The 60,948-nt window shown below is 36.7% G+C and overlaps 2 protein-coding genes across 2 annotated transcripts; one reads left to right on the top strand and one right to left on the bottom strand.

The window, feature by feature from the left end:
• Positions 1-769: 769 nt before the first annotated feature.
• LOC121429207 lies at positions 770-21,090 on the top strand. The gene is made up of 3 exons (XM_041626165.1): positions 770-955; positions 16,737-16,861; positions 20,411-21,090. The coding sequence occupies exons 1-3, from the start codon at positions 898-900 to the stop codon at positions 20,606-20,608; spliced, it is 381 nt and encodes a 126-aa protein (XP_041482099.1). The 5' UTR covers positions 770-897; the 3' UTR covers positions 20,609-21,090.
• A 6,206-nt stretch (positions 21,091-27,296) lies between these two features.
• LOC121428436 lies at positions 27,297-28,276 on the bottom strand. Its single transcript, XM_041625038.1, has 2 exons — positions 27,343-28,276; positions 27,297-27,307 (listed from the first exon to the last, which is right to left on the bottom strand). Exons 1-2 carry the CDS (start codon positions 28,274-28,276, stop codon positions 27,297-27,299), a joined length of 945 nt encoding a protein of 314 aa, XP_041480972.1.
• Positions 28,277-60,948: the final 32,672 nt, after the last annotated feature.

The following is a 60,948-nucleotide window of genomic DNA, read 5'->3' as shown; positions in this document are numbered from 1 at the left end:
TTTTTGTGGAATGTGAAACAATAAATCAAATCAAAAACAAAGTTTTATTCCTCCCTGAACATGTGGTATTTCCACTGTTTTATATGATCCAGTTAAGTTGGTCCTTCATGTTAATCTGTAAAAATTGAAATATTGTATAATTTAAACGTAGGGCCTAGTGAGTGATGGACATCATCGACTCTGTCATTTGCACGTTACTGAGTTGTGCATATATTAACTGTTCTGTGAAAAATAAGCGAAACCTTAAAATACCTTTCTTATTTTACATCCGAATCAATGGATGAAATTTTCAGTGTTATGCTTGTTTGATTTTCTATATTTAATCAAATCAACATTTTTCTGGCGTGGACTTGACCTTTGATAGGTCCCTTTTCAAGTCAGTAGAGGCAGCTTGGTCTAGATTAACAGTTGTAACTAGCGCTGCGGGTTCTATTATGTGAAACAGGAAAAATATTTTGTCTGCCATTGCCCCCCCCCCCGTTTTTTGCCCCTCTTTAAAAATCCTGGTGCCGCCTGGTAGGAAAGATAGATCGTGATGAAAGAAACAGGTAAAACCATCGATGCAGATACGGTTACAAAGAATTATGACTTTGATTATAGGGGATTATATAGCTTGTCCGAGTTCGAGACCTTACAAGACATAAGTTGTAAGATGTAGAGATTGAAGCTCTTTCTAATTGGCGGACCAATCAAACAAGTTTGGACAATCAACACACACGGCCCGTTCCGGTCCGATGCACAGTCGAGTCGAGTCCTCCTTTCACACAAGTTCGGAAGTGTTTACGTTTCACTCTGCAGTTCATTCAGAATGAGTGGGACGTTGACTACTATGCTGAAAGGTTTCATTTTGTCAAGACACTTGTTGGAATATTCCTACTTTAATTGGATTTGTTCAATATGTCCATGTCGTGTAGCCCACCACCAGCCAGGGTGGAAGGATGGCTTGAAGTATTTGGTGAGTTATCAATCATTTTTAACTTCTGTGTACTTCTGAATGTAAATCTAACAAGAAGGGAAGACGGTCCGAGAAGATGGTGGCACACTGACTGCCGGTAGTGGACTGGTGTTCATACCGGCGGCTCAGATGGGCTGGTGGTGGATAAATCGTGCATAGTTTCATTTAATAATACCTGTATTAGTATCTCATTTGCAATATAATCAATTACATCATGGTGAATGCAATCCAAATTCCTGTCCCTTAATCTACAGTTTTATTGCCCTTTAAGAAGCAGTAGTAGATCCAAGGAATCTCCATATAGTGGAGGGATCTGCTAAGAGAAAGAGAAAGCCCCCTTTTGGGAAATACCCATTGAAGAACATTAATTGCTCCATAGTAAGGGAATTGTGTTTTGTGGCCACTCTATATCAAAGTCCTGGATCCAGCAGTGAAGAAGTCTCTCTATAATATAAATTCATTGGCGAGTGGAGACAGAATATCATTTACAGTGAAATTTGGTGAGAAATTTGAATTTGTCAAATTGAGTTCCACATCATTCATTCTAATCCTAGTATGATTAATTTGTTCATTCACTCCTTTTGGTTATTCACTCGCTCGTTGATTCATTTGCTCTTTCATTCATCCATCCCTCCATCCATCCATTCAATTCATTCATTCCTTCATTCATGATTAATCCAATTTTAATCCAATTTTATTCAATTCATCGTCTTTCATATAGGCCTCTTCACTCATATTCCTTTATTTTGTTATTCTTCTGTTCATTTATCCATGTAATCATGTATGCATTACTCACTCTGACTCTGAGATGGTTTAATTGTCAGTATTTGGTTGAGGCCTACACAGACTTTAATTAAGACATTTGCATTATTTTTGTGCATGGATTTCATATTTCATACTGAAATTTAGAAAGAACATACACATGTAGGACAATTGTTTGAATCTGCTTGTTCTAAAAAGCTTGTTTACTTTAAATTTCAAAAAGCTGTTCTATTCAATTGTTGCTCGATGTGATTTATACAGGAAAATATGTGTTAACAATTCCTTCATTTAGGCTATTGTTGATATAAAAAGAACAAAATGTTGTGCATACCTAGGCTTATATGATCACTTTCTCCAAACTCAAACAAACTGACACTTTTCTATCATTAGTAGGTACATGTATGTGTACTGGGATCCTTAATGCTTAAAATCCAAACTTGTATAAAGTTATATAATTGCTGAAAATGGTGTAGGCCTATGCTAGCTTTCATTCGGGTCAAAAAGCTTAACTACAGTACAGCTTTTCTTATAAATGGTAACTTGGTAGGCTTATTTTATTTCATTTTCTTAATTCATCTTTCATTTGTATCCCTTCTTTGTTTTTGTTTGCATGAGCCATTCTTAATATTAGGGAAAAAAAGAACAAATAAATCTGATGCCAGCATTGTGTGTACAGTGTGCCTGACCACTGTATTTAGTTTGGGTCCAAATGCTTGGAAATTACATTCCATTGATTTTTTCACAGTCTCTCACTCTCTAAAGTGAATTATTGTCTCTGTTTTTATTTTGATTTAATTTCCATAATGGGGCAAAAATGCACAGACTTATAATTATTTTCACAAAATGTCTTAACTTTTAATCCTAAAATGGTATCAAATCAAGATTTCAAACAAATCAGATCTTGTTTTTTCATTGAAAGTTGTCAAGTGCAATTTCAAGCTGAGAAGCAGGAGTTTACACTCTGTATGCTACCGATACGCCTCTAATTAAAGGTATGGACCCTGCATATACACGATGACTGATCCATGTACATGTATTTCTCTGACAAAAGAAAGTCTAAACTGCTCCACCAATAGATTGACCTTCTTGAGTATAATGTTTATGCTTCATGAGTTTATAAGGAAAAGGGAATAATGGAAGCTGCTTGGTAAACTTATACTGTTGATTGGAGAGCTATTCTGTTTGCTCTCATTTCCCTTTCTTCTTCATTTTCCCTTGTGCAGTTTGATTGTATGTAACCCTGAATACTTAGATCGCCTGGAAAAGACCCTTAAAGGGGGATACTGTAGTCTGGAATTGATAAGAATTGAATAAACAGATAAACAGAGTTGAATTTAGTCAAATTATATAACGTTTAAAAGATTGAATTTAAATTGAAACAAAAACAACAAACTTGTGAAATTTTAAGGTTTCTCATAACCTGTTGTAAATGATCTACATGGTAATACGATAACATGAGATACGGGCCAATAAACAATCAATAATTGATTGATGCACTTAAAATAAATCACATTGAAATCAGTCTCATATTGAGCTTTTTTTATTATTGAATTAATAAACATCTAAGTAACACAAAATAATGAAATTGATAGGCAGGCCTACATGTACAAATATTGGAAAATAAAAAGGTAATTAGAGCAGGGAATTGTTTAATTATTTTCGGGGCTACTTCTCATAACTTTGCAACATATAATAAGCTTTAGTATTGCCATAGAGCTTAGCTCCATGGTATTGCAATGAATGGGAACTTTCCAGAGCTCCCTTTTTGTCTCACCTGCATTGCAGAGCAAGACTATAGGTGCAGCTTTTCCGATGATGGTGGCGACGGCCTCATCAAATCTTAACCAAAGTTTAAGCTTTTGAGATGTCATTATAACTTAAAAGTATATGGGCCTAATTCATGAAACTTGTACATAAGAGTAATGAAGTATCACTGAACATCCTTTGTGAGTTCACGTCAGGTCACGTGACCAAGGGCAATGAACTTTGGCCTTGTTGGGGGTATTTGTTGAATTGCCATTATAACTTTGAAAGTTTATGGATGTAGTTCATGAAATGTGGACATAAGGGTAATCAAGTATCACTGATCATCTTGCACAAGTCTTGGGTCACATGGTCAAGGTCAAATGTCATTAGGCCTTTATAGGGTCAATGAACTTGAACATAGTATTTTATCATTGTATGAATGGTGTTTTTTGTGAATGATTATTCTGTAGTCATTTTCAAAGTCAGTACTGGTATTGCTAATGCAGTCGACACTGCCAGAGACGCTCCACTTGTTGTAGAACTTTTCCAAGGCTCGTTTGAGCACTGTGCACCACTGTTGACCAATCAGAACACTTCGGCAATACTACTGCAGTTCCAATGACGCAAGTGTGATTTCTATGTGAAAATATGCTCTGTTTGTTCACATATTTTTCTTGAGAAAAATAATTTTTTCTAAGCTGAATATTGGTCACCAAAATATGTTAAATGTGCATTTTATTTGACTTTTCAGGAATTTCAAACTTTTATCTATAAAATGAGACCAATTTTATAAGAAATGGACAACTCTAAGAGCAAAAAATGCCAATCGGAATGATCGTCTTCACAGCTCATTACATGTGCATAACCACTGATGGCTATGCATACTGCTGAATAAAATACAGCACTTTCAGACGGGCTGCAGACTGACTGGGAAGTTCGCCCTGACAAGTTTATTGTAAAAATAGCATAAAAAACAAAAAATATTGCTGAAGGTTTGAGGAAAATCCATTTAAAGAATTTAAAAGTTATTAGAATTTACATGTTAATTATCTGCTTTGTGATGTCATATGCAAGCAGTATTTCTACATAGCAAATGGTAAAAAATCAAAGAAATGTCATTTTCTCAGAAAATTGATAATGGTTTTACTGTACCTTTTGTACATCAATAGACAAACCATTTCACATCCGATCATGAAAAGAAAAGAAAAATAAGTCATAGAACATTGAAAAATGAAATGCATGCATTTTATGTAACATACATCTATGGGCAGCTGCTCGTTTGTGACGTCACAAATCCATAACTTGAAATTCTAAGAACTTTCTTAATCTTCAAGGGATTTCCTCAAACCTTCACCAATGTATTTTATTATTATTTCTGCTATTTTTACAACAAACTTTTCTTCATGAAATTGAGGAAGGGATTCTATCTATAGACCTATTTCTTATTGCAAATTGTTGGCGCAAGCCAATGATGATGTTATACTTGTCCAAAATTTAATTTTGTAAAATGTATGTTTATGTATTTTATGTGTTTGGTCAACTAATATCAGGTGCGATGTGATGTGCTGGTGTCAGCCTGAGTGTGAATAGGATTATTTCATGTGTTCTGATGTTAATTCACACTACATGTAAGTCAGTAAGTGGATCACCAGAATACCCCTGAATAAATGAGAACTTTAACCAGGCCTCAAAAAAAAAAAATTTCCACATTCATATTTACCTGAACCACACCCTTTCGGGATAAGTTATCAAAGTCATGAGCATGCATCATATTGGTCTGAGTAGAAAATGAGGGCAGGCAATCGCTAGCTCAGTATGGTAAGCCTGTCCACTCACCTCATGGTATACTTTCATTTGGTCTAATGCTATTCCATCTGTCAACATCCTAGCATCTTAGCAGGTATTTATTTTCTTTCTAGAATACAAGTAATTTGCTTTCACATTGGCAAAAATGCCTATTAGTATTTTGTGATTGTGTACATAAATCAGGGTTAATTTCCTTTTTATGTTCTCAGCTAATATAGGTCTGAATGCACCATGAAGGTCTAAATATACATGTAGAAGAGAAAAAAGGATGGAATTTTCACCTGATTGCATGATTGAATCTGATTGTCTTGCTGAAATCCAAAATAAAGTATACACTTTCTTTCAGTGTAAACTGTTTTCCTTTGACTGAATAGAGGGTTTTAACTCCCTGTATTCACTGTTCAAGCTTTAAATGGATGGGGGATGTTTATTGTACTCTCTATACTTAAGGGTTCTTTGTGTGGTTTACTTAAAAAAGGTTGTAAGAATGGTTTATATAACATGGGCTTAACCTAGAAAAAAAAATTATTATGGCTTTTACAGTTTCAATTTCATTTGTACTGTTTCATGTAGGGGAAGTCTGTTCCAACAAAAAACATTTTAATTAAAATAAAAAACCAAACAAGCTTATCAAGCGTGATATATGCTAAAGGCTAAACTTATTACATGCAGAAATAGCATGTACTAGTGTCAAGTGCGTCTTTGTTCTCATGTAGTAGTATTTTTACGTTGTAACTTTCTGTTTGTAGGCTTACATGTATATGCTTAGCTAGGGCTGCTGTTTTAAATGTCATATAATTTATAATAAGGTTAGAATTATAATTGTTTCTTCCCCAAACCATCAAGTGTAGTCACTGCATATGATTTTTATGCACTTCCTTTGATTACAGCATGCACAAGAAGGAACAGCATAGTCCTTGAAAATTTTACCCTACCACCTCTGAGAAAAGAAAACACGACTTTGAATGCATTCAGGAATTTTGCCTGGATCAATTTCTATATATCTGAGCCTTTTCAATAACAATTGCATATCACCAACCTTTCTTGTTTGACAATACAAACTTTACACTGAACTTAAGCTGACACCTGTTGCTTTTATAGCCCCTTCTCTTGTGTTGTAAAAAAATCAGAAAGCTTAGATTTCCCTCGTGAATAATACTGATTTCACCATCTCCCAAATTATGAGAAAAATGACAGTTCTTGACATTCCTATTTGGATAGCAAAGGGAGACAGTTGTCAGTTTCTGATGAATGGAATGACATAGGCCCTACATGTAATTCTTGTACATACTATTGCAGGAAATTGCTAAATCCAACTTTGTATAACCTTGGGAACCAGACCCCTTTGTACACCTAGAACCTATTGCATAAGAGTTAAAATTACAGTAACTTTGTCATCTAATGGTAACTACCACGGCAACATTGCTAATCAGCCAATCAGAATCAAGGATTTCCAAAAAGTTACAATTGGATAGCGAAGAAGTATTTTACTAGTTTTTATGCACGAGGGCCATGTAGGCCTATTTGTAGACTGCAACTTTCCCCCACCCCTTTGTCAATTTTTAAAGGTGAAGTCCACCTAACAAAAAGATTATTTTAATCATATTTTTAAGTTTTGTTTTTGAAATCTGACAAACATGAATACAATAATGTAGGTGCATCCTGGTAGTGGTGAATTTGTATACTATGAGGGAATCAATTTCTTTTGTATCTTATAATAAATATGAAAGATATCCTCATTATAATTCCTCCTGAAAAAATAATGTGGCATTGCCATTGTTGTTCCCTATTGTGATCCCATGTTCAGGGTTCATGAAATCTATACAAAAATGTATTATTGTATAATTCACCAGGGCTGCGGAACGGTTTTCAAAGTGGGGGACTGACCATGCGAAAAATCATAAGGTCATTTTTTACTGTTTTTTGTACATGGATTTGGAAAAAAGTTGGGGGGGGGGTGCCCACTTCCACGGCCCAGCTGTTCACAACAAACTGAAGAAGAAATAGTGAGTGACCTCATTGACTCTCGTGTATCTCAGTGTTGTTCATATCACTGTTTTGTGAAAAATATGTCATAACTTTCTAATTACATCCGGGTTTAATGAAATTTCAGCATTATGCTCGTTTGACTATTCTCTTTCTTTTAAATCAGCTTTCTGTTGGGATGGATTTTCCTATTTAATCAAATAGAGCATCCAAGACCAAGCATTAATAAAGAAATTGTTGGGTGTTTCATTAAGCTTTGCATAATTTACAAGACTCTATACACGACTGGTGACCTTTCTTGTGCCATATGATATATTAAAACTGAGTCATGCGTAAGGTCATTCATGAATTCATGACCAGCTTTATGAAACACTCCTAGGCGCGGATCCAGGCGGGAGGGGTGGAAGGTGATGGCACGCCCCTTAAAATTTCAATCTGCGGAAAAGCTAGAAGTCAATTTTAGGAGTAATGGACATTTTATGCTTGTCATTTTGTCTGGATCTACCAAGTACAAATAGGCTTTCATTTGGGAGTGATAAACCCTTTTTTTTCTTGTCATTTTTTTGGACAAAATCACACACCCTTTTAAAATAGTCTGGATCAGGTTTGTGATTGATCCAATCAACCTTAAAGAAGGAAATTTGTACAATATCCCTCTTTGAACAAAGAGGAGCATATTAATGAAGAAAATGATGGATGTTTGATATACGTCAGATCTAGAAAACATTATGAACAACATGTTTTTTTATGTGTTGACGTTGCTGGCTTTCCAGAATTGTGGATGATCAGATCAATTGCAACTCTTTGTAAGACAGGGCCCTGGCCTATCTTGCAGAGTGTGTGTGTGTGTGTGTATGAAAACCCTTATTTTGCCTATGCAAAGGAAGCATAAGGGTTTAATGTTTATGGGCCCTGTTGCATAAAAGTTTCTAGATAACTTTGCCATCCATGATGAAATCATTAGCCAATCAAAATGAAGGATTCCATGAAAGATACCATTAATGGATGGCAAAGTTACTTTTATGTAACAGGGCCCTGTAATCACATTTATGTGAAGAAGCTGCAAGCTAGGTTCCATGTTGACATCCGATGTGGGATCATGTTATTGTAGGCCAAGATCAAACTCCATGTGTGTTTGTTAGGAGTGTTGAACTGAAAGAAAATTCCACATCCTTGACTTTGTTTGCTTTCGAAACAGAGATCGTGTGAGAAAAAGTATGCATTGCTCCTCATACCTGTACAAAGGCTATTCCTTAGTATTTTTTTTTAATGCTGTAGAAATCATTGCAGGGGCCAGGAAATGGGGTTTGGGGGGAGCTTAAGTCTGCCCCCCCCCCACTTTTTTCCCAAAAATTGTGTAAAAAAAAGAAATAATGACCATCTACTTGTGAATTTTGCATGTTCAGCCCCCCCCCAACTTTCAAAACCGTTCCATGGCCTCTGCATTCAGTTATAGCCTGCTTGTTCAGTGATTGCTTTTAAGAATAGACTGGATAAGCATTGGGAGAAGATTGCCTATGACTTTGAGTAATTTTTATTTCTTGTGTGTTTCCATGGGATTTTTCACTGTCTACGATACCCCTGCCACCCCTCCATGCCAACATAAGTAGCGCATCTAATTTTGTCTGAAGGAGAGCAGCAATAGACATTTCTACTTTGATCGATGAACAGGCTTTGTCCTACAACATCGTTGGAGTAAACTAAACTAATTAAACTGTTAAGGGGTTTCACAGTCATTTCTTTAATTTTTCATATAACAAACCAACAAACAGTCATAATATCACAACATAAAAACAAAACTGATTTCATCAAGTGATCTTCTAATAAAACATCAAACTTCCAGGGAGATCCTGTCTCCCTTTTTTTTCACTGAGGACACTACTTTATTCACCACTAAAACTGATCTTACTTTTCACATTGCATTTCCTTAACCCCATACTATCCTTAACCCCGGACTATCCTTAACCCCATACAATTTTTTTCGATTCACACTGTCTTTCTTAACCCCATACTATCTTTTTTTCGATTCACACTGTCTTTCTTAACCCCATACTATCTGCTCAACTGTGGTTAATGCCTTAACCCCGGACTATCCCTCAGCTCATGATGATTTTACCATACAGAGTGTGATTAACGTGCAATTCTACTTCTTTGATTGGTTAATGCTTAGCCCCACTTTCCTTAGCCCTGTTTCGTTTTCACACTGCATCTCTTAGCACCGCAATTGTGGTGCTAGCACCACAATAAGCCGACTAACCCTGCTTTTTTGCAGGGCCAGATAGTACCGTACTATTTACCGTGCTAGCCCACTTTGCTAAAACGTAGTGTGAAAACGAAGTGGGCTAAGCTTAACACCGGGAAATTGGTGGGGCTAAGACCCCCCTTTAGCCCCACCAATTTAGGACAAAAAGTACAGTGTGAAAAGCACTTTAGTAGAACTTGTAACCAGTTTGTTTGTCCTCATCACCATCTCCTGAGCTGGTTTCCAGAACCTCATCTGGTCTATTTGTCTTGTTGCTTTGGGAACACTCTATTCTTGAAACCCATATCGCAAGGTAAAACCGCTTGAAGTGTCCTCATTGCACATTAAACTGGTTTTCACAAAACTAGTTATAAGGATGTAGATGATCATGAGAACAGGGTCTTATATAGCCTGCATCATGTGATATAATGGAAACTTTCCTAAATAAAAACTGTACTTCATATTGGAATTTCACCCTTGACCTCCCAACAGCAGGACTTTCAGTAGCCATAGGCACCAACTCCAAGAGTTATTTTAACAGCAGAATGAGGAAACACGAAACCTTATTAAAATTTTTGTGTGGGATGACAATTATGGGGTTACGGTTGTGTCACTTTAGGGCATATTGTCTGATTGAGGAGTGCTGGTGTATTGAATTCATTAATTTTCCATTGAAAATATACAAAATCAAGATATATTCACGACACTGCCCAAATGATGATTCAAATCATAATAAGACATTGTACAGATGATATCTATCATCAAAATATTAGAGAGAGAGAGAGGAAAATTGAATGCCCATGAAAGCAGTGTGCTTGTTACGTTGGGTCACCTGGAAAAAATAAAATTAGTAAACAATTATGGAATACATTATATAATTGTTTTGGATGATATTCCACGTGATGTGAGATGTATATTGAATTTATGGCAGAAGCATGCATTATATTCTGAAAGCAAAATTATAAATTAAGAGAAAAAATGTCCACTAGGGCTCCTAAATAATATTTGATCATTGGATGGATGTTATTTTGGATGTACATACTTTTTAACTTGTTGCTTCAATATTAAAGGTGTTGATTACCCAGTAAAGACATTTGATTGGTAGATGTTACCTTGCATTATGTTTGATAATTGATCTTATTTCATAAGATGATAAAAAGCTTGCTGAATAATTGAATTGTTAATCCACCTTTGGTCTTTTAATGTAATTTTCATCACCACCTACTGTGTTGACAAGACAAATGAAACAATTTTGACAGATTCAACAAATATTTGACCAATAACATCTGGTGCTCATATGACCACTAATAATTGAAGGGAGATTTAAGCCAAGGTCAATTTGTGACCAGCCATCCCAAGCCAGCAATAAGTCACCAGGGAATTTTCTCTGAAAATAGCTAAAACAATAATTTGGTCTCCTAAATAGTAAAAATAGAGAAAAAAGGAACTATCTATTATTCTTCTTCATATTGTCAAATTTGAAGTTTTATAAGAGTCAAATAAAAGACAAGAAGATATATATTTCTGTGTTGCTTGGCAGTTTCAACAAGACTGTTCACAGTAATTCAGTAATTGTGAAGGTTTTAGGAAAGCCATCAAAGACTAAGAGAGTTATTAGAATTTCATTTTTTCTTATTTTTAATTGCCTTTACAAGCATTTGCCCTATATGTTATGTCAGCAATGATGACTAAAATTTCATTTCTTTCAGGAGTGTGTGTGAAATGATTTGTTTGTTGATATACTAAAGGCATTTTATTCCTTTGTCCTAACATTGAAGATACCTTTCTTGAAATCTTTTATTGGATTATATTCTAATGTTTCTTTTATGCTCTTGTTTTAGTGTATGCCATGTTGATTTATGAATTAATTCTTTCTAAATATTGTACATATTAATTATCTCAGGGCCCACAATGATGGCAGTTTGTTAACTGATGACGCCAACCTGATTTATTAAAACTGAAAATAAATGATATGAAATAAATAAAGGTACAATAAATACAATTTTCTTTTTTTTCTACTACAGGGTGTTGAGAAGCTACTTGATATGGTGACACAAATAAAAAAAAAATGAAATTCTATTAACTTTAAAATTTTGTATGGATTTTATTTGTTTTATTACATTTAATGCTACTTTCGGGTGAACTACACCTTTTAACTCTTTGATTGCAAGAAAGTTCCATTTTGGTGCTGTAAAGTATAAACCTGAACATAAATTCAGAGGGTACATTCCTCAGTACATGTAATATTAGTTTATACCCCTTTCATAAACCCAATTATGCGGCTAATAGCAGCATAATTTGGTCGTAAAATTGGAGGAGGACAAGAGTTATCCGCATTACTCTGATGCTGCTATTATCCGCATAATAGCAGCAATTGTGTGGATGATCAATGTTCCATGTCAAGTTCATTTCTAATTTGCTGATAATCCCTACAAAAAAAACAACTAAAGCAATCTACTGAGTTCTTCAGCTTGGACTGTCTGCTCTTGATCTTTTAGCAAGGTCACATGATAGTTTAGTGAGGTCACATGATAGTTGTTATGACATGACCTTGTACTCTCCATAAGCCTCTCACCATCTCATTAGAGACCTGCTGGTGAGCTGGAGTGATTTCAGGAAAAAAAGACCAGTGGAATTGGGAGTTAAAACTGAAGTCAAAGTTGTTGACATTAGGTGGTTTCAGACCGCCTCGAAGTTCGCCAGTTCCAGGTATTCTCTGATCGGGAAATTTACCCCGATCAGAAAATACCAGGTATTTTGGTAATGTGAAAGCAAACTACGCGTAATCTCCCCGCAAGAAAATACCCGCTAAATAGTAGGTACTTGGCGAAATTACGAGAACTTTCGTGGGGATTTTTCCAAGGTCGCAGGTATTTTGGCGATGTGAAAGCAAATTACGGGAACTTTTAGCCCAGCGTGTCGTTGGGCGCGGCGGCGTGGGTGGCTGCTGGGCTCGTGATTTTGAATCTCCCGCCTTGCCTGCTTATCAGACCACACTGCGCATGCTCGTAACTTCGGGAACTTATCCCGAAGGATGTGTTTCGGGGCGGTCTGAATGCAGGAATAATTAACGGGTATTTTTTAGCCTTAAAAAGTTCTCGTAATTTAACGGGGATTCTTGTGATCGAGGCGGTTTGAAACCGCCTACTGGCGTAGGGGGGGGGTAACATTGAGGAACGACTCATTATTCATTTATCCATTTGTCTCTTATGTCATACTTTTGTCTCTCATTTCATTTGTTACTTATCCATTTGATTTGTCTCATATTTTGTACTTCCAGACAGTGACTTTACCCAGAACTCAACTGGAGAGTCACATCTAGCTTTCACCAATAAAGGGGGGAGGGGGATATTTTCATCCACATTTTTCCTGATTGTCTGCTAAAAGCTGATATTTGTTAGTTTTTGAGGGGGTAGTCCCGACTAAAGAATAAGGAAGATCGATGAAGATCTAACGAGGCTAGTATTATGAGCGCGAGGGGCAAGCTGATCTGACACTTTCAGATTTAGACATAATAACGGCACGGATATATCTTCCTTAATAAATGATGCAATCAAGTGAGTGCAAAGTTTTGATATTCCTATGAAAACTGAGCATTTTATGCATGTTTTTAATTATAAAACAAAATATACAAGCTGAAATTTGTATGGCAATTTAGACTTAAAAATGGGACATTCTAAGCATTTTTTGTTAACACAATTTGAGCAAGCTAGGCCTAACTCTCTTTGGTGACTGATCTCGTGAGTTAGGATATAAGATTGGCCACCAGGGCCTCTACATCAGGCCAAACCCTGTTGGAGAGTAATTTTGCTCTAATAATACATGTACATGTTTTCCATAGACTCCAGCACACATAATATTCTGGCTCCATTGACAGAGGCTTGCATGCCTGTCTTGTTTGATTCCAGAATCACATCAAGTGTTTGATATTTGCCTTTCTGTATTCCTGCCTGCACCACTGGCTGTTTCACTCATCACTGTATTTTGCTTAACCAGGAGTTGGATTTTTGGAGAAATTTGGATTCTTAAAATCATGATTTTGTACAATTTGAATCAGCATTTATACAGAAAAGAGAAAAATACAAAAGTTTCATAGCCTTATTCTTGTGCAATGCAAGTTGAGCATAAATGCACTTCTAGAAACACAAGTTTTTCACTTTCCCACACTTATTTTAATACACTTCGGTCACATTTGCTCTACAGCGGCTGTATGGCGAGTCAAAAACAGCAGTTTTAACATTTTTTGTATCAGCTACGTATAGGTGGTTTGAATAAAATAGCTGTTTTCAACTCGCTGCTGTAGAGCAAATGTGACCAAGGTATTACTTCTTCATCTTTGTATTAAAGTGAAAATAAACATGAACAAGTCAGTAAGGGAAAAAAAATTGAAATATTTTCAGGTTGTGTTCCTATTCTGCTCTTCCTTTTTACTTTAACATGATCTCCTAAGAGTTATAGGAGATTTGTAGGCTCCTACAGTGAAGTCTGGTTTTTATTCAATTATTATACTGAGTATGAAACCTTTTGATACATTTTAAGAAATCATATTTTTTGCATTTTGAATAAAACAATTCAGCCACATTGTCAGCATAATGCTCTGAATGTAGACCTAGATGTTTATTTGAATAAAGGTGTTTGTGCAGGGAGCTCCATGGTTTGTGTATAGAAGAATCTGTATTCACTATACTTCAACCCATTTTCTCACTGGTTTCATCACGTTCTCAGGATTTCAATTTCAGAGTTGTGACTCAGACAAAAGTCACAATATTTTCTTTAGAGGAACATGACTTTGAATGTAAGATAGGACCACCTGGTTGAAAGCTGAAATGTGTTCTCACTTTATTGGATGATGTGTTTGCTGCTTCTGAATTCATTGAAATTGAAAAGGAAATCTGTTTGGTACACATTGGAGCTAAAGAGTTGATTTGAGTATTATTTACAGTCACTGAATCTGAAAGCATTCCCACAATGAAAACAAAATACAGACTTTTATTTTGGGGATGTACAAATTTTCAGATAATCTCATGAACATTTGTCTGTTTGTTATAGCTTTATATCTTTCTATCACATTAAATAAACTTCTCTAGGGTACTGTACTTTGAATATTGATGTCAGCTTAATGAATTGGTAGGTCAGTAGCCCAAGTATTGCAATGCAGTCATGCACCAAAGTTAAAAGTTAAACCAAACATACAAAGCTATATTATGAAGGGCCTTATCATTTTGGAAAAGTACATTCACATGTACAGGGCTCATGATATGATGTTAATTCACTTTAACAGATTTATCAGCCTTTCAGAGAGAATATAAGGCTGTCAGTCTGAGTGTCAGTCCTCTGGTTTTTATACTGATGTGCATTTAAAATAAAATCACCACTTTTTGACTAGATTAGGCCTATTGATATTATTGTAGGCATTTTATGCATTCCTTAGTGAAAGAACCACTGCATATTGAATAGATTGGGCCTATACTGTACATGTAATATATTGATGAATATATATTGTAGGCATTTATACATAAGGAACTTTCTTTTACTATTTAAGATATATTGAAGTTTTGATTGTATAATTCAGTGATTTTACATTTGTAACGCGCATGGTAGTCTTTACCGATTTTTATGCATTGTTGTCATTATTTATTTTCAGTGAAATGCTGTTTTTTAAATACTGATGTCTGTTTTATAAGCTTTCAGTATCTCATTGAGTGACTGATATTTGATAATTACTCTCTGCCCTCAAATTCTTGATTTTTTTGCCCTGAATTACATGTTGACTTGTGTACATACAGTACATGTAAATCCGGCACTATGAAGGTGTTATGGAATTTTATGACCTTGGTTCAAACAAGCAAGATTGAAAAGTAGTTGGGAAATTCTTTCATTGTTAGGTCAGGTTAAGATGTGAGTCATACATATTGTAAGAGAGAGAGAGTGGGAACGAGAATGGGGGGGGGGGGGGTGAAAAGAAAAGGTATACAAATAATCTGTAAAGAGTGAAAATAGATATGTCTTGAATGTGCAGAAAACTGTCAATAACTGTCCAGAGAGCATTTATTGCACTTTTACAATTTTGTGTTCATGAGGCTGATCTTCTTGCTTACTTTACAGGTTATAAGAATAAGACACCATTTTCAAAGTGTTTTTTTTTAGTAGGGTATACTCTCTTAATGTAAATGACAAATTTTGTGGTCTTATTACAAGACAGAATAATGTTATTAATACTATCTAACAGGTTTAATATTCACTACTTAACCACTAAACCATGGAACCATTGAGCATAACAACCACAAAAACCACTATACCACAATATCAACCTGTCACATCCTAATCATTATTGTAAACAATACAAATCAAGAAGAATGTTTACCACATAGCTTCCAATCATTGGGTGGTTTCAGACCGCCTCGAAGTTTGCCAGTTCCAGGTATTCTCTGATCGGGAAATTTACCCCGATCAGAAAATACCAGGTATTTTGGTAATGTGAAAGCAAACTACGCGTAATTTCCCCGAAAGAAAATACCCGCTAAATAGTAGGTACTTGGCGAAATTACGAGAACTTTCGCTGGGATTTTTCCAAGGTCGCAGGTATTTTGGCAATGTGAAAGCAAATTGTGTCGTTGGGCGCGGGAGCTGTGGGTGGCTGGTGGGCTAGTGATTTTGAATCTTGCGCCTTGCCTGCTTATCAGACCATACTGCGCATGCTCGTAACTTTAGGAACTTATCCCGAAGGGTATGTTTCGGGGCGGTGTGAATGCAGGAATAATTAATGGGCATTTTTTAGCCTATAAAAAAGTTCTCGTAATTTAACGGGGATTCTTGTGATCGAGGCAGTTTGAAACCACCTATTGTGTTGAAAATGATTGTTGCTTATTCGTTCCTCTTGTATCATTATATTTGTAATTTGAAAAAGTTTAATAAGAACATTAAAAAAAATGCAATTTGGTCATACATGCAGGGGCCGTTATATCAATGTCTTGGTTGAACTAATTTATAGTCATGAATAATATACTGAAATGAAACGGCCTGAATTTAAATGATCTAAAGTGCATTTTAATGGCAGTTTTGTCTCTACTCTTTTCTTCCTCTCTGTCCTATAAAAGTGCCTAAGTTGAGCATTTTTAATTTCCCCAAAACGTTAAGTAGAAACAGTGTTACAAGAAAATGTAGGCCTAATGTTATTATGATGAACTTGAAGATGACTAAAGGCATTCTGAAATTCAAATCTCTTCTATTTCTTTACAGAGGAGCATGGATTAGAGTTTACCAAGCCTGGTTGTTTTGATGCTTTACATCTGATAAGATGGAAGATTCAATATATAGTCTTACAATACAAACAGAAGAGACTCTACCATTGTAATGACAAACAGGTTTGTATATATCAAAAAGATCTTTAAATTATTGTCAAAATTGAGTGAAGTTTCAATTTTTTTCCACTCTTGAGACAAGAGGAGCATCTCATGAGGATTTGCATGTTGTTAATATACATTGTAGAGGTGTTGTGGCTCAGTGGATAAGCCTCTGGACTTTGAATCACAAGGTCCGGGGTTCAAATCCCACCCCATCCTTTGGCAAGGTGCTTATCTACATTTGCCACTCTTCACCCAGGTGTAGTAAATAGTTACCTGATAGGAAGGAATTCCTTAAAAGCTCAAGGGTCCAATCAGGGTCGCTGTGCTAAAGCCGGGTTGTTCATATATGCAGTGCTTAAACATTTTTATTAGCACTATGTTGCATATTATTATCATTATTATTATCTGGAAGTTATCTTGGTTACAGTCAGATTTCTATGTCTCAGCCAATCAAAATTAAGGAAAGTGACAACCTGTCAGAAAACAAATGTTGATGCTTTCTATGAATCACTTGTATTGGAGTGAACATTTGTTGTTACAGTGTTTTATAATAAGAAAGAATTATCGTTTACTACATTTTTAAATGTATTCCAATCTTTTAGGTACATGTAGGACTCATACAGTTTTTGAGTCATTATAAAAGTACAACCCCATTAAGTTATCAAGTCACTGTAAATAAATTATCTGAGCAATGTTTGCTACATTTGCTATTTTGATTTGATATTTAAAAAAAATTCAGAACAAAATTAATTGTTACCCCCCCCCCAGCGCACGATCACCCTGCAAGAAATAATGATGTCTGTAATGTTTTTCATCATGGAACTGTGGATGGTGCTATAATATTGATGAAATCAACACTGAGAGTAGAAATGGGTTGTTTGCACTTTGTGTGATCTTGCAAAAGTGCTATAAAAACAAAAGAGATAAGAATGAAAAAAATGAAATAATGGATTGTTATGGATAATGAAGAAGATATTTATGTAGTCTGAGCCTCTGTTATCAATCCAATCCATGAATGTTAGCAAAATATTTATTTCTCTAAGACTGGAATTCAAATCAATTCAAAATCATCAGTGTGTTATTGCTCATTCTTAAATGACATGATCCATGTATATTGAAAACAGGTATATACCTGAGCCATAGGGTTAGCCATGAAAAATATAAATCAAAACCTTACAATGTGGGATCCATGCTAAAACCAGGTAAGATATCCCCCTTCAAACTACCAAAATTCATTCAAACGATCAGACAAAATTAAGGATCTTACAAAACTAAGCAAATTAATCACTATAGAATCATCTATGGTAATTGGTAGTATTATATTTGTAAACAGAAAATTTATGAAGAAGCAGCCGATTACACTCTTTATTCCATGTGATATGAAGTTATGATAGAAATTTGACTTCCAGAGTCCAAACATCCAAATATATCGAACTTTTCTATGTTATATGTAATTATTACTGCAATGACATATTGTGTATCATTAAAGAGCAAAATTCACATATATGCTTTATATTAATAATAATAATTAAGACTTATATCGCGCCAAATCCACTCTGTAGAGTGCTCAAGGCGCTTTTTAGGAAATTATAAAAGAAATTAAGAAGAATTGAACAGAAATGTTTTGAGGTAATTTTTGAAAGTTTCAGAAGTGAATTGTGAATTGAAAGAGTGAAATGTTTATTTCATTATTAGAATTTAACAGATTTATCTGTTAAACAAAGAATGTTGCTTCTATTTACATTGAACGAAAGTTACAAAAATTTAATTAAAAATGTGACATTTCTTAAACAAATTTTTTAGGGCTTTTTGAGTGTGAAGAGACTATTTTAGAAACCGCTGCATTCCTGTAAAAGTCTGATAATAGAAGATTAGTTGTGTTTTGGGTACTAAATACAGTGGCCTGATCTGAGTTGACCATAGAGATTAAATTTTGTTGTTATCTGTTGATGTGTCATGCATGAAAAGGATGTACCAGTAGAAGAGTTAAGACTGACTTAAAGTTTTAGAATACCATGTAGGATATTCTTTGATTGAGAAATTTAGTTTGATTTACCTGGATCAGATAGACCTGCTTACTAGTTTCTTACACAACATTTGCTCCGTCAACATTTGCTCCAGCCTTAATCTCAGAGGGCATAGAGTTAGATTTAGGATTGTAATAAGAGTTGTTGGTTCAGAATAATGTAAAGGTAATGATTAGGGTTTATTCAGTTTTAGAGGTTTGATTTTGTGTTTGGCTCAACATGCAGATTTTCCATCATAGCAATTGTTGTTTGAGCAAATGTCATGCAAACAAAAAATTATGAATCATATCAATTTGTTTGCGCTCCTTTTTTGCAGTGCGTAGCGTGTTAAATTATTTCCCTATGGAGAATAATAGAAAATACGCAGTTTTTGAGGGATTTGCTAAGATATCTCCCAAACGCGTCAACAAGGTGATCTATCAAAACAGAACAGAATAGAGCAGATTCTCACCTTGAACATGATATGATTTTCATTTAATTTTAGTCAAATTAAGTTCTGTCACTTTTGAGGTTTTTGGAACCTTTCTTGATGATTTTGGAAATCCATTTGTACATGAGCCAATGGGCAAGTGCGGGAAACGAAACGTTTGGTGCGACTTCACATTGTTGTAAAAAAATATATACGTCACAATAGACCCTATCAAAAAAAGACATTTTGCAGAAAATGCTGTAGATTGCGAATACCTAAGAATGATTTTGATTGGATAAAAAAAACCTCTGTCACTTTTCACATTTGCAAAAGCTTTTGCAATAATTGGTCACTATAGTTTGGCGGGTTCAGCCGATGGCATTGTGTGTACACAGTACACACGCATAGCTATCCAACGCAGCGCGTGAAGAATTTTGCACGTTTTCATTATTCATACAGCGACGACTTGAGTGTATGTTGGATAGGACCGTACCATTTTTGACCGGGGGGTGTGCAAATGAATGCAAGTGATCAAGAAGAGTTACAAAACTGAAGGGAGTGAGAAAACAAGGAAAGTGAGAGGGAAATTTATGAAACAAGTAATGCGAGGAAAAATGACAAGAAAAGGAGAAGAAGTGAAAACACGCAGCTGAGTGCACTCACGATATGTAAGTTGAACACCCCTGCACCGCAATGTAGCAGCCCGCCACTATACACGTAGACTGCCTGCACGATGCGAAGACAGCGGCGCGTATTAGTGCCTGTGCGTTAAACGTTCCATTTCTATGCCTTATAAGAGGAGCGTTTTTTGTACACAACAAATTGATATGTCCCTCGCAGGTATTTTTGCAGTGTAAAAGCAAACTGTTGCTGGCTGAGTGGGCTGCTGAACTAGTGATTTGGAATCTTGTGTTGATATGAATGAAGAAAATATTAGGAGGTATTTTGAAGCCAGAACAAGTTCTTGTAATTCAACAGGTAATCTGGAGATCAAGTCGGTCTGAGTATGTGAAGTACCTTTTTAATTTACCTCCAGTCTCCAATTCGCCCCCCCCCCCCATATAATTCCTTCCTTATCCAATGAGTATATTCTATTATACAGATTTTTAGTTTTTGTTTTGTTACTTTCAGTCCGCTGTAGAGATCCAGCATAGAGCTCCTGGTCCAACAGTAAGACTAGACAAGGAGCTATGGAATCTCTACCAACCATGGAGTGGGAGCTATAGTCTACCATCAGCTGCCTCCCCCAAAGTTAGAAGGAGTCCCTCCCTCCTACGCAAGGCTTATAAAGGTATGACATTTGCATTCTCTTGCATACAGAAAATATAGGGTTATGGTATACAAAAACAAACAACTAAAGCTTGTTTGCCATTATCTGACTAGCAAATTACCAATTGATCTACACCTTTACCATTCAACCAAACCTAGTAAAAAGGACCGACTGTTTATTTCATTAGAAATTTAAAAGTTGTGCTGATCCTACCCTAATGGTATCAATTTTTCTAGATTTTTGTACTTTACAAATAAGGTCAATGAAAATTGCTGAATGGTATACTAGAACATTGTCTTGAGTGGGATCGGTCCCTGACTCTTGATCTCGGTATAAAAATAAATATCATAGCTAAAAAGTTGCACTGTTACAGCAAACAATAATGTTGTAGGCCTAAATGGTAATAAAAAAACAAAAATAGGGAAAGAGAGGAGGAGAATCAAGTTAACTAATTATAATCAGGGGATGAGAGTTCAATTTGTTTTCATTATTAATTTCAGCTTATTTTAGCTTTCCTCTACAAAAGTATGAGAGTTCTTTCATTTTACTTTTTTCTCTCCATTATTCTTCAGCCTTTTTTATAATTTGTTAGTAATCATTAACACCCATGTGTAAAACAATTTGTAATGAAGAATGTACATGTAGTATACAGAGCGAAATACTCTGTACTGATTCAAATTCAGATCATGTTTCATAAAGAATAGGGAATCAGAATGAAAGCTATTTCGCTCTATTGCCAAATGAAGTAACATTATCAATATCACGTTATTTGTCACAGCTTCCTTAAGTCAAGTGAATCTAATATGTTATCAAGATACGCAATGTCATTCAATTGTGATATCAGCAATATTGTATTGACCAAGGTTACTACTGACAATATTTGAACAATAGGTTGTGTGTATAGCCAAATAGTAGACATGTTAAATTGCCTTTATTTGATTTTGTTTTATTTGTGTTTTAATTGAAAGTTAGAGAGAAAAATGGATGAAACATGTCAAGTTTAAAAGCAATATTCAGTAAAACACAGTGATTCAACATTTGTTCCTGAGACAATTGCTCATGGCTTTATTTCGTCTAAGATATAGGGTTAGATGTTAGGTTATGTTTAGGATAGTGTATAGTGTTATATCCAGGGTTGGTCATTCCATTAGTATGTGGAATTCACAATGGAGCAATGTTGCTGGAGCAAAACAACCCTGATATTGAGTAGCACAATGAGGATTGTCTCATTTTATTTTACTTTTTATGAATGGTTATGAAGTGTTCAAGACATTCTCAGAATACCAAAGTATAGATCCTTGGGACACACCCATTCGTTTTAAAGGTCCATTTTGATTTTGGGAAGTCTCTGTTCCACTGAATTACTATATGATATGAACATGGATATTTCCTAAAGCTGTTCTGATGTAGATAGTATAAAAAAAATAAAACAATAGTGGAGGTATTTAATGATTTTGAAGGAGTACTTTTGATCATTTGCCCATTCAAAATATCTTTTGATATTCTTTGATATAAAATAAAACCTGTTTTAAGAAACATTCTGGATATGATTTTTGTACATTAACTCTCTTGTAGCCAACTAATAAGTGTATGAGATAAGTTTTCAACTTGAACCTTTTAAACAGAATGCACTTGATATAAAAATCAAATTAACTTATTTACAATTCACATTATTGAACCTCATTTTAATTTGCTTTAAAAGATAACTTAGAGAAGATATATTTTTACATTTTTAAAACACAATAAAAAGATGTAAATTATCTTTTAAAAGGTGATTAAGAGAAGAGTAACACTGCAATGTATGATCAAATCACCATCTGGACTATAACTTTCCAAACTGATGTAACTATCTTCAGCCATGATATTGTGGCGTAACCGGGCCCTGTCGGGGTAGCGTTCTGCCGTCTCGCAGTCTCCAGAACCCAGTCCACGCTGTTCTTCACTCATTCAATTGTTTTGGGGGCAGATTCTCTCACAAAAGTCTATTGTGCAACGTGGTACACTCTCTTCCTCTCAGACATACATGCAAAATCAAGCACTAACACTCACCTTACAAAGAAAGCACAGTGGAAAGATCTTGTGTACAGTATAAATCTTAGTTTAATATCGGGAGCTACTATATACAACTGCACGTCATCACAGCTCCGAGCGAACTGACGTACTTCATCAACGCAAGTATCACAACATAAAAAATATCGCCCTCTACGATCAAATCATGACATATAACTCTAAGGTACAACTCATTATGCTACACAGCCCCTCCCCAAGTCTGGGCTGTCCTCGGACCACATCATGTAAACTAAAAAGACAAAAATTAAATCCTTGCAAAACTCAACCCACTCTTCAAGAGTGGAACATCTTTGGCAGAAACAATAAGTACAAAAAAAATAGAAAAAATATCGTTTAAAAAAAATATACTGGTATATACATTGGCATAGCATAAAAAGAAAGCACTGTTCTTAACACACTTTAAAGTTTAAAGACATCTTTAAGGCCTTCCTGAAGAAAACCAAATAACATCCTGAGTTCCATGTCCAAACATGGGGTATTAATTATTTTGTATAAAAAGTAGATACTGCTCTTTTTTCAACTGCAAGATCGGTGACATCAAATTTAACTCTTTGTAAGCACTGTCCTTACAAAATAAAACAAATAATCTATGTACAGAAATAGATAGAAAAGCGAAGAGAGCTGTAGTGAGAGCAAGAAAGTGTCAAGATGAGGAGGATATAGGAAAGTTAAGAAAAAAGGCAAAGGAAGACATAACAGTAAATAGAGTATAACATACATCAAGGCAATAAATCGGAATACAACAACTATAAGACGGAATGTTCCTTTGAAAGAGATACTGTTCTTATAGATAATAAAAGTTCGGAAAAGTGTTCTGTATGATGATTTCTTCAGCTGATCAATCTGTTTCGGCCTTGGTAGTTCCCACCATCATATCAACCGCAAACTCCTTTGTGACTTCATCTTCCGACACTAGTTCTCCATTTCGGAACACCCGGCGTATGGTTTTTTCGGTGATAGTCTTTAGGTTTCCGACCAATCCACGCTCCAAATCCTCTACAGACATAGCCGGACCCACTCGCCCCTCACGTTCATGATTAATTTTGGTGTAAAGAGCTTCGGGGACCGGTTCGGCAGCTTTTACCACTACCATGTGGTAGGTCCGGGTCTTTTCCTCGTAGACAGACCTCGATCCTTCGGAAAACACGTAAGACGAACTATGTTCGGCTACTCGCACTAAGTTCCCTGCTAGAATCCTTGTCGGTTCCAAGTCACCGATGGGTTTTCCCAACTTCACCTTCTCGGGCAAGTTCATGCCCTCCCCCTGTTCAGACGCAAAATCGGACTCAGAATCTTCCGACTCCTCATCCTGCACTTGTTGACGCAGGAGGCTAAGTGGTTTCCCACTGAGTCCTGGGCCCGTTTTCCATGAATTCACCGCTTCCATAGTTCCAGGAGAGACGTCGACTTGAATCTCCGCTGCAGCAATGGTTGGCTCTTGTCCCTCACCGTCGATCCGAGTTGTTGTCTTCTCCTCATGTTCTCGAGCTTCCCGACATCCTTCACGTTCTCTCCTTCCCCTGTCACTCGAGTGGACTTCCGACCTCATCCTTGGGCGTTTCTCATGACTCACCATGTGGGCCCTTAGGCTATCTCTCCGGGAATACCCCTTCTCACAAACGTCACAGGTATACCGCCTTTGACGTCGATGGCTCTCATCGATGTGTCGGTGGAGACTCCTTTTATGCGAGAACCTCGCTCCACAGTCGAAGCATTCGAAGTCAGACGCCACCCGGTGCCTCATCTTGAACCACTGTAATCAGAGGAACACAAATAAAAAAAATCAATTGAATTTTGTCTCAATGTGTCAGAATATATCACATCCGTCACAGGTTACATGCTACACATTAAATCTCATATCTAGCTGGCGGATTTCTAGTTCTTGGGGGATTCCTTCTTACTGCCGGAACAGGAGCCTTTCGCGGAGCTGGTACGGGGGGCTCCTCAACTCCTGAACCCTCCCTCACAATGGGGTCTATTCCCTCTTCAACTACCTGGAGTTCCTCACTCTGATCGAGAACTCCCCGCTCATTTTCATGAGCCTCTGACCAGGACTGAAGCGGCACTCCCTCGTAGGGCTTCAACCTGTCCACATGGACTACCTTCTTCTTGCCATTCTTTTTCTCCTGAATCCGGCAAGTAACATCCGACAATTGTTGAATGATTAAATATGGACCTTCCCACTTTCTCTGTAGCTTTGGAGACAAGCCTTTTGTCTTCGCCTTGTTATGGAGCCAGGCAAACTTCCCAACTATCAAGGGGCTTTCCTCTGCTTTCGCATCATATGTCTTCTTTTGCCGGCGGGCACTTTCTGCAAAGTTGTCTCGGGCTCGTTGGTGTGCTTCTTGCATTCGTTTCCTCAAAACAAATGCGTAATCCGTCTCCACATCAGTCTCCTCTTCTTCCCTACCCCTCAATGCCTCCGTTGTCAGATCAATAGGAAGATGGATTTCCCGCCCCAGCATGAGCATGTTTGGCGTCTCCTTTGTGGAGTCCTGGGGGGCACTGCGGTAGGCAAATACTGCCATTGCCAGCTTCTCGTCCCAGTCTCGTTGCCGCTTATGTGGTTCGATCATCATTGAAATCATGTTCAACAGAGTGCCATTGAACTTTTCAATAAGGCCATCGGATTTTGGGTTGTAGGGAGTGGTGCGAGTTTTGCGAATGCCAAGGATGTGGCACATTTCCTGAAAGACACACGACTCAAAATTCCTTCCCTGGTCTGAATGTAGGACTGTAGGGACACCATACCGGCAGACGAACTCGTTGACAAATTTGTTGGCAACTGTCTCAGCTGTCTGATCCGGTATTGGGTAGGCTTCCATCCACTTGGTAAAGTAGTCGCCCACCACCAGGATGTACTTGTTTCCTCTTTCCGTCTCTGGGAGGGGACCAACAATATCAAGCGCAACCCTTTCCATTGGCATTCCAACAGTATCCTGTTGCAAGGGGGCTTTCCGTCTTTTAGCGGGTGACTTCTTTGAGGCACAGACATCACATTGCCGTACCATCGAACGGATGTCAGCATCCATTCCCACCCAATAGAACCTCATCCTGACCTTTTCTCTTGTTTTGTTCTGGCCAAGGTGCCCACTTGAATTGCCACCATGCAATTCCTTCACAATATCTGCCCGAAGGACAGTTGGAAGCACCACATGCCAGGTCACATTCCGACCTTGGTCACACTCCCACTTCCTGTGGAGTATTCCCTGCTTCATGTCTAGCTGTGCCCACATCCTCCAATAGGACTTCTCCACACTAGACTTGGAAGCCACCGTTGACCAATCAGGACGGTCTGATGACTCCTGCTTTGCTTCCATGACCCACTTCAGCGAAGGATCTTTCTGTTGGTATTCCCTCATCTGTTCATTGCTAATGCCCGGTGTCACTGTTACTGCCTTGGCCTCTGCAAAGTTATCGACAATTATCCTTGCCTCTGAATCTTCTTGGTCCTCTAAGTCCCGCTTGCACTGAGGACAAGGTCGTCTTGAAAGGCTATCAGCGTTGGCATGTGATCTCCCTGCACGATGTACGATTTTGAGGTCGTACTCTGCTATCACTTGCAGCCAACGTGCCATCTGACCTTGCGGATCTCTGAAGTTCAAGAGCCAACGAAGTGCCCCATGATCCGTTCTGACCGTAAACCTCTGCCCATATAAGTACTGTCGAAACTGCTTCAGAAATACTACCACGGCCAGTAACTCTTTCCGAGTCACGCAGTAGTTTTTCTCTGCCTTATGCAGTGCCCTGCTAGCATAGGATATGACGCGTTCCTTCCCGTCCACCACTTGAGACAGGACAGCTCCAATCCCCTCATTGCTAGCATCCGTATCCAATATGTACGCCTCTTTTGGGTCAGGGTACGCCAAAATGGGTGACTCCTGTAATCGCTTCTTGAGTTCTCGGAAAGCAGCTTCGCACTCTGCCGTCCAGGAGAATGTCTGACCTTTCTTGGTTAGGTTATGTAATGGGCGGGCAATATTAGCGAATCCAGCTATAAATCTGCGATAGTAGGAGGCAAGTCCAAGGAAACTCTGTACGTCCTTGACACTTCTAGGGACTGGCCACTCCCTAACCACTCTAATCTTCTCTGGATCTGTTGAAATGCCTTCACCAGACACTACATGCCCCAAGTACAAGACACTCTCCCGAAACAAATGGCATTTCTTCGGCTTCAGTTTCAGACCTGCCTGCCGTAATCGCTGGAAAACCATGTCAAGTCGAGTCAATTCTTGCTCGATCGTCTTTGCAAATACGATCACGTCATCTAGATACACCAAGAGCACTTCCCAATGTAGACCTCCAAGGACCCGTTCCATCAATCTTTCAAATGTCGAGGGGGCATTACACAAGCCGAAAGGCATCACCTTCCAACTGTAGAGTCCTCCCCTCACAACAAAAGCTGATTTCTTCTTCGCTTCTTCATCCAACTCCACCTGCCAATACCCAGAGGCCAGGTCCAGAGTCGAAAACCATTTTGCACCTCCAAGTGCATCCAGCGAATCATCAATGCGGGGAATCGGGTATCCATCCTTGATCGTCAAGTTGTTTAACTTGCGATAGTCTACACATAACCTCTTCGAACCGTCCTTCTTCTTCACAAGAACAACATTGGAAGCCCATGGACTGGATGATGGCTCTATCCTGCCATTAGCCAGCATGTCTTTGATCTGCCGATCAACTTCTTCCTGTTCCTTAGGAGGGAATCTACGAGGCCTCTCACGGATTGGAGGGCTATCTCCGGTGTTGATCTGATGTTTTACAAGACTTGTTTTTCCGATGTCCGTGTCGGACTTTGCAAAAATGTCTTGGGTCTCACACAAGAGCTTGGCAATTTTCCCATGGTACACCTTGTCAGTTCCTTCTTTGCTCCTTTGAAAGAGATCTTTCAGATGTTCAGGAACTTCATAGGTACCATCCATGGGCTGCGTGTTGGATTCACACTCTTCTATATCTTCCTCACTGATGAGAGAAAGGTGTCCCGCCAAGGTACCCTTGCGAATCATGCATGCCTTGGTGCCAGGATTAAACACTCGAACAGGCAGGGTTGCCTTCTCGGTTCCTACAACTACCCGTGCAACGGCAATCCCCTTGTGGAGAAGTTCACCATCTTCCGCGGGTTCTATAAGACCAAGACCCATCCCTATTGGGACACCTGTTGCATGACCTGGAAGCACCACTTCCTGACCAGGTGGTACACTGACGTTAGACCCAACAACGACCCTTGAGCAAAATGCACCTCCTCTTCCATCAGTGCATTTGATTCTCGCTCCCTTGATCCGAAGTTCCTTGGTCTTGAAATCCAGAGTTGCCTCATTAGGAATTAGAAAATCTAATCCCAAAAGTCCATCTATCTGGTCAGTATTGCCAAAAACAACTCGAAGAGGAAAAATGCATTTTCCAACCCCAAGCTCCAGCCACGCACTACCTAGGGTATCCATTGTGCTACCGTCGGCATTCCTAACACCCACTTTCCTGAGACTTGGTCTATTTGTTGAAGAAATTCTGTGATACAGGGATGACGACAAAATTGTATCGGTTGCTCCTGAATCTGCCAAAAGTCTGGCCTTCACTCCCCGAACCTCCACTTCAACAAATAGTCCACTTCTTGCCCTATCTGGCCCATAGTTTACAGCCACTTGTTCTACAGAAGGCATGCTATCTAGAGATCTTGTGTCTCTCCTGGGCCCTTGTTCTCCTCCAGCCTCCTCCCGGGCATCTGAGTTGGCTGAATATCGTTTCCCGAAGAACCCTGACCTTCCCTTCCCTGAGGGCAGTCCCGTTGAAAGTGTCCCTGTTCGTGACACCTGTAACATTCATCCGACTCGGCTGCTTTCCTCCGCCGGTATGAACTGGGCCTCGTTTGTCCAGCCCTACTGGATGATTCCTGCTTTGGAATTTTTCCTTCAATCCTTTTGAGTTCTTTCCAGATCTCACTGATTGTGGCCATTGGATCAACATCTACTGATCTGGATTGCCGATGCCTTCTACCAGACCGCTGTTCTTCCAGCCTGAAGAAATTGTCCGTGGCAAGGGCCGCTTGAATGGCCTCATCCATCGTTTCTGGCTTAGATCTGAACACCCCTTCTCTGATGGACTGATCTTCTATTGCCTCGGAGAAATGTGTCCTAGCCAACCGATCCTGGGCATCCTCACTGAGCTCAGGGTATGCCAAGGTTGCCAACTCCCTGATGGCCTGCCCAAGCTCCTGAATTGTTTCCCTCGGCCCTTGACGTCTATGCCGCAGCTCAAGGAGGTAGTTCTCCGCTAGCTGACCAGGGCCAAATCTCTTACCCAAGAGACTCACAAGTTCTCGATACGTAATCTGGGCTGTATCTACAGTCTTGTTGCCCAAAATCTTGAGTGCTGACCCCCTTAGACTCGCTGCGAGGAAAACCTTTGCCTGGCTATCACTCCAGTTATTTGCCATCCTACAGGCATCAAAATGGCTTACATAATCCCTCCAGGGAGTCTTCCCATCGAATCTGTCGGGAGTTATGTTAGGCTTACTTAAAGTCACCATAGGCTGGCGCTGGACTGCCACCTGTTCTGTAGGCAGGTCAAGCCTATGCATCCCATGATCCACTGGTCCCCTCATTGGTATGACTGCATCTGGATCGTCCAAGTCACGTCTGTGCAGGAAGCTTGCCACAGGCGTTCCCATGACGAAAATCTCTCGTTTGAGGGCTGTATACCCCATTTTTCCTTATCAACAAATATCTTCTCCCAGTAATACAAATCCTATTGCCCTCAAGAGATTAAATTTAAGTATAGAAACACCTGTTTCTTGACCTCGGTCCGCGAAGATAATTCACCCCAGCATCTACGGTCACAGCAGGGGGCCACACACGATGGATTGCAATGTGTGTAGTTCCGGCGAGCGCATGGCCATGGATGTATACACGCGTTGATAGAAAGTTTTTTCTTTCTTTCTTTCTTTCCTTCTTTCTTTCTTTCTTTCTTTCTTTCTCTCTCTCCCTTCCTTCCTTTCTTTTTTTCTTTCTTTCTTTCTCTCTCTCTTCCTTCCTTTCTTTCTTTCTTTCTTTCTTCCTTCCTTTCTTTCTTTCCTTCTTTCTCTCTGTCTGGCTGTCTAATTCTTTTCTTTCTAGACTTATTTTCTTCCTTCCTTTCTTTCCTTCTTTCTCTCTGTCTGGCTGTCTAATTCTTTTCTTTCTAGACTTATTTTCTTCATCCACCCCCTTTTGATCTACACCTCTAAAGAACGTGCATTTGCCAATCATATCTGTAGTAAGGCCTATGAATGTCCTTTTCTCAAAGCTGAGGTGTAGGCCTATACATAGAACATTAAAATACAAAGACCAGCATTATGAATCACAATGTTTGGATAGCATTTCAATGTTCTATTCATATCTATTCAGAACGTTTTCTAATTCACATGCGTTATTAGCAGGTGATCTTCTTTATCTCCCATTATTGTTCTTATTTTGTAGGCCTATAGCCTGTGTATACGGTAAACCTCCCTCTGAAATACCTTTCTTGGTTTCATGTTTTCTTTCAGATTTGTTTCCACCAAGGCGTGCCGGAACACTTTCAGTTTTTTTTTTTTGGGGGGGGGGCAAAATCCCGAAGGGGGCACAATATTTTTGAAAGCGTGAGATACGGAAGCGATCGAGCGGGAGAGGGTGTGGTTGAGGGTGTAAAAATTGAGTGTAAAAGTTGCGTTTCTAAGAGCATTCAAAAATAAATTTCTTGAGAATTAAACAGTCTTGGGGTTCTTTTTGATCCTGTTTCCTCCCTTCTGACCCAGACTGGTGTTTCTTCATGATCAGGGTCGCAGTTCCAGCAAATTACGAGCCTTATTGCAAACTCTATTGTTTTAAACCAATGTAATATAGGCCTTTTAAAGACTTTAAGATGACAAACATGCATGACCGTATGCATCGGGGGCCACCGATCGAGAGGGCAAAATTCACCCAAAGTGTGCACGAAATCTTTCAATTTTATTCTAGAAAATGCAAAAGCTCCCCCATCACCATGGGCGGAAATCCCAGGGGGACAGGGGGGACGCGTCCCCCTACCATTTTGGAAAGGGGTACATAATATCAAATGTCCCCCTACTATTTGTGCTCTTTTATTATGGAAAAAATACATAATTTCAAATCGAAATTATATCCTCGAATTTCGAAATATATATAAACAGATAGTTTTTGTTAAGAACTTGGTTAGGAAAAGAAAAGGCATACCGGCCCAACTATTCTCCAACTCTCATCTAGCCCTTTATACCAGCCAAAGAGTGATGACATTGATGACATCGATGGCCATTGTCAATTTCATAACTAATAAAAATGATGAAAAAAGAAAATCGCCTCTGAATTTAGTGCATAGACGGTTAGACGAGAATGTTCCATACCCAGTAAAATCATACCTTTGTTAATCCAATTCACTTTCCCTTTATTCCAAATTTACTTGGAATATACTGAGAATATTTTCATTGTTTGCGTACTCAGTATAAAGAATAGTTTTCATGAGTTATGATTAATCCTTCACAATGAACTTTAACTATGCTTTATCCCCCAAATTTGTTTTTAAACACTCTATTAACGAGACTTATACTCCATTTTTACACAAAATTCCTGCCGTGGGAGGGGTCATCATAGGTAGATCAAGGGGCGAAGCGGCGGAAGGTGAGGCGAAAAATAAGAAGAAAGATAGGACCGGGAAGAAAGTTGAATGATGGAAGGGAGGTGAATAATTGGGAAAAAAGAAAACTTTCAGGACATGTTATAAAAATAATAAAATCGCTTGCGCTTTGCATAAATACACAGCCATCTTTTTATTTCAAAACGTGCTTGATTTTTTTTCACTTTTTTGGATCGAAATATATAAAATCAAATCATTTATCTAAGAAGATATCCATCTTTTTCATAATTTGTAGGTTTAGATATTAAAGAAAATTAGCTTGCCATTCGGTTTTAGTCTGAAATGTATTCATTAAAAGGTTAAACGTTATCACACTGTAATAAGATGGAAAAGGGGCTTTTCAAAGGTATGTTTCACAGAGGAACTGTTCGTCAAAAGACGCCAGGCTTACTATGATAATGTCATTGCTCCGTCAGGGGCAAAATTGTTCATTTTTGACAATAGAAATGACAATTTTTGGGCATAAAAGTGCCTTCATCGTATACTTTTGTCCTTTAATTATTTAAAAATTTATCATTTTTCTACTTTCAGGGGGGCACATTGGGGGGGGGGGCAAAATCTCATTTTGCCCCCCAAAAAAATTATTTGGGGGGGGGGGGCCGGGCAAGTGCCCCCTGCCCCCCTCGCTTCCGGCGCCCTTGTTAAAGATATATAGAGAGAAATAGAGATGGGGTGGAAATTCCACCCCATCTCTATTTCTCTCTCTCTCTTTCTCCCGACAAAAAGGACAGGGCGCTAATTTTAATCACCTCATATTAGCAGAATGATAAATTTTGAACTAGAAAATAAAACAGACATTTATCACAATCAAATATGGGCATGTTCAAATGGGTCGCTTGATCAAAGATAAAAAAGGACACTGCAAAGGAACTTTCACTATGAAAAGGGGGCTAAGGGGGGGGGGCAAAAAAACCAACTTTTTTTAAAGTGATTATTCAACAAGATGTACTTGAGGAAGGGGAACATATTAAAAATGGGCACTGAAGGGATCGGGGTTCAACGGGCACGCGGTTTTGTAAACTAAGACACGTGATCGATCTTTCCAACACTCCATCTTCCCAACTCATCAATCGCCTGAACTCGCTCTCCAACGATGAACATTTTGACTTACAAAAAAATTAGCACAACATATCTAAGTTAGACATTTAATGGTGGAAACTAAAAGTATAAACGACCCAAAACAAACGGTGGAATGGATGCAGCGCACATGGGCAGTTTACCGGAGAACCACGTATGGTGCAATAATACGTTTGCGATTAAAAAATAGTTACAGGCATAGTTTGTATTTAAATTATGAATAAGACTTTGGGGTAAAAAAAAATAATGATTTCATATTTTTGTGCATATCAGCAGCATGATTATTATACTTTGTATGTTGGTATGCCATTACTTCTATTTTTCGAACGTTAAGACTGTATCATTGCGCGAGTGAACCCATTTTCTTGCTGGACGGACAGAAACTATGCATGCATCGCGGTCCTTGCATGCTAAGCATACCGTAATTTTTATTCGCTTACTTTCCTTATTTCAAGGTCGATTTTCTTCGTTCGAAATTGAAAATGGACTAGTATTGGATGTCTGAATGTAATATGCCTTTGAAAACGTGATTAATATCGAATACAATAATTTCATTCCGAAGATCCTTCTACAGGCAGACAAGTCTTACGTAATAGCACAGCGTTGTTTATCATTTCGTCCTTGGCTCAACGCTCATTTAGCTGGCCCGTGGTGGTGAAATCGAGACAAGGGGATTACCTGGCCAAGATGGGTTTATCGGGGTTGGAAAAGTTTCCAAACGCGAATCGGGGTATAAAACCGCAGTTTGCAGTCCGAAGTGAGGTCGAGAATCAAACGGGACATTTTCGTAATGCAATATCTCTTACTGGACCAGCTGCTGGTGTGCTGCTGGGAGGTAGCATTGTAGGATGGAAATTGTCCATTCTTTCTCCAAACGTCTGCTCATGCTCAATCTTCACAGTTGCCCCTTTATCAATACGGCTGGCGCCGTAATTGGCAGGTGAAACTGACATTCTTGTGGTCCCTGGATGAGTCTCCATCGACTCACATCCTTGGCGGACTGCCATAGATGGTCTTTCACCCTGAAGACGGTTAGGGAAACTTACTGGAGATTGACTTCTACGCAATCTATCCAGTTCCTTCATCAGCAGCCTATTCTGCTCGAGGAGATGTTCATTCTCAGTCTTTGACTTTCGGAGATCCTCATCTCCCCGCAGCACTTCTGCTGCAAGGATTTCAATTTCCTCCTCCATAGCCACTCGTTGGTTGTCCATTCCAGCACTATATGTTATGTATACAACAAAATTCCAATCAGACGCTATATAATTTCAGCCTAAAACGTATGCAGTAGCATTCACAGCCACACACACTCCGGGCGCTATTCACCAGCGTGTTGTAGGCACTAACTCCGCCACACACACTCCGGGCGCTATTCACCAGCGTGTTGTAGCACAAACTCCGCTACACACACTCCGGGCGCTATTCACCAGCGTGTTGTAGGCACAACCTCCGCTACACACACTCCGGGCGCTATTCACCAGCGTGTTGTAGGCACAACTCCGCTACACACACTCCGGGCGCTATTCACCAGCGTGTTGTAGCACAAACTCCGCTACACACACTCCGGGCCACCAGTGTGGCGTAACCGGGCCCTGTCGGGGTAGCGTTCTGCCGTCTCGCAGTCTCCAGAACCCAGTCCACGCTGTTCTTCACTCATTCAATTGTTTTGGGGGCAGATTCTCTCACAAAAGTCTATTGTGCAACGTGGTACACTCTCTTCCTCTCAGACATACATGCAAAATCAAGCACTAACACTCACCTTACAAGAAAGCACAGTGGAAAGATCTTGTGTACAGTATAAATCTTAGTTTAATATCGGGAGCTACTATATACAACTGCACGTCATCACAGCTCCGAGCGAACTGACGTACTTCATCAACGCAAGTATCACAACATAAAAAATATCGCCCTCTACGATCAAATCATGACATATAACTCTAAGGTACAACTCATTATGCTACACAATCAATGACACATTCATATCCTCTACATGTTTATCTTATCATAAGGTCAATGAGTACATTGCTACTTTGAACATGTGAAATCTAACCTTATTTATATTGATAAATGACTTGTGTAAGAGAAGAAATAATGAATAGGAAATTACATGCTTAAAGAAATCGAACAAAGCATTCTGAAAGTTATGGATGTTCCAAATGTAAAATCACTAAAATAACTATTTGAATATCAAATTAGCAGTTTGGTCAGTACTTTAAAAAGAATCTGAAATGCCTTTAGTACCAGCCCAGTTCCCACATGGATAGCATACATCTTTAGGGGTCTATAATGAGGGGGGGGGGGGGGGGGGGCTTGTACAATATTGACTGCTAGATGCAAAGATGTGACAAAAAAAATCATGACAACCTCCCTCCCTATATTGTGCAAAGCATGTTGCTCCTTGTAAAACAACTATCCTTATTAAAACCTGGAAAGCTACTATTCTAATATTTCAATGAATGGAGTTGTCCTATATTCTGCATATGATAACTTCTACTATAATTGGAAATGTTTTCAATTTAACTAATTATCTTATTCCAAATTTAAAAGAAAATTACAAGGTATAAAAATACATACAATACAAAATATAATGCAAAGACGTCTTAGAAGAACACTAAGAACATAACACAAAAAGTTTTCCAACCTTATACATGTATAGTGATTACAACTTTTAGAAATTCATAAACTTTTTATTTTATGCCAAATTTCATTCAAAATATTAACTATCTGCCACTTTTATTTATTTTTTTAACAATTTTTAATGTCTTACCTATTTTCTACTCAGACTGTGTCATGCAATGTTTTAGAACACATGACTTGTGGTCACATTTTTTTTTGTGCCTTAGAAATTTCTTCACAATTTGAAAATATAGATTGTCATATCTTGGAGATCTCTATATGGTTGTGACATAGTCTTGTCTTGTTTATCATCAATATTATCTTTGCAGAATGTACATTTTTTTTATTTGAGGTGTTAGTCATGGGTCCATGGTTCACCTTACATGTTTTTATCTCCCATGGCACTTTTCTTCAACTCCATAGATATTATTTCTTTTCTGTACTACTGCCCTCTGTTGGCAAACAATGTAATGTTCAAATTATATCTCAAATTCCACAAAACTGTCTTCTATTTGATCAGTTTGAAGAATGATGTATACCAACATTTATAGCACGCTCTATCCTATCCCCCTCTTGTGCTATTAAGGATTTGAAATTAATTTTTCAATTGCCATGTTGTCATCAATTTTGACCATGATAATTATTTTTAAGATTCATGGTAATATCTATTCTAATATCTTCACATAATTTCCCTTTTTTAATTGGATGAATATCATTCACATAATTTCTCTTTTTTAATTAATATCTTCACATAAATTCCCTTTTTTAATTGGATGAATGTCATAATTGCAGTAATAACAGAGATTTTGGCTTTGAAATTTATTTACTTTATTTTGCCGTTGAGATACACTTGTTCATTTTTTGCAAATCAAGAGTGTTCGTAAAAGATTGCCAGACCGGTTATTGGGGGTGTAGCACTATGCCTGAAATAGTACTTACTGATACCACTTGTTTTAATTGCTATGCAGATACTACATGTAATTAATACCAATATGGCACTATTATAAATATATTTTGGATGTTGGGTAATTGATGAGAGGTTAATTGGTTGTAATATAATCAGGAAAGTGTTAGGAACCTGCTTCCAATTATTTCTGATTTCCTTTTGCCCTGGGATCTGGCTGGGTTCGAGGGAAAGACAGATATAACCCTTGTTTAATTAAATTATAGTCTGAGCTGCACACCACACCCTTTATTCATTAGCCTAGATGATAAGTATCATACAACATTGTATTGTGACCTCCATATTACTTTATAGAATATCTACTTAGAATCACTGTTTTTCATCCTTAATTTTCATGCTATTTTTTTTTTAGCCAGAATTGGTTGTTACGAGTTTGGGAACAGTTATAAAATGAAATTAAAGTGTCTTATTCTAATATGATAATTCCCTACATTTGTTATTTTCCTTTTCAAGAAGTAAAATTATTTTTTAATTATTCTTTTGTTAACCTTCAAAATTATTCTTCAATCAATATGAATTGCTTAATGAAAATAAAATTAGCCATTATATAAAAAGTCACAGCTAATGACATTAAATTGGGTGTTGTCTCTGAATTCGCCTCTTAACCGTAGGGAAAAATGAGGGGGGAAATTCGCTCAAAGATGTGTTTGAGGAAGTTCAAATCCAGAAGTTGTAGGATAAAAGAAAAATTAAGGAAATGTCAATTATACATTTCTTGAAGCATTTCATTTTAAATAACACCACTCCTTTGCAGCTAGCATGTGTTTTGAAGATTGAGAGTCCAACGTCCTCTTGGATTTTTATTTCAGCTGTTGACTACTAAATTCTATATCCCTATTGGTTTGTCCAAGGAATTTCCAGTTCCAGTTATAACCAATCTGTGATATCTCAACTCTATGCCACTGCGTTGACCAGTTGACACGACTTGTACAGGATTGGGGGGGGGGGCACTTCCATTGACGAGTGGGGTTTATGAAAAGAAATGAGTATTTTCCATATTCTGAAAATGCACCCCTAAACAAGTATTGGTGTCTGAAACCCTACCCTTAACAATTATTGCAAACAAAATGGTATCCTGAAGTATTCCTGAATGACCCCCTAAACAAGTACAGCAATGTTTTAATTGTTATGTCACAGATGTGATCATGGATGTCGGCTTTACTACATTGGGTTTAGTACCACCCTACCTCCCACACCTCACTCAAATCATACTCATAGGACCGTATTCTGAACTCTGGTTTAACTATGGAGAGCCAATTGGGGCACAAATCCTTAACAGTATATATCCAATTTATCAACTCATATGACACCCTTAATTATCTGGGAATAATAACTGAAGTTTTTTCTTCATTTTGAAAGCAAAAAGAAACAAAATAGTGAACATAAAAAATATAAGCAGAATTTTTGGCTTCCCATAATTTTAGCACAGAGTTAGACCATGGTCTAGTTAACCCTCACTTCAGAATACGGGCTATAGTACGTATTGGGGCAAACAGTACATCCTTTATAAAGAATTTTAGTCTCTTTTATACCCTCGCAAATTTGACCATAAACATGTAGATTTTCTAGCAAAATATATACCCTTTTTTCAGTATTTTAGTGTTTCTGTGTTTGCTCCTGGTTTCCACTTGTCAATGGAAGTCCCCCCCCCCCGGATGGGATTGTCAATCTGTTCATCATGCACTAATTTTATGAAGTGGCTTATAATATTGAAGCCTGTATTGGTCTTGATATCTTATTCCTGACTGTAGTTCTCTGTGAAAATTTGATTTCTTATAACTAGGACTTTCTCTCAGTACTGTTTTTTTTTCTTAAAAAAGGATCATTTGTGCATTTATCTTATAAATGTAGTAATCTGATATCAGAAAGCTTCATACACAGTTTATTTTATGATAGTTTCAGCCCATTAGTTGAGAAGAGGTTTAATTTTATATCCTTTAGAGATGCAGATTTTTTTAATTTACATGTATTTTGTCTATTGAACAGGATAGCCCCATCAGTAATCAAAATACTGTTGTACTAGGAAGCCCCGCATAACATAAAATATATAAACTATACATGAAAAACATTCAATGGTGATATGAAAGATCAGTACAAAATAATATTGGAAGCAACTTCTCTAGCAGTAAGCAGTAATAATGACAAATATTTAAAGCATAATTTATGACTAAAATAAATGCTGATCTTTGATTAAATAATGATAAAAAAAATGTAATAACACAACATTTCATTTTAAGGTTATTCAACAAATTAAGCGTAAGAACCTAAAAGACATTCAGATAAAATCTAGGTCTAAAGTTGTTGATACATGATAAGTTGCTTTCATAAAGAATAGTATAAATATGAATAAGATAGATGAATGCAATTTATATTTGTATATTACAATTATTTAGTTTATTATTTTATTCATAGTAATTGCTTTTATGGCAGGAAAGGCATAACAAATATTTTGACATCAAACATAAGACAGGTACATGCAAGAAACCTGGGTGTCAGAGTTTTGGAATTTCCAAATTAAAATCTTCAAATAAAAATATACTCCAAATTCATTTTGCTCCTTGCTGGAAATTGCTAGGGTATTACTGACAAAACACAAAAATTTAGAAAGGTCAATGTTTGAGCTTGCATCATCAACTCACCTCCTGACATATCACAGTTACTGAGCAAGATATATCATCTGGGTGAGTAACACAGTTTTTGTGTTCTTCAAAGGTCAGGGTTATTAAATGTTTATCCAACTTCTTACCAAAAGGAAATGGTAATTTTTCAAAAGGTTTCTTACATTAGTTGTCATGCATTGGTTGATTGTTAACTTCATTTTTAAAACATGTCATTTGTAAGATTTGGGACTGTAATGTGAATCCAGGTTGATTGTCAAACAGGAAATTCAAACTTGTTATGAAGGTAATTGCTGATTGGAGTCAGGTTGGTCTCTTTACAATATGTATTGGAATTGCAAAGTTCAGTAATCAACTGGCTGAAGAGAAGGTAGATAACTGAGAAAATTGGCTTCAGACAGTTTGATGAAATATAGTTGATAATAAAGAAAATTATTTTTCTCTTATTGAATGAGTCAATTAAAGTTGTGACAACATGGAAATATGTTAATACTGAAATTGAATATTTGAAGAAAAAAAATATGAAAAATAAAATGAAACATCAGTTATAAATGGGTCACATAAATGTTGTCATGCTTTTATATTTCCACATAAACCATGTGTCAAAATAAAATGTTCCAAAATACTCACATTCCTATCGCCCTATCTGTACTTAAAAGATAAAAAAATTTAAACATGAAATACTAAATACAAAAGTTGGCATGAAATACAAATGCTTACATGCGGGCCATAATGGAAAATTGGTTGGTAGATTTTTCTCATACTCTTTTTACACACGCTAAAATTTCCTTTACCCACTTTCTTTTTACACAGCATTTTTGCAAAGTGGGCTAACCCCACCTTTAGTACGGGATTATTTGGCCCTGCAAAAAAGCAGGGTTATCCCAGCAATTGCGGTGCTAAGAGCGATAGTACGGGGTTAAGATCGCTAGTGTAAAACGAAAGTGGGCTAACCTTAACCCCGTACTATAGGTGGGGCTAAATGGCAATGCCATTTAGCCCCACCTATAGTACGGGGTTAAGGAAATATTTAGCGTGTGTAAAAAGTGTACAAGTGAAGTACTTGTACTACGAATGATCGACAAATGTATCTAAAGCATGAGCTACCACTAGTCCGGGGTTAGCGAGTTTCGTGTGTGAAAAGCAAGCATTCCTTATCCGGGGTTAGCAATAACAATTTGGCATGTGTGAAAAGAAAAAATAGTACGGGGTTAAAGGAGAAATATATTGATTATGAATGTGGTCTTATTATATATCAATGGAAAGGTAATGATGTGGGGATCATCAGTGGGTCATTCAAAAATACCGAAAATAATACAAAAAGGTGAAAATCGCCGATTAAAAAACGCTAAAATGCCCCTCCGAAATATGCCTCGCATCGGTCTCTGAATTGACTGGAATTTGATGACGTCACTGTCTGTACAAGAGGCGTGATTGGCTCTCCACGTGAAGCTCCACTTGCATGCAAAACCTGTTGCGTGGGTACGTTTTCTCCACACTGTCACTGAATACTTCTATCACGAAATGAAAGAAAACCCAGAATTTTATCTAGATTTGGATTTTCAAATTGATGATTTTAAAGATGAAGAGAATGATGATGAAGTGAACAACACAGTGAGGTAGTTGGAGGTAAATAATGGGGGAACAATGCCGATGATTATGATGAAAATTCAACTTGCCTGACGATCACAAGTAAAGTCATGTACATGCCGATTCGCTACCAACTCATGCAGCTGCTGCTACAAGTGGTAGCTATACGTACACCGCGCGGGCCAAATTAAATCCATGAAAATGAATAACCACATCCAGACAGAGTCTATCATAAGAAGGAAAATAATGATATAACTGTACTTACAAACAAGTGAATAATCCGAACATGAAAGCAAATCAACTCAACGAATAGCAGCAGACGATATGCACCGACGATAAACTTCATTTGGCTGGGATAGATTGTCACTCGTTCTGTTAGATGTAATTTGTAACTCATTAATTTGACAAAATTGCGAAACTCGGGTAATTATTTATATATATAAAAATATAGTAACATCTCTTATTATTTTTTGTATTACGATAAAACCTCTTTTGAAGGAAAACGTTGAGATAAACTAAAATTACTTTTAAATCCCCCCCCAACATGCGTAGCTTGTATGTCATTGCAAACAAACCATCGCAAACATGCACGTATTCCTTCCTTGCTGATTGAGAGCTGTGCAACACGTGCATAGATCTATTCTCTCAGTCTCAGCCAAGGCGAGCAAACAATACGGCATGTGTTGTTGTGATGGTTTGTTTACGATCACATAATGCTACGCATGATGGGATGATCTTTTACATCTAATTTTAATTTACCTCAACGTTTTCCTTCAAATCAGGTTTTATCGTAATTCAAAAAATGATAAGAGATGTTACCATATTTTTAAATAGATAAATAATTCCCCGAGTTTCGTAATTTTAATTAATGAGATAAAAGTTACATCTATAACAGAACGAGTGACAATCTATCCAGCCACATGAAGTTTATCGTCAGTGCATATGCCATATCGTCTGCTACTATTCGTTGAGTTGATTTGCCTTCAGGTTCGGATTATTCACTTGTTTGTAAGTACAGTTATATCATTTTCCTTCTTATGATAGACTGTCTGGATGTGGTTATTCATGTTCAGCATGAATTCAATTTGGCCCGCGCGGTGTAGCTAGCACTTCGAGCAGCATGAATTGGTAGCGAATCGGCATGTACATGACTTTACTTGTGATTGTGTTGCAAGTTGAATTTTCATCATCATCATCGGCGTAATTCCCCCAATTTACCTCCAACTACGTCACTGTGTTGTTTCACTTCATCATCATTCTCTTCATCTCAAAATCATCAATTTGAAAATCCAAATCTAGATAAAATTCTGGGTTTTCTTTCGATCATTTCGGGATAGAAGTATTCAGTGACAATGTGGAGAAAATGTACCCTTGCAACAGGTTTTGCATGCAAGTGGAGCTTCACGTGGGAGAGCCAATCACGCCTCTCGTACAGACAGTGACGTCATAAAAAAATCCCCAATTTCGCGGACGTAATTCTGCGTGTTTGAAGCATTCAGAGAGAGAACTTTAAACTATCAATTAACTGAGTTTCATCCGTCTCCATGATAAATGATGTACACCATCGTGTTCTCCTTATTTTCTCCTTTATTGTGATATATGATTCTCCAGTTTTACGATTTTCAATATATTTCTACTTTAAGGATAGTACGGGGTTAGCGATAGTCCGGGGCTAAGAAAATCCTGTGTAAAAAGGGTATCAGATATATAAAGTTAACTTTTATTCTTAAATGACATCAGTTTAATGAATATTGTATTATAGATATATGTGAGGGGAGGTGTGAATTAACATTGTCAGCTTGATTGCTTTGTAAAAATTGTATCCTTTATTTACCCTATATATTTGTGTATTATCTCCGTGAATTGTCTTTGTGGCAGGTTCGAATCCCACTGGTTCCAATTTTGTTTCTGACTTATGATTTATGATTTTCATACAGATCGAGCATACTGATCTTATGATTTCCATTACAGATCGAGCATACTGATCTTAAACAAATAGGAGTAATGCCGAAAAATTTGTTAAACAAATTATAATTTCCTCCTAAAAAAGCCTCTTAATTTACAAACTAAGATTATCTCGTTAGAGTGATTTAGAGTTGGGTATAACCACAAACTTTGTGTTTGCAATATTCTCATCACATCTGATACTATCGAGCTGTTTGTTGTGTCATTCGAACTTCAAGCTTTTCTGCTAAATTGCTTATGAAACAATTTTATTTTTAAAAATCATAAAGATAGCACTGGGGATTATTTTACTCAAATAATAAGAGCTTGTTATTACTCAAGCAACTCATAAAATATATGTTGTAGGTATAGGAGTCAGAAAACACATAACTCTGATAGACATTAGTGATCACATAACATACAAAAAATATGGAATTATAAAAAAAATAATTTTAGATGTCTACAGCTGATTACAATGGAAGTACAGAATTAACGATGACATAAACCTTTTACTACATAGCAGAAAAGAACAGTCTCAAATCCATGAACTGAGCAAGAAGCAGTCAACTAGAATCCAAATACAGGATGTTGTTCAATTTAGGAATGATATACCCATGTAATCTATTTCATTAGCCTCCTGTGTTCTGTGGTGCTACAGGTCTCTGAAATTGATTGCAGCTGTAAATGGGAAATGCTGTATTAATTTCAGTTTTAGTATCAAGGCAAAGTTTGTTCACCAGACCCTCTTTCACTTGATAAAGAAATGGTTAGATTTGATTCATAGAATTAACATTACAGAATACCTGTCAACCCATATCAGCAGGGTTTCACCCCTCGATCCCCCCCCCCCTTCGCAGTGACTCGATATTTACTCATTGAGAGTGTTTTCATAAAATGACAGCCACTGCGTGTCTGTCTTATCTATATGATTTTCATATCATAATTCAGAATATTCATGAACAGGAAATGAGTTGTATAGACACAGGACTTGAGTTTGTTACTTCTTTTGAGGTATCACGAATCATGGTGTGCTATAAATACTCCTTTCACCAGTAGGAGGTTTGGGTGAAGTAACTGGACCTGTTGAGCGAGAGAGAGTTGCAGGTGCCACATCAGGTACGTGTACATGTGTCAGTGCTCCCTCAAAACTTTCTGAGAACATGTTAGTTGGACAATTTCAGAATGTGATCATTTTGAATGAAGCTCCAAGACTGTGCTTATATTCATTTTACTTCTTTGAAATTTTTGTGGCCTGAAAGAGAATGGATTATTGAATAGTATTTCTTTTTTGCCTATTTGATGTTTTGGGTTTAGATTTTATTTCAAGTATGGGATTATCTATTTATATCAGCTTGCTCTTATGAACAGACCTTGACCAGTATGGGGAGCTTCATTAAGCCAATTATATCTCCTCAGGAATATCCTTATGAAAGTTGAGCAGAAATGGATGCACCAATCTGATCAGGATGAGCCTAACTTGAAGTTTACTCTCGTCAATTCTGTAATCATCTGTAATAAACTTATTTTTAAAGATTGCATGTATATCCACCAAGCTTGAGGTGTAATTGCAATCAAATGCAATAAACTGCAGAGAACCAAACGAGGGGCGAGTTGGATGATTATTTCATGAACTTTCCTTTGCACAAGTTTGAAAACTTTAAAAACCTTTTTAGGATTCAAAACTCTGCTTGGATTATGAGGGAGGCATGATCGAAAACCACAATCGACGACGTAAAATTCAACCAACGTCAAGACCAGGGATGTGAGAGGGAGAGACCTTGTTTTCCCCATGGAGTCCTCATTATGTCAATTATGATGATTGCTCCTAATCTGGGATGAATGATTAATTTGCGAATACGGGATATTCTTTAATCATAACAGAATGTTATGAAAACTAACTGGATAGCTGGATCAAAATCTTCACTGACAAAATATGAATCTGTACATTTAATCAGAGGGGTGAAGTGTCTTTAGGATAGAATTGATCTTTAAGGGGAGACTTCAGACGTCCAAATCTTTCTGAAGAATTGCCTTTGCTGGTATCGACACTCAAAGAATGAGTTTACCTGACCCTTTCTCAACCATATTTTTGAAGATTATTTTACCATTCTTTTGAGGAGCATTTATCAGATATCATTATAATATTGAAATATTTTTTAGTACTAGACTTTTGAGGATACATGAATCCACACTATCTGAGAATCTAACATTTAGAATTTTAGGATTGATATAGCAACGGAATTTGATTTATCTTGGCCATGATGGATTTGTCAAAACGTGAAGTGATGTATATCCTGGATCGTCCGAGCCCAGCCATCTATGGGAAGACTGCTCTCAACACAATGGATATGAAATTAATGAGGTGGTATATCTCACTCATTAGAAAGGACTTTGAATCACACAGAAGATTCACAGATATTGTACCAAAAACGCTCAAATATTTGGAATATATTAATGGTAAGTTATTATCATATTATGTGTTCATTACCACTCATTGCGTAAGAAATTCATGATTAAAAATGGTTTGGGTAAATTCTGTTTATTAAAATTTGTAGGCCTATCAATACCTCCCTAAATGATATGTTTTATGATAAAATAAGTTGCATCAATAAATATCTAATGCACTAAAACACTTGGCCATCCAATTTTTTTTTTATTCCTGGCAGGACAAAAGTTGAATAAACAGAATTTCTTTTGATAATATACAAAAGAATCATCGGGTTATGCTCATTGAATATTCATGAAGATATAGAACTGTTTCTAAGAAATAATGAAAATCTTTAAGATGTCATAACTTTGTTATTCCTTGTCTGATTTTGGTAAAATTTTCAGTGTTTTGTTTTGTTGGTGTGATCTTTGTTCAAATCATATTATTTCCAGCCTAGATTACCCCTTTAATGACTTACCTATAGATACAAATGTGGTTCTGAGAATTACATCTCTGTTATAAATTATCAAAGAACTGTGGGTATGAATGGTGAAATTAACTAAGGGTGTGTTCAATGTTGATTGCGCGTCAATCTTAAACAGCAACAGGAATCATGATTGAAAACACAATTATAAAACACAATAAAAACATGATCAGGGGTGCAGTGTTGATCGTATAAAGCAGATTGTGCATAGATTGTCTTTAAATTTCCCGCTCTCATAAGCGCTGCTTACTACGCAAGTTGACGGTTTGATTTTGGCACGTGTTTGTGTAAGCTTCCACTGCAAGGGCCGGGGATCGAACTCCAGACTTTCCATGTATATAGCCAGGCGCCTTAGACCACTCGGCCACGGCACCTCTAAAGGCATTTCAAAACTCCATCGTGTTCAGTATCGCATTTTGTTGCATGCGATGCTGCTGAATGTCGTTAAATCTGAGCTGATCATTACGTCAAACTTCGAAACAATTTGAAACCTTTGAAACAATACCGCAGTTCGGATTGCGAACTGCGGTGTTGTACCCCATTTTCCATTTGGATCTCCTAAAACTCATTTCCAAGCCCTTATCAACCGCGCTTGGCCAAGTAATCCAGGGGTAATCCCCGCTGTCTCAGTAGGTGGTTTCAGACCGCCTTGAGGTTCGCCAGTTCCAGGTATTCTCTGATCGGGAAATTTACCCCGATCAGAAAATACCAGGTATTTTGGTAATGTGAAAGCAAACTACGCGTAATATCCCCGAAAGAAAATACCCGCTAAATAGTAGGTACTTGGCGAAATTACGAGAACTTTCGTGGGGATTTTTCCAAGGTCGCAGGTATTTTGGCGATGTGAAAGCAAATTACGGGAACTTTTAGCCCAGCGTGTCGTTGGGCGCGGCGGCGTGGGTGGCTGCTGGGCTAGTGATTTTGAATTTCGCGCCTTGCCTGCTTATCAGACCATACTGCGCATGCTCGTAACTTCGGGAACTTATCCCGAAGGATGTGTTTCGGGGCGGTGTGAATGCAGGAATAATTAACGGGTATTTTTTAGCCTTAAAAAGTTCTCGTAATTTAACGGGGATTCTTGTGATCGAGGCGGTTTGAAACCGCCTATTTTCACCCCCACAGGCCAGTATATGAGCGTTGAGCAAAGGACGAAAAGATAAACAACAGCTGCGCTATTACGTAAGACTTCTCTGCCTGCAGTAGGACCTTCGGAATGAAATTATTGTATTCCATATTTAATCACGTTTTCAAAGGCATATTGTATTCAGTAACCCAATGTTAGTCCATTTTCAATTTCGAACGAAGAAAATCGACCTCGGAATAAGGAAAGTAAGCGAATAAAAATGACGGCATGCTTACAGGGACCGCACTCAGCGCTGCGCATGCATCCCATCGTGTGTGGCCTCCTGCTGTGACTGTATATGCCGGGCTGTTGTTTCATCTTTGGACCAACGTCAAGAAACGGGTGTTTTGATACTTAAATTGCTTTCTTGAGGCAGTTACAGCTGGAGAAGTGAATTGATGAGAAGGGGAACTGGGGTATAGTGTTCTCAAATGGAAGTTTTTCGTCATGCTGGCATTTAGATTTTACTCCAAATGGCAATCTGAAAGATGTTACAGCCTTGCCCTAAAATCATCAGAATTCAAATTGGTAAAAATATAAAAAGGACACTTCTGTGTGTACATAATTTGTGAAGACTCGGTGTAAAAATGGCAGATGTAAAAATGGCAGAGGAAAAAATGACAGAGGAAAAAATGACAGAGGTATAAATGGTCAGTCTCAAATGCCCATGCCGAAAAATCCAAAATCCCCTCCATGCATACAGTAGATTAAAAAAGAAAGGTTCTGAGAAGAAAATTTGAATTATAATGTTTGACTAATGGAAAGGGTAACATTTTTAAATGATACTGTAGATCTTCTGCACCAAATTGATAACACTTGAGCTGATATTTCTTATTTTTCTGGACTTACATGCACGACCTTCTCATGTCAAATCACTCTTCTAATATTCAAATTTGAAGCACACATTGGATCCCCAAGTATTACACTTAATTCATTACAGGGGAAATTCACACTGACATAAAGTCACTAGTGTACCTACCGGGGGGGGGGGAGTCTGCCCCCCTGACGATTCACAACCCATGCAAAGGACGTATCCCTGCCCCCCCCTGTGGAAAATCCTAGGTACACCACTGCATAAAGTTTATTGTAGATATAGCAGAAAATAATTAAAATGATATTGGTGGGGGTTTTAGGGAATCCATCAAAGATTTAAAAAGCTATTACAATTTTACATTTTAATGGTGGCGTCATTTCCATAGCAGTTTTTCCCACATATGGTGTAATAAAAAATATAAATGAATTGTAATTTTCTTTAAAAAAAAAAAAAATTATGGTTTTTATTTTAGCTTCCAGTGTAATAAGGAGACTCAAGGGAAAGAAAAACAAGTTTCAACTGCAGACTTAGTGAAGTTTAAAGCTGATACATCTAGATGTTTAAAGCCGAATAAATCTTGTTTTGTATTAATGAATATATATTTATAGATCATTTTGGACAACACAGAGGTAAAAGAAAGCATATTCTTGTTGATATCAAAGTGGACGTTGGAAAAATCAATATGAGATATTCATCAAATTAATATGCTGCCATCTTTAGTTGAATGTGGACACAAATCAAAGAATATTTCTTTCTGGGCTGCAGCTGGGGAAAACATTGTAACAAATACTTTATTCAGTAATTCTGTTATTGAGCTAAGTTATAACAATTTTTTCATGAGTGGATTAATATGATTAAGATGGGGATTGAGAGGGATGTTGCTCCTCTGCTCTTAAATTATTTCAGAGATTGATTAACAGATTTATTCTTTGGTATTTATTTTCAAACTCCAAATTTTGTGCTGGTTATTTTCCACAAATGTTACCTAAACACTTAAGCTATTTATAATATTTTTTGTATGGTCATATGTTGCTGATCAAATTCTTATTTGATTGCTAATGAGCTGTAGCATTACAATACTTCAACTTAGCTTTACATGATCTATTCTCTTTATTTCTTACAATAATATTGATCAAGAATACCCAAATATACATTTACATGAAGGCATACAAAAGCAGGTCTGAATGAAGAGTAAGTTGAGTACATTGTGTCATATTGGTTGATAGCCAATTATCTAATCATGTAAGGATTAATAATAATTGGAAAAAATCCCTCATATGCTTTGTTTTTATTGATATACACAATATACTTTGAGGACCTTGCTATCTTGTTGCTTTAAACAATGTATTCAAATAATGATCTTATAATTAAGCCTATAGAAAGTGTGAGATTATTTATGGGGCCTTGCTTTTTTATTTATAGAATTTGTTGTGTGGTGTATTTTAAAAAGGCTGTCATAATTATCTTTCGATTTATGTTGAACACCTTACATTCAAAGTATTAAACTGTTGATGATCGAATCTTGAATTCTACAAGGTTTAATGTAGATATCCCAAGGCCTCCTTTCACTGCAAGTTAACATATCAATTACAACGTTTATCAGCCAATCAAATCCAAGTATTTCACAAAACTCTTTCATAAATGACAGTTGGTCAGTTATTACATGGCCCCGGTAACGAATTTGAAGAATAGGCATAATACTGTACTTACATTCTAGTTCCAACCCCAAATTATGTTCATATTCTGAAAAGAAATATATATTTGTTTGAATAAAGAAGCCATTGGATTGGAGGTGCAGTCAGAACGTAGATAAAATCTTTCAAATTTCTCTTTTCAATGGTCCCTTGTACGGTATACTATTTGTAGAATAAGGATCAGCCGTGCATTGCGTGGGAAAAAAATATTACATGTTTTGTACAACTTGGATGACAATTATATGCTGTCATTTTTCTTGATCCCAATATCTTCTCTATTCATCATATTTGATGGTTCATCTCCAAAATGACACGATTCCATTATCCAAGTTACACAGATCACTGGTTTCAATACTGACAGTCATAATAAATGTTGAAGGGGGATTTGATAAAATAGAATTAAAGAGGACCAACAGTATTTTCCTTGTATTTTATATAGGCTATAGGGATATACATTAATTTTTAATGTTCAATTTCTGTGAATTTGTTATCATTAACCCATTCCTGACAGTTTTCCTTTTGTACAGATTTTAAATTTTCCTAGATGTTGAAATTTCCTGTTTTCTTTCTTAAAAGGCGTGGTCCAGGCATGAAATATTTAATCTCAATAAATAGAGTAATATTCACAGAGCAAAATACTGAAAATTTGATCAAATTTGGATAACAAATTACAAAGTTATTGAATTTCAAAGATTTGCATTTTTCCGGTCAAACAGTTCTAGGCATGTCTTTATGAATATTCATTAGGTAGGCTGATGATGTAATATTATTATATGAAATGAAGGTTTATTCAAAAATTTTCTACCAAGAAGTAAAACGATTGGATTGAAAACTGATTAAGTACATTAATTATGTATTGCCGCAACCTATTTCATTTTAATGGAGACACATTTCTGAATGTATGAAAAAATTAAACATTTATGATTTCATGTAATAACATAAGATAAAGGAAAGTTGGGATGCGACATCATCAGCCCACCTCATGAATATTCATGACAATGTGCATATAACTGTTCTCATAAAATATAAACTTTAAAATTTGATAACTTCATTATTTGTTTTTTATTTTGATGAAATTTTTAGCATTTTTCTCTGTGAATTTTACTCTATTTAAGTATAAATATTTTCAGCCCAGACCATCCCTTTAATGTCCCATTTAAACAAAGGGAAAATAAGTCCTTATAATATTTTAATGAATGTTTGTAGTTTGGAGTACCTTCATAACTGCTGTCTTGTGCCCTTTAATAAAGAATAATGAGAAGTGCAAGCGAACACAGTTCAGTTTCATGACCTGCTCTTTATTTGACACGATATCCAGCTTCTATTCATCCCAAAGTGGCAATATTAAACATGGCTAAAGAAAACACAGGACAATACAGCTTTGAGATGATAATAGGTCTGTAAAAATACATGACGTCATTCAGATTGAATGGGACTGGGGTCCAGTCTTGGTGTGTGTTTCAGTTTTGAACAAGTTAATTTACTGCTGGGGTTTTTGTTAAATGATCATAGTAAAGGAGCATATAGAGGCGCATGTGTATCTGGGAGTAGTTCTCGTAATTAACTTTGAAAATTTGATTTTGGTGTGAGGTTTTTACACAATGATGCGACATATCAGCTATCGACGTTTAGGTAAGTTTAGCATAATTATAAAGAAATCTTTTTTCTCAGTTATAAATGTATTGATTTGCGGTATAAGATACATGAAAAGAAAGAGTGAGCTGTGAGAGAGATAGATAGACAGGAGGAAGATAGTGGTGAGAGATTAGGGTAACAATATACTTAATAGTCAGGTTGACCCCATCCAAGTTAGGTGAATGTGCGCTAAATTGAAGATTCATTTAGATTAATGTAAGCAAATTCTTCTTTGATAACATTTGTATATGTTGTTCCTTTAAGATTAAATTGATGGCAGTGATGAGAATGCTTTTTCCAATAATAAAGGAAGATACCTGTCACCTTAAAATGATATGATTTTAACTAGTTTAAGAAGCAGCTGTTTCATCTCACATCAGCTGCCCATTCAGCTGCAATCCTAAGAAAACAGCTGTAAGCCTACTTTAATGCTTGTCATTTTTCTGCGGTTCTTGACATTAAAGCAGCAATCTTTTTTTAACCCAGATTTTTGAAGATTTTTAGTCTATTTGTTCATATTCTTGTCACTAAATATTGAGGGCACCAATTTAGATGCAGAAAAGCTCCTTTTGCAATGTTATACTTAATATACAGTGTCTATGTATTACGTAAGGATCTTGATTGCTGTACATGTCCCCACCCCTCCCTTAAATTCCAGAAAAAAATAACCTCAATATATAATTAATTTGATGGATTGCATGTGAGGTCATTGAATGTACAATTTGTTCTTCTTTTGACAGTAATTACATCTGTGTTAGTTTAATGAATTCATGAAAATGAAACAAGTGACCTCAAAAGTACATATTTTGAATTTGAAAAAAAAACAAATAAAACAAATGAGAGCACTTCATATAGAAGCTGATTCACAGTCATGATTATCTGAAGAACCATAATTTTGTTTGATGCTCCTACTGAATATCAGAGCAATTGCATACATGTAGCCAGGAGTCTGATTGAAGGGGAGGGTTTGAAGCAGGTTAGACACAAGATGTACATGTTATTGGTGATTTATTTTGGGGTAAAACTTGACCCCCCAAAAAGAAAATTTGGGGTGGGGGGATGGCTGCCTCCTCCTGAGACATCACCATTCATTAAATCTTGAGTTTATAATGATCGTGTCTGCCAAGTAGTTTTGAATGCCTACAACACAGAGAGAGTCAGAGATACCAACTATCAAAGAATAGATCATTCACACAATGGTGATGACTCATTTGGGTCATGTATAATCTCTTTCAAATATTTTCATTCTGAAAAAACAATAATGGATGTCCCCTTCGCTGCCACCATTCAGAGAAATTGTATTAGATCTTTTCTTAATTCTTGCTCTATCCTTGATTAACATATATATTTCCTTATAAGTCATAACTATTTTGATCATTTTTTTCTCTCTTCTCTCATTTCCTCTGCTCTTCACTTCCTTTCCATCTCTCTCCCTCTCTCTCTTTCATCCCTTTCCTTTCCCTTCACCTTTCCCTTCTCTCTCTCTTCTCTTTTCATCCCTCTCCTTTCCCTTCTCTCTCCTTTCTCATTTCATCCCTCTCCTTTCCCTTCTCTCTCCTTTCTCTTTTCATGCCTCTCCTTTCCCTTCTCTCTCCTTTCTCTTTTCATCCCTCTCCTTTCCCTTCTCTCTCCTTTCTCTTTTCATGCCTCTCCTTTCCCTCTCTCCTTTTTCTTTTCATCCCTCTCCTTTCTCTTTTCACCCCTTTCCTTTCCCTCTCTCTCCTTTCTCTTTTCATCCCTCTCCTTTCCCTTCTCTCCTTTCTCTTTTCATCCCTCTCCTTTCCCTTCTCTCTCCTTTCTCTTTTCATCCCTTCCCTCTCTCCCTTAATTCCCTTTTCATCCCTCCTTTATCCAACCATTCACCTCCATTTCTTTCTTTTCAAACATCAGAAAAGCATTTATGTAATTTTACATGGAAATGAGACATAGGGAAGAGCTTGATCGATATCAAAAAGTTCAAGGCTATTTTATGTTTAACCCATTAACTACTGAGTCATGCATTGCCCATAGACTTTGTGCTTGGATCACTCAGTTCCAGTATGCAAGTGACTCGTCTGTAAGGCAATATGTTTTTAGTGTACAAACCTTAAATTATTGTTTACCATCTACAATTTTAACAATCGCCCTGATTATTGATGTACTTTGCACAATGCATGCTGACATGTAATATTTGACATTTTCATTGAATGGTTTGTGAATAGATGTATTTTTACACTAAAAGAGGCAGTGAAATTTCTCTAATCTGTACTTAAAGCTCAAGTCCATCCCAGAATATGTTGATTGGAATAAATAGAGAAAAATAAGTATAGTATAATGCTGAAAATTTCATCGAAATCGGATATGAAATAAGAAAGATATGACATTTTTAACTAAAGTTTCCCTTATTTTTCACAAAACAGTGATATGCACAACTCAGTGACATACACATGAGGCAGTCGATGATATCCGCCACTGTTTCTTTTGTTTTTTATTGTTTGAATGATATGATATTTCATTTTTTTTACAGATTTGACAAGGACCAACTTGACAGAATCATTAAACAATGCTATTTCCACTTACATGTTCAGTGAGGGATAAATCAATAATCACTTGATAATCAGATGAAAATTAGAATATTTCATATAATAAAATACAAAAGAAATAGTGAGTGGATGACGTCCTCAGTCTCCTCATTTGCATACCGACCGAGATGTGCAGATAAAAGTTTTGTGAAATGAAGTGAAACTTTAAACTTTACATCTGATTTTGATGAAATTTCAGTGTTATGCTTGTTTGATTTTTGTCTCACCTGCGAAGCAAAGTGAGACTATAGGCGCCGCTTTTCCGACGGCGACGGCGGCGTCAACATCAAATCTTAACCTGAGGTTAAGTTTTTGAAATGACATCATAACTTAGAAAGTATATGGACCTAGTTAATAAAACTTGGCCATAAGGTTAATCAAGTATTACTGAACATCCTATTAGAGTTTCATGTCACATGACCAAGGTTAAAGGTCATTTAGGGTCAGTGAACTTAGACCATGTTGGAGGAATCACCATCGAAATCTTAACCTGAGGTTAAGTTTTTGAAATGTCATCATAACTTAGAAAATATATGGACCTAGTTCATGAAACTTGGACATTAGGTTAATAAAGTATCACTGAACATCCTACATGAGTTTCACGTCACATGACCAAGGTCAAAGGTCATTTAGGGTCAATGAACTTTGGCCGAATTGGGGATATCTGTTGAATTCCCATCATAACTTTGAAAGTTTATGGATCTGATTCATGAAACTTAAACACAATAGTAATCAAGCATCACTTAAAATTTTGTGCAAGTTTCAGGTCTCATGATTAAGGGCAAAGGTCATTTAGGGTCAATGAACTTTGGCCGAATCGGGGGTATCTGTTGAATTACCATCATAACTTTGAAAGTTTATTGGTCTAGTTCATTAAACTTGGACATTAGAGTAATCAAGTATCACTGAACATCCTGTGCGCGTTTCAGGTCACATGACCAAGGTCAAAGGTCAATGAACTTTGGCCAAATTGTGTGTATCTGTTGAATTACCATCATAACTTTGAATGTTTATGGATCTGATTCATGAAACTTGTACATAAGAGTAATCAAGTATCACTGAACATCCTGTTCGAGTTTCAGGTCACATGATCAAGGTCAAAGGTCATGTAAGGTCAATGAACTTTGGCCATGTTGGAGTTTTTTGTTGAATAACCATCATATCTCTGTAAGTTTATTGGTCTAGTTCATAAAAAGTGGACATAAGAGTAACCATGTATCACTGAACATCTTGTGCGAGTTAGAGTAGTATTCAAAGTCAGCACTGCTGCCATATTGAACCGCGTGATGCAGGTGAGATGGCCAGAGGCATTCCACTTGTTCTCTTTTTATTCAAATAAACTTTTGTTGGGGTGGACTTGTCCTTAAAGGTCAATTCCACCTCAGAAAAATGTTGATTTGAATCAATAGAGAAAAATCAGACAAGCACAATGCTGAAAATTTCATCAAAATCCGATGTAAAATAAGAATGTTATGACATATCAAAGTTCCACTTATTTTTAACAAAATAGTTATGTGAACGAGCCAGTTACATCAAAATGAGAGAGTCGATGATGTCACTCACTCACAACTTCTTTCGTTTTTTATTGTTTGAATTATACAATATTTCAATTTTTACAAATTTGACGATTAGGACCTCCTTGCCTGAAGCACAAAATGTTAAAATAATGGAATTCCAAGTGTCCAAGGAGGAATGAAACTTCATTTCACATGACAATGACGAGAAAATAAAAATATTTCATAATTCATATAATAAAATACAAAAGAAATAGTGAGTGAGTGATGTCATCGACTCTCATTTGGATGTAACTGGCTCGTTCATATAACTATTTTGTTAAAAATGTCATAACTTTCTTATTTTACATCCAATTTTGATGAAATTTTCAGCATTGTGCTTGTCTGATTTTTCTCTTTTTATTCAAATCAAGTTTTTGTTTGGGTGGACTTGTCCTTTAAATGAATTCTCTGAAAGCAGATTCTTAAGAGAATGTTGGTTTGGTTATTCGTATTTGCCTTAAGCCACTTCTATTTAGGGGCAGATATGAAACAAAAAATCAATGATATTTTTCTACAGTGTGAATACAGTTATTTATGCATGTGTTGTATGGCTCCCAGGCATATTACAATCTCAAATCCTGTCAATTAGGTCAATCTACTGTTCATTCACAGACCTAAAACCTTATAAGAGATACATAGAAAAATATAATCAATATACTTTCATATGATCCAGGCAGTGTACATTCAGTCTTCCTTCCATTAAATCAAAAGCATTTTACTAGGTCATTTGTGATATATTGCCTCTTTTGTAATTAAAAAAAAAAGTTTGAGAAGCTTAAGAATTGGGTATCCAATTTTCAATAGCATTAAAATCTTATTTCTTGGGTATACTAGTATGTATAGTAGCTATCATGATGATACAGCCCTTCTGTCAATTATATCTGGGTGTTTGAAGGCAGGAAATATAAGTTACCATAGGGTAATAGAAGATATATTGCCAAAAGGGGAATGAACAAAGCCCCCCCCCCATCCAATGTATTCTTATCCACTCCCTGGTCTTTATTTTTTAGTTTACCTTCACAGTTTTTTTTTGTAAGGGGGGTATTGACTCTCCCCACCTCCAGATTTCAAATTCAAACAAAAAATAGGCATACATGATTTGTTGTTGTGAGTTATTTAGACCATAACAACCTGGATACACAAATCATTGATTTCATGGAATGTAACTCATACTACTCTTACACTAATATATCAACCATCAAAACATTATGAGTGGAGAATGAACTACCCCAATGTCATATGAATAATTTGTTTTCATTTTTGAAATACCAATATACAATACATATAATTGATTAGAATACACTTTTTTCTTTAAAAAATTAAAATCCAGTTCAATTTGAAATGCTGAATCACACATGACACTTACATGCACATTGCTATATGCAAACAGCTCGGTATATTATTTTATTGATGAATTACAGAAATGTTGTGGTGTAGTGGTTTTGACTCTTGCCTTGTAATCAGACAGTCAATTGTTTGAATCCTGTGATAATCTGTTTCTCTTTATGGTTGGAGATTAAAAAGTTGCTTTTTACAATAACAAATACAACAGCAACTGCATACTAAAAAAATTAGCAAAAAAAATATGCAGTACCGGTATACAAACATCAGCAAAATAATTAGCATCAATAATAATAATGGCCAATTTTTATAAAGTGCTTTTCCTAGAATGGCCCAAAGTGCGTTACAGCATATTATTAACCCAGTCATTGGATTCATTTCAATCAAGCATGAAAAGTGCACAATTTCCACTCCCTGGGGAGCATTCCTTGCATTCGTCGCAGCCACATTATGGCGCTGGCAAAATCAAACATACAATATCTTTCGCATCCTAGTGGGTACCCATTTAGCACCTGGGTCGAGAGTGGCAATGTGGGGATTAATGCCTTGCCAAAGGACGCTAGCCTGCGGTGGGATTCAAACACACAACCCTCTGTTTACAAGGCGAGATTCAGAACCACTACACCACGGCTGTTCCAAACAATATTCCTTGGATATACTGTACACAGTATACAACCACATTATTCGCTCCCTGGGAGTGTTACTACTACTAAGTAATTAACTGAGATGTCAACGTGTCTTTAGAAAGCAAAGTACATGATCATTTTATCCTGGGTACCCATTTAAAACCCATGAATGGTGTTTCCAAAATAATACAATATTCACTTCCAAGGTGGGATTGAACACTAGGCCTTATGGTTCAGTGTAGGAGCATATCCCATGAGCCACATCTCATAGCACAATAAGTCTGTGTGTTTTATCTGTACTATGCAGGTTATATATCACCTTTAATGAGTGTTCTGGAATATTGATTTATAACCCTACTCATTAAGAACTAAAAATAGATTTTTATTAAGTGATCATAATGTGGATGTATATTTTAGGTTAATTAGGATGCTACTGTGATTACCCTGTCCTAGTTCTTCCTCCTCCTCCTATTCTACCTCTTTCCTTCTCTTCCATCCCAAGTCTCTTATCTTGTCTGTGCTGTTTCTTATTTTATTTTACTATCTTATTCTTCCATCTGCCCTTCTTCCTGTCCCTCTCTTTCTCTTTCTCACTTCCAATTTCTCCCCTTTCTCTCAATTTTATGTCTGCATTTCATCTATCCATCTTCAGCTACTTGTTTTGTTATGCACCATTTTTTTTCTCTTTCCTCAATCTCTCTCACTTGCTCTCTTTATCTCTGCCTATGTCTTTACTTTTTCATTTTTTGTTTTCTCTTTCTCACTCTGTTCCACCTAGACTTTACATGAAGCATGGAAATTAATTTATCCAATTGTCTGGCTGCCCAAGGCATGGCTCACAATGTGAGAAAATTGAGCCTCTGTTCTCACCTGGAAAATTAGAAAAATGATTCACTTGAATTCATCCTTCACCCTCCTACTAATCAATTCATACCATCCTACTGACAAGACTCCTTTGTAATTGTTTACTTATTGTTATCTAAATCCTAACTCTGTCAAAAAAGTAATACCATGTTTACACATTGACTCGGCTCGGGTGTTGAATCCGCGAGCCGGGTTGAACACTGTGAAGAAGGGATCAGAGATTGCGTTTATACGTACATATAAAAAGGCGAGTTCAACACGGCTCGCGGATCTCGAACGGAAGAAGAATTATGACGTCGCAAATTAAACGCGGGAAATTCACCGCCGGAATCGAATCTTGTCCGTGCGAACAACAACAATGCCAAAAGTGAAAGCGCGCGCAGTGACCTGGTCAAGAGAGTTCGACACGGCTTTGTGTTTACACACGAAAAAATTGCCGAGTCTGACTCGGCTCGCGGGTTGAAACCTACGATTTTGGCGGATCAAAAAAGCCGTGTTCGACACGGCTCGCGGATCACACTGATCGCATTTACACAGCATAAAATTGCCGTGTTGAGCACGGCTCGCGTGTCGAACCCCCGAGCCGTGTCACTGTGTAAACACGGTATAAATCATACTTCTTGTTTTTATTATTCATTGTTACTTTGGACATTCTTCACATTTTTATTACAAGTAAAAGTTCCAATTGAGTTTGAATCTGGATAAAAGGACTCAACGTTTCAAGCTCAAAGTTTGATAATCAAAAAGCAAAGACAACTAGATCTACTTCTATCAAAACAGAACTGGATTGATTTTATGAATAAAATGAAATGAATCATCTTGACAGGATCATTTGAATAATGACATGTTCAGTTTAGGAGAATATTTGGTTTGATATTCTTGCATTTGTAGGTGGGAGGAAATATTTTTTTAAACAAGTCTTCATTAGGGGATGAGGTATCATGTGAACATCACTAGTGTGATGTACTTTACATATGGGATTTATCTTTCCTATCAATTAGCTTTTTGTTATGGGCCTTTACTAGCAGTATCACTATAAAGTACAAACTACATACTAATAATGCCACAAGGGACACCTTAATTGGTACAGAAATTGAAAGATAAAGATGCACCTCTGGTATAATGGAGAAAATGGGATATTATTCTACAATACAAAGATTCAACAAAAAATTGAAACTTTCATTCTTTCTTGCTAAAAGCATTAGAGAGGTTTCCCCTTTAAAAGGCTTTATAATGCATTTAATGCAAATATTTTACAATTCATATTTCTCTCTTTTCATACATTAATATTGCACATGCTTTTACTGTGAAGGAGAATACATGAAATGAAATTAGATACAGCCCCTTAATTACAATGTTACCCCCCCCAAAAAAAAAGTCTGATTTCAATTCTGTTTGCTTTATATGATAGCACTAGGTGGGGGATTCAAAACTTCTACACAGAATTTGAAATTCATTAAATATGCTAATTTCTGTGCATTTTTAGAAATTCACAAAAATGCTTCTTTTTTTGTTGACTGATTTTGAATGTTTTGTTTCCATCTGGTAGAGCTTCATGAGGTTCTTCAAACTTCTTCACAGAATTTTGAAATTTTGACCAGAACAATTTTTATGCTAATTTATGCGAAATTAATTTATGCATATTTAAAAATTCACATAAAATGTTACTTCTTCTTAGATTCATTTATTGATTCCACTTTTAAAACAAATATCATAATATACGACACAAATGTGGTCATAAACACAGTGTATCAATGATAAAATTAAGTATCTAACATAAGTTTTTAAGCATAAGGTACACCGATTTTGCTTTTTTTTCTTCCATCTGGTAGAGCTTCATGAGTTTCAGCAAACTTGTACACAGAATTTTGAAATTTTGAATAGAAAAATTTTTATGCTAATTTATGCGAAATCAATTTATTCATATTTTTACAAATTCACATCAAATGTTTTTCTTTAATTGTCGACCGATTTTGATTTTTTTTCTTCCATCTGGTACAACTTCATGAGGTTCACCAAAACTCTGCACAGAATTTTTAAATTTTCAGCAGAAAATTATTAATGCTAATTTATGCAAAACTTATTCATAAATGACAGATAATGCCCCTTCTTCAATATTTGTTGACAGATTTTGATTTTTTTTCCATCAGGTAGAACTTCATGAGATTCACCAAACTTCTGCACAGAATTTTGAAATTTTCAGTAGAAAATTATGCAAATTTATGCGAAATTTATTCATAAATCACAGAAAATGCCTCTTCTTTATTTGTTGACAGATTTTTATTTTCTTTCTTCCATCTGGTATAGCTGCATGAGGTTCACCAAACTTGTACACAAATTTTGAAATTTTGTCTGGAAAATTATTAATGCTAATTTATGCAAAATTATTCATAAATAAAAAAAATTGTTTTTTTCTTCTTCATTTGTTAATCAATTTCAATTTTGTTTGCTTTATATGATAGCTCGAGATGGTGATACAAAATTTCAACAGAGAATTTTGAAATTTATTAAATATGCTAATTTATTCATATATTTTCAAAACTGACAAAAATTACTTATTTATTTGTTGATTGATTTTGTTTAATTTTGTTCCATCTGAGAGCTACATGAGGTTCACCAAAGTTCTACACAGAGTTAAGAAATTTTGACTAGAAAGTTATTTATGCTTAGTTTATATGAAATTTATTCATTAATCCCCCAAAAATGCTTCTATGTCATTTCTTCATCAATTTCAATTATATATCCTCAATTTATGTCACCAATATAATTCACTACAGTGTCAACTGGGCTGAAATTAGAATTGTGTTAAATTTCGTTGCGAGATGCCAGATGAGCTCCACATCATTGATGTGCTAGTTTGAATTGCTCTCACAGCATTTACAGTAACTGATTGGTTAATTGTAACTATGTTATAAGGCCTAATATGACTGTTTTGTTATAATGGGATGATATTAATTATTGTGCTTTATAGATTTTTATTATCTTTTTGTTATAAGTTGTCATTTTTGGGGGGTAATTTACGAATGCCTGCCCCTCCCCTGCTACTTTGCCCCTCCATTTCTCCTATTGTTATTCATGCATCCTTTCCTCTTAAAACACGATTCCATTAAAATCAAAATCACATTATTCTTTTTCTTCAAATTTAATGATCACCATGACATTACAAGAATAACAGATTTCCCCTGATATAAAGCTTTTTAAAAGCAAAATAATAAATCAAAAACCATCTGTTGTAAAAATCCATGCTTGGGTAAACAGAACAGAAAACGAGCTTGACATTCATTCTATGTGGTTAGTCAGGCTAGACAAACAGCTCTCTCTCTTATTTTTTGTAGTTTTTCATTGTTACCGCCTGTGCTTGAATTTAACGAACCTTTTAACTGGGGACACGACCCTTAGTCTCTCATTGGCAAGGCTTATTCAGCAAATGGTGACAGTATCACTCTAGCAGACATTCAGTGAAGATGTGCTCGTTAGTTGTCTCTCTCTGTGCATGCATGGAGAACCGCCAGAATAGTGAGCACTCCATGGAAATTGATCCCGTTTGAACGGTTGTCGTGATCTCCCAAATATTCTGAGTGCTCCTGTGAAACAGCTTCCACAACTCGCCTGATATATCAAGTGAAAATCCAGAGTTTAGATAATTTTTCCCCTTTTTAGGCCTTCTTCCGAATCGTTTTCTCATGTGCCATGCCATATCTTTTCAAACTCTCTCTCTCTAAAGGGGAGTTTT

This window comes from Lytechinus variegatus, chromosome 15, assembly GCF_018143015.1.
Source record: "Lytechinus variegatus isolate NC3 chromosome 15, Lvar_3.0, whole genome shotgun sequence".
Lineage (NCBI taxonomy): Eukaryota > Metazoa > Echinodermata > Echinoidea > Temnopleuroida > Toxopneustidae > Lytechinus > Lytechinus variegatus.
The sequence above is the reverse complement of the archived record's forward strand: the minus strand, read 5'-3'. Positions and strand labels throughout refer to the sequence as shown.

What these genes read in the sequence shown, in the direction of transcription:
- LOC121429207 (XM_041626165.1), top strand. Translation starts at nt 898, where the DNA reads ATGTCCATGTCGTGTAGCCCACCACCAGCCAGGGTGGAAGGATGGCTT. An exon ending in AGGATGGCTTGAAGTATTTG is followed by an intron (nt 956 to 16,736) that starts GTGAGTTATCAA and finishes ATTTCTTTACAG; the next exon opens with AGGAGCATGGATTAGAGTTT. An exon ending in ACCATTGTAATGACAAACAG is followed by an intron (nt 16,862 to 20,410) that starts GTTTGTATATAT and finishes TGTTACTTTCAG; the next exon opens with TCCGCTGTAGAGATCCAGCA.
- LOC121428436 (XM_041625038.1), bottom strand. Translation starts at nt 28,276, where the DNA reads ATGCCTTCTGTAGAACAAGTGGCTGTAAACTATGGGCCAGATAGGGCA.